At 48.8% G+C, this 57198-nt stretch overlaps 4 protein-coding genes and 1 long non-coding RNA gene across 7 annotated transcripts; 2 read left to right on the forward strand and 3 right to left on the reverse strand.

The window, feature by feature from the left end:
• Positions 1-1238: 1238 nt before the first annotated feature.
• Positions 1239-9397, forward strand: CCDC65 (coiled-coil domain containing 65). Its single transcript, XM_055582508.1, has 8 exons — positions 1239-1554; positions 2275-2442; positions 5505-5674; positions 6523-6661; positions 7499-7696; positions 7897-8115; positions 8733-8885; positions 8996-9397. Exons 1-8 carry the CDS (start codon positions 1423-1425, stop codon positions 9311-9313), a joined length of 1497 nt encoding a protein of 498 aa, XP_055438483.1. The 5' UTR covers positions 1239-1422; the 3' UTR covers positions 9314-9397.
• A 595-nt stretch (positions 9398-9992) lies between these two features.
• Positions 9993-13633, reverse strand: FKBP11 (FKBP prolyl isomerase 11). 3 transcript variants are annotated; one of them, XM_055582536.1, is made up of 6 exons: positions 13227-13551; positions 12990-13055; positions 12533-12620; positions 12205-12238; positions 11722-11861; positions 9998-10245 (listed from the first exon to the last, which is right to left on the reverse strand). In XM_055582536.1, the coding sequence occupies exons 1-6, from the start codon at positions 13353-13355 to the stop codon at positions 10028-10030; spliced, it is 675 nt and encodes a 224-aa protein (XP_055438511.1). In that variant the 5' UTR covers positions 13356-13551; the 3' UTR covers positions 9998-10027. The 3 variants fall into 3 exon arrangements, with proteins under 3 accessions (XP_055438520.1, XP_055438511.1, XP_055438530.1); XM_055582555.1 differs by having other exon boundaries at positions 10003-10245; positions 11791-11861; positions 13227-13535; XM_055582545.1 differs by lacking the exon at positions 12990-13055 and having other exon boundaries at positions 9993-10245; positions 13227-13633.
• Positions 13634-20956: 7323 nt separating this feature from the next.
• Positions 20957-38522, reverse strand: ARF3 (ADP ribosylation factor 3). Its single transcript, XM_055582568.1, has 5 exons — positions 38364-38522; positions 25714-25953; positions 24769-24879; positions 24411-24535; positions 20957-23846 (listed from the first exon to the last, which is right to left on the reverse strand). Exons 2-5 carry the CDS (start codon positions 25859-25861, stop codon positions 23685-23687), a joined length of 546 nt encoding a protein of 181 aa, XP_055438543.1. The 5' UTR covers positions 25862-25953; positions 38364-38522; the 3' UTR covers positions 20957-23684.
• A 37-nt stretch (positions 38523-38559) lies between these two features.
• LOC129653175 (uncharacterized) lies at positions 38560-47277 on the forward strand. Its single transcript, XR_008714968.1, has 3 exons — positions 38560-38677; positions 41909-41988; positions 47142-47277. It is a non-coding gene; the product is annotated as an uncharacterized LOC129653175 (long non-coding RNA).
• A 64-nt stretch (positions 47278-47341) lies between these two features.
• On the reverse strand, positions 47342-50905 carry WNT10B (Wnt family member 10B). Its single transcript, XM_055582523.1, has 4 exons — positions 50832-50905; positions 50441-50709; positions 48331-48704; positions 47342-47813 (listed from the first exon to the last, which is right to left on the reverse strand). The coding sequence occupies exons 1-4, from the start codon at positions 50903-50905 to the stop codon at positions 47355-47357; spliced, it is 1176 nt and encodes a 391-aa protein (XP_055438498.1). The 3' UTR covers positions 47342-47354.
• Between the last annotated feature and the right edge of the window lie 6293 nt (positions 50906-57198).

Genomic DNA, 57198 nt, shown 5'->3' on the forward strand with positions numbered 1-57198 from the left:
AAAAAAAAGATTGCCAGGAAAAATATCAATAACCTCAGATATGCAGATGACACCACCCTTATGGCAGAAAGTGAAGAGGAACTAAAAAGCCTCTTGATGAAAGTGAAAGAGGAGAGTGAAAAAGTTGGCTTAAAGCTCAACATTCAGAAAAACGAAGATCATGGCATCTGGTCTCATCACTTCATGGGAAATAGATGGGGAAACAGTGGAAAGAGTGTCAGACTTTATTTTTGGGGGCTCCAAAATCACTGTAGATGGTGATTGCGGTCAAGAAATTAAAGACGCTTACTCCTTGGAAGGAAAGTTATGACCAACCTAGACAGTATATTAAAAAGCAGAGATATTACTTTGCCCACAAAGGTTCGTCTAGTCAAGCTATGGTTTTTCCTGTGGTCATGTATGGATGTGAGAGTTGGACTGTGAAGAAAGCTGAGCGCCACAGAATTGATGCTTTTGAACTGTGGTGTTGGAGAAGACTCTTGAGAGTCCCTTGGACTGCAAGGAGATCCAACCAGTCCATCCTAAAGGAGATCAGTCCTGGGTGTTCATTAGAAGGACTGATGCTGAGGCTGAAACTCCAATACTTTGGCCACCTCATGTGAAGAGTTGACTCATTGGAAAACACCCTGATGCTGGGAGGGATTGGGGGCAGGAGGAGAAGGGGACGACAGAGGATGAGATGGCTGGATGGCATCACCGACTCGATGGACATGAGTTTGGGTGAACTCCGGGAGTTGGTGATGGACAGGGAGGCCTGGCGTGCTGCGATTCATGGGTTGAAGAGTCGGACACGACTGAGCGACTGAACTGAACTGATTATGACTAAAGCCACTAAGAGCATTCCTGTGACGGTCGTTATATGGATACACTCTCACTTCTCTTAGATTGATATCTAAACGTGAAATTACTGGATCACAAGGTAAATTTATGTTTAACATTTTAAGAAACTGCCAAACTGCCAAAATGGCTCTACCATTTTACCTTTGCCACCAACAGTTTGTGAAGATTCCTGTTTCTCCATATCTCTCAAAAGTTAGTTATTACATATATTTTAAGATATGGCCATTACTGAAAAATAATCCCCCCCAAAAGATTTTTAGAATATTCATTGAGGAGGAAACGACCCTCTCTCAGAAACTGAGGTCCTCCAGCGAGCAGAGGGCGCTCCAAGACAGCGCGCCTTCTCTTAGCTGCTACAGCGCCATCTTAGTGAGATCTCCGTTGCTAGGAGACGGAGAAGCGTCCTTTGGCTTGGGAACCCTGCCACACCGCTCTCCCAGGTTTTCTCTCGCCTGAGGTCTGAGATCTAAGGTCACATTCCCTTGCAGGGGCAGTCCCAGAAGGCTCTTTTCTGGGGACGTTTTCCTCCTGCCCTTTTAATGCTGGCCGTGGCAGGTGGAGGATCCTCGCCCAGATTCAGCTATGTCTAAGAAAGGGAAAAAAGCCAAGGTGCCGTTGTCGGATGAGGAGCAGCTGCTTCTGTTTCAGCAGAAGTTGTTGGCAGAGGAGGAGATGGCCAAGAAGAAAGAGAGGCTCCTGAACCAGTTCTTGAAGGTGATGGGTTTTTGCATTACTCTCTGCCCAACCCCACCCACCCCCTGCCCTGGTCCTGTCACCTTGACCCTGTCTTTGTGGCAGCCTCATTTTCATGGTAGCCTCCCCTCCCCCTGGAAATCTTAAGACCCAGATAGACTTAGATTTCAGGCAATATTGTATGGGGGAAGGAGCAGTTCTCTGTGAAGCATGGAGGTAGGGAGATGGCATAGAGCTGGACAATCACTACTGAGCCCCAGCACTGGGATAGTAGGTGCTATCATCTGTCTGAGCTATCTGAAAGTCTAATATTCTCCCTCGAGATGAGCCATTACGAACAATGTCCTGCTCTGATGCCTCCATCCAGAAGGAAACTCACCATTGCCCTCCCTAAAATGCCGCTGGGCAGATCCTGTCTTACTTAAGACCCTCCCAAAACAAGAGTCCCTCAGAAAAGACAAAGGGTAAGATGTTAGTTGACAAACTAAGTTTGATCTTGTTTGTTGTACTGTATCAGGGCTTTTAGCCTTGACCTCTGGGGTTGTTGTTGTTCAGTGGCTAAGTCATATCTGATTCTTTGCAACCCCATGGACTGTAGCACTCCGGGCTTTTCTGTCCTCTATTATCTCCCAGAGTTTTCTCAAATTCATTTGTCCATTGAATCAGTGATGCTATCTAACCATCTCATCCTTTGACCTCTGGTGTGTATGTGGGGCGGGATATATTTATTCCTTCCCACAGGACAAGCTGGCCAAGGAGGAGCACAACAGTGCTTTGAACCTTAATAAGATTAATACACAGTGGAGAACGGTCCTTCGGGAAGTCAAGACGAGAGAGCTTCATAAAGACATTGAGATCCTCAGCCAAACATTTGAACGAGTGGTGGACTGCAAGGACAGTGTCATCAAGGCAAGCTCTCTTCCCAAAGAAACCCTTGATTATGACTGCCTTTGATCTCTTAATAGAATGGGCCTAGTGAATTAATTCATGTTAAAGCACTACCAAGACACATGCTGTGATGCTGCTAGGCTATCATTCATTTCACTGAAGTGAAAAATAGAATACTGAGCTGTCATCCCTCCCCTTCTGTTAGAGGAGCCATTCTCCTTGATCATCTACTGCCTCAAACCAGTACTATACAGTATTAGAGTTGAAAGGCAGAGTAGACATCACCCAATGACTTGAACTTAGTCCTAAACTTTCATTTCAATGTGAGAAGGCTTAGTTCCAGAGAGAAGCAGTTTGCCCAAGGTCACACAGCTAGTCAGTGAGAGAGCTGTGACTATAGCATGGATTTCTTGATTCCCGCTCCAGTGCTTTATGCAACCAATTCCATGTGGCCTCTTGGATTCAACTTCAGTGGCCCTGGATGAGGTTGTGAAGATCTCCATCGGTAAGAACGGTTCTGGATCTCTAACCAATTCAATCAGCTAACTTTATGCCCTTGGGAGGTTCTTGAGTTGAGTACATACCATCTTTTTCTGTAAGGGATTTTTTTCTCTTGAATTTCAAGTCCCTATGTTTAGGATCCCTCAATATCTGTTCCTGTTTGTTGCACTCTTCTTACAACTGAACTCATGAGTTCCTCCTCTCTCCAGTCCCCTTTCCCATACTCCACAATCTGGTCTTTCTCATACTCTCTGTTTGGGTGGCTGGTGCCATTCACTATCATCCAACCCGGGAATCTGGGAATCATTCTAGCTTTGGCCTCCATCCCTGACTTCTGGCACTAAGTCTTATGTAAATCTGCTTGAATAAGTCACACCCTGCTCTTCCCCACTATCCTGCAGTAGTTGAGACCCGGGTATTATCTCTACTGCAATAACTTCTTATCTTCCAGTGTTTGATTGTCTACACAATGACCAGGATTATCTTTCTAAAACAAAAATCTGTTCCTGTTACTCCACTGTGTAAATCTCCTTAGTGGCTCCATAAATAATGGCTCCCTTCCTCCACAGAAGGAACAGCAAAGCCTTTCATGATCTGGCCTCTACCTGTACCTTTCATATAGCCAGCCTTCTTTCCTGTGCCTTTGCACATGCTGTTCCCTCTATCTGGAATTCTCTTTTCCTTATCTCCTCATTTTCCTGGCAAATTCTTACTCCTCCTCCAAGAGTGATACAAATGACATCTCTACTATGAAGCCTTCCCCAGTGCACTCTGTCTTTTCTATCCCCTTATCACTGGGGAATCATCAACCTCATAGCATTTTCCATGTTGTGCTGTAACATTTTTTCAAATTTTATAAAATGGGAATTTAATCTGCACCTGTTTTTTGTTTTCTCAGGATTTATTTGTAATTTTCTGTTTATATAACCTTTTCTACTGCAAGACTTCAGACTCCTTTGGAGACAGTGAAAGTCTTTTCATCTCTGAATCCTCAGTATCCAGCACAGTGCTGGTACAGAGCAGATTTAGTACACCTTAGCTGAGTGAGTGAATAGTCTCCCATTATCAGCACCTATTTCAAAAGATCTTATCCATACTAAAGTCGCTCAGTCATGCCTGACTCTTTGCGACCCCACGCAATTCTTTGCAACTCCCTGACAGGGCTGTAGCCCGCCAGGCTCCTCTGTCCATGGTATGCTCTAGGCAAGAATAGTGGAATGGGTTGCCATTCTCTACTCCAGGGGATCTTCCCAACCCAGGGATAAAAACTGGGTCTCCTGCATCAGAGGCAGAATATTGTCTGAGCTACCAGGGAAGCCCCATACTAAACATATAAGTAAAAGCTAGCAATGTGGTAGTTTACAGTGAGTGGATCATCTGGACATTTCGTAAAGGCTTTTTTGCTTTATTCATTTTAATTTGTTTTGCTTTTTTGAATAAGTAGTTCACCCACATTATTCAAAATTCAAAAGATAAAAAAGTTATGTACAGAAAAGTTCCCTCCCACTGGTGCCTTTCAACCACCCAGTGCCCTTCCTGGTAATTTTAGTTGCATGATAAAAGCTTTTTTTTACACAGATGGTAGTATTACATAGTGTTCTGCCTCTTGCCTTTTTCATTTAATAATATATTCTGGGGACTATTCCACATTAGCCCATGCTTCTCATTGTGTTTTACAACTGCATAGTATTCTGTATTGTGGTTTAACATGTTACTTTGTCCTCAGTATTTCCTGTGTTTTGGTAATTCCAACTAGAAGCTTGCAGGTGCTGTGTTCTTTCATAGAAGCTATTGATTAATTCATTGTGGGTGGCAAAATGCTGGTTTTCTTTTTTTTAATGCTGATTTTCTAATAGTATCATTCTTTTTTCATTTATTAGTTCAAATACTTCAATAAAGAGATACTTACTATCATTTACCAGTTACCCAGAGGTATAATTTATATAAAAAATGCCTGACTCTTTCTTTTCCCTTTTATAAACCAGTTTTTTTTTTTTAAAAATTGGCATCCTCTAATGGGAATTGATTTTTTTAAAGTATCCTGATAAACTCATAATCAAACACATTTGATATTTTTTAACCCATTGCCATTCTTATCCTTATTGATGTTCACACTGTTGCTTTTTTTTTTTTTTTGCCAGTGGATGTCTTCTCATTATCTATTATAGCTACATCACAAACCACCTTAAATTAGCGACTTACAACAACAATTTATTTCACTCTCTCTCGGGGTTCTATAGGTTGACTTAGCTTAGCAGGGAGGTTCTCGCCTGGCACCTCTCACACGGTTTTCAGTAAGATGACACTTGGGGGCTTGACTGAGCTGCATGTGTAAGGTGACTGGCATTGATTCTGACTGTCCACTGGGATCTCAGCGGGGCTGTTGACTGGAATGAATGCTTTCACAGGGCCCCTCCACCGGCACTGGCTTCTTACATTCCAAAGCGGGACAACCCGAGATCCCAGAGCCAAAGAACTGGCATTTAGGTACTAGGGAAAATAGGAACTAGCTAGCTGAATACATTTTTATTTTCTCACCCAGCTGCCATTCAGCCAAAGTGGTAACTCTGTTTCCTACCCAGTCTTTAGCAAAGGACCTGTCGGAAGCCGAGGAGCAGCACGCCCACGCCTTGCGCAGCCACCTGCACAGCATCGACCAGCTCTTGGCCCTGCAGAGATGCCGGCTCAACCTCCTAGAGGAAAATTACAACATGGAGCTGGAGGCCCTAACCAAGGAGTTTGAAACTGAAAGGTGTGGGGGCCTAAGAGGAGCTATGGGGGTGGGGGAGGGTGTTGAGCCCAGGGCCGTATCCAGAGCCTATGTCAAGATGCTACCTGTAAGCAGCCACCCACTTGCAGCGATCAAAATCCTACCCATCTACCTACCTGGAGGACAGCGATAGTATGGGGAAATTAACAAGATGGCACCATTCAGGCCCTCTCGCCCTACTGTCTCATGCCCTCTGCCCCATGTTCTGTAAACAATGATTATGTGATTGCTGAGATCACTTGTAGCACTACGCATGCGCATCAGGAGGTACTCGGTTGGTTCCGGACTCCTTTGTGCGGTGTGCCTATATGAGCATCACCTGGAAAAGCCCAGAAGGGTTGTGTGCAGTTATGTTGTGTTATGTCTATGGGTGCAGCGTCAGCCAGAAGAGAGGCTGTGTTATGGCTGCCATGCCAGCCAGGAGAGAATAAACCTGGCTAGAGTTCCTATAGTGTCTGTGTCTTCTTCCAACCTCTTAGCTCTCGGCTTACCTATCCTGGGTTCAGCGAACAGTGTGGACAGTGTGAACAGCAAGAAAATTGGCATCCGGAACAGGATCAGCAATACAGATGGGAAAGAGACTTTTCACTGCAACATTTTGTACTTTTTTATTTTTTTATCATATGAATATATTACCTATTCAAAAATCAAACTAATATTATTCATTTTTTCTGGCCCGGCAAAGGACAGAACCTGCGCTCCTTCCATTCTTCTTCAGTACCTAAGAGTTTGTACCATTCATATAGTTTTATTACATACTGCTCTGCATTGTCATTATTGGTCCTTATGCTTAATGCCTCAGAGCAGGAACAGTATCTTATCTCCTACAGGAAAACAATTATTGACCAACATGAAAAAGAGATTCACTACCTACAAGATGTCTTCATGGCCATGGAGCAGAACTACATAGATTCCGAATATGAAAGCAAGCTGGAGTTCCAGAGCATGTGGGACGATCTGAAAAACAAGGTACGGAGGGAGAGCAGATGGGCAGGAGGTGGGGAAAAGGGAGAAAAAAGTTCTGAAGGTAGTAGAGCTAGAAGAGATCCCTTTAACCAATACAGTCAATAAAATGCCTGTTGCCACTGTAGGTATACCCCTGCGGCTTTTTGTAATCTTGTGAAAATTGCTGAGGAGGAAAGACCATCTGAAATACCAAGAAAATGCATTTTAGAGCTAACACACACCAAGGAGATCCTCTCACTTCACCCCTGTGATCTGTAGAAGAAGAAATTAAGGTCCAAAGTGGACCTTAATGACCTGCCAAAGTCAGGCTGCTGATTTGTGATCAAGCCAGGGGGGAAGTCCAGTTCTCCTGCCACTTGGCCCCAAGAGCTTCCACCACCTTGGAGGCTGCCAACTTAGCCAGCCTGAAGACCTGGGTTTGGAGGGTAGAGTGCTTTGTTTTCATTTTGGCCTATAATATTTCATACAAACTTTTATAAGCTTTCTACATTTAAAAATTGGGAGATTTCACAAAAAAAATCCAAAACTGCAACTTCCCCTAAACAATTTAAAGATCTGGTAACAGTGGGCCACATTTTCAAATGGGGACGTTCCCATGGAGCTGAGCAGCTGTGCCCTCACCCCCCCACCAATGGGGCATTTCCTCTGGGATTCACCACTGGCCCCACATAGCCCACAGCACTTATTTATATCATCTGCCTGGTCTTTGTAGGCATTTTCACTGGCAACCTCTGCACCATGCTGTGCTACAAACAGTTCAAGAGGGGGAGGTGTTGGTGCCAGAGAAAGGGTGCTAATAGGTTAAGTCCAAACACTGGCTATTTGGGGATCACTTCCCAGAATTTAGAAGAGAAGCACTTTCTAAGACTGCAACTGGAGAACATAGTAGAAGATCTGTGGAGAAGGTTCCAGGATGCACTCAAGAATTACACTGATGCTACAGAGGATCGAAAGATTGCCTTCGAGACTCTCAAGGTGAAGGACGAGAAAAGCTCCAAAGAGATTGAAGCACAGATGAAAAAAATACAGAAACTACAGGTTAGTGCAGCTCACCTGGGCGACTCACTGCTTTAACTGCTCCATTATCCCCTGTTCTTCTTCCCATTTCCCCTGGGCTTCATCACTGTTTGGGGAGAGATGGTATGCTCTGATTTCAGTCCCCAGACAGTCCTTCTATCTGCTCCACTGAAGACCCTCACGTAGTCAAGTGTTTCCTCTAATCTACCCTGTTCCTCTAGGATTCCATCATTATTTTAAAAGGCAAGATCCTGGTGCACAGCCGCGAGAGTGAAGAACAGAATCAGGACATTCGTGAAGACAAGGAGTTGGTCCTGGTACAACTGCGAAAACTTAAGGCCCAGAGGACTCAGGCCCGGGGAATAGCACAGGAGAACTTAGTCAAACTCACCCTGGAAAGCAGTGCTACCCTCAAGGCCCTGAGGGAGATTGTCGACAAGGTAACAAAGGGGAGAGGGTAGCCAGAACAGAACCAGGGAACCTGGCTCCCTGCAGAGTGAAAGGGGCTGGCAAAACAGAGGGCTTCCCCCAGCTTCCTACCTGAGTGCACACTTGGAATACCTATTTTATTTCATGTTCCCTTGCCTCTCACATATTATTTTATTTAATATTTATTTCTTTTATTTATGGGCTGCATCGGCTCTTAGTTGTGGCATGCTAGTTTCTCTATAGTTGTGGCTCACAGGCTCAGTGGTTGCAGGACACGGGCTCTCTAGTTGAGGCACTCGGGCTTAGTTGTTCCACGGTATGTGGGATCTTAGTTCCCCAACCAGGGATGGAACCCATGTCCCCTGCACTGGAAGGCAGATCCTTAGCCACTGGACCACCAGGAAGTCCCTCACTTCTCACCTCTTCAATTTAATGAGTTAATAGTGAATGGGTTTTAGAAGAATATAAAATATCTGGAATAGTGCTTGTAAGCCCTTTGTGTTGGATGTATTACTTTTGTATCCCATTTGGCTAAGTAGCTTCCCTGGATTGAAGCAGGGGAACCAACTCCACTATTTCCCCTTCCCAATCCCTTTCCTAATAGAAGGTTTCTGCTTGCTTCCAACAGGGTGAAAAGATTCTTAAACTTGCTGAAATATGTAGGAAATTTGAAACAGAAGAAGAAAAAGTGCTGCCTTTTTATTCATCGGTGTTGACTCCCAAGGAGCAGGAAGAGATAGAGACAGTGGACCTAGAGGAGTTTAATGAAGAGCTTGGAAAGGTAAGGTTCCACGGGCCCAAGGCCACCACCTGAGGCTGGGGTGACAGAGCACTGGGCTACACTTGCTGACAGATCCTACCACACACCTTCTCCCTGTAACTCACTCCCAGGTGATAATGGACTACAAAGGGATGGAGAATTTCTGGAAAAGGTACAACAAAGTGAAACTGGAGCAACTGAGCCTTCGGCACAGACGTGCTCAGTTGTTAGAAATCAATGAGAAGCTGCGGGAGATGCTCAGGCAGTACTTGGATGGCATCTCCGTGAGTGATGAAGTGCTGAGCCAGCTCAACCCACTCTTCATCGTCAATCACCGCAGCAACTTACCCCAGCTCCTGCCCATGCCCACAGCCCAGCCAGGTGACAAAAAACCTCCAGCCACTTACAACATCATTGAAGCCGCTCATGTGGTCTCCCACACCCTGTGATACTAGGGGAAAACCTCTTTTCAATCCCAGAGAATGTTTTGAGAAACCCAAGGACTTTGCTATTAAAAATCACCATGGAGTTTATGAGGTCTCTATATCTTTTCCATGTTGGATTAAACAGTCTACTTAGAGGATATTAGGCATACAGCAGCCCTAGGGAGGAGAGAGGGCTTCCCAGGTGGCACTAGTGGTAAAAAAAAAAAAAAACAAACACCTGCCAATGCAAGAGACGTAAGAGATGCGGTTCGATCCCTGGGTTGGGAAGATCACCTGGAGGAGGGTACAGCAACCCACTCCAGTATTCTTGCCTGAGAATCCCCATGGACAGAGGAGCCTAGGGGCCTACAGTCCATGGGGTCGCAAAGAGTCTGCCACAACTGAAGCGACCTGGCACACACACAGCACAGGGAGTAGAGAGAGTAGCCAGGCAACTGCCCCAACGTTTACTTCTCGGTAAGGTATTGCTCCTCGGTGTCGGGACACCACGGGAGCCAAAACCCATGCTTTCAGGACCCAGGGATCCTATGGTCCTTGGTGTAAGTTAGGACAGGAAGAGGAGGCCAGGAGAACTGATCCAAAGCCTCCGACCACCCCCTACCAAGCAGAACCCAACTAAGAATGCCTTTTTCCTCAGCCCTTTATCTCATTCCCACTTACAAAGGCAGCCGCAGAAAGTATCAGGTGAAGAATGCAAAGTTTTTTAAAAATTGTTTATTATTTCTTTTTGCTCTTGTTTCGTTTCTCTTCCTTGAGCTTCTTTTTGGAGATTTTAGGACTGCTGGCCTTTCTGTATAGATGATACCCAATGAGGCCCAGGAGGGCTGGCACCATGGCCATGCCTACCAGAGGCAAAATGCCCTTCACCAGCTTCTGCCAGTAGTTGGCTCGGATCAGTGCAATCAGTTCCACATCAAAATGCAGCTCTGCATCCGCTGGAGGCAGAGAGGAGGTGAAGGTTAGAATCCCTGTGCACTATATCCAGGGCTCAGAATCTGAATGCAAATAGGGAGGGCAGACCACACCGCAGCAACATCTGTGAAGTTGGCAAGATTTAAATGTGGGGCTGAGTTCTCTTAATGCAAGAGGCAGAGGAGGGTTATGAGGCTATTGAGTGATAGTCATGTTTGCCCCAAATATACAAGTGTGGCTTGTCTTCACTGACAGGTCTTTGACACAACAGGACCTTTGTGAAAAGTACAGGCCGTTCTCCATTTATAAGTTAGAGAACTTCTGTACTAACTATCTCTGAACAGCCACAGGGATAGAATCTTTGCAAGGCTGAAATTAACTGAACTTAAACTAGACTTTTTAAAATGTCACCAACCAGTAAGCACACTCACTGTGATTCTTTAAAAAAAGAAAAAAAACAGGTGTTTCAACATGGCTAGAGAGGCAGGATGTGGTTTAAGACGTTCGGAATGGAGAAATGAACAGGAGTGAGATGGGGGAGAATGTAAACAAGCAGTGCTGGAGATGAGGAGGCAACAGAGCTTTGGGTAAAAGAATTTCTCTTTAGTCCCCTGACCCTCTCTCTGGGTCTCCCTCTAAGCTAGAACTTAGGATAAGAATTTTTATCCCAGTACAACTCATTTTAGCTAATGGAACATTTCTTATAACCAAAAGCAAGAGATATGCGTCTTGGAAAATCTGTTGGGGCTCAGGCCTTAAAAAATAGGTATTAGCAGTGACCTGTGAGGGCTTGGCTTTTTTTAAGTTCTGGGGTTTTTTTTTTATGTGGACCATTTTTAAAGTCTTTATTGAATTTGTTACAATATTGCTTCTGTTTTGTTTTGGTTTTTTGGCCCAGAGATATGGAACTCACACCCCCAGCATTGGAAGGGGAAGTGTTAACTAGAACCCCAGGGAGGCCCCCAGGCTTGGCTTTTAAATGTTTTTATTTTGTTTTGAATTACTTGACTGTGACCATTTTCACCAGCTCTTCTCTAGTGGAGGCTGAAAGGAACTGTGGAGATGTGGTGAGAAGCCATGCCGGCTGCACAAATGACAGTCTGGAGTCGTAGGAAAAGCACAGGAAAGCAACCCAAAGTTCTCGGAGAGGTGGCACAGGCAGCAGACTCGTGTGGCTCAAGCAAGGGTCACCTCCCTAGAAAGTGGCCGGCTGCCAGAGGACAAGCCAGGTGGCTTTAACAGGTTATATGTCTCTAGTCCCTGCTGGTGATCTGAGGAGGAAAAAGGAGGCCCTGCAGAAGGAGGCATCAGCCAGTCCTACACCATTTAGCAAACTGGGTTTTGGCCTTCTCAGGCTTCAAAGTGCATAGCTCCTTGTAGCTCCTAGGGACTGTTTCTTTTTTGTTTGTTTTTGGCTTTGCTCTCTGGCATGTGGGATCTTAGTTCCCCGACCAGGGCTCACACCCGCGCTCTATGAGTTGGAAGCAGAGAGTCCTAACCTCTGGATTGCCAGGGAAATCCCAGGGACTGGGTATCTCGATAGCCAGAGAGCCGCCTCGTCAGATTACCTGGGATAGATGGTGGAAATCCCCGTTTTCCATAGGCCAGGTGAGAAGGAATGATTACCCTTCGCTTCTCTCTAAGGAAAGGAATGTGAGTCATAGCCAGGGGTAGAACCAGGTGGGCCAACCACCTCAGTCCATCTGAAGTCCCACCAACAAAACCCTCTGGATATTCACACTCAAAACATGAACTTTCCCACCTGAGCACTGAACAGGTTGACTGGCCAAGGTGTCTCAACTCCACCAACAGAACCCCCAGCCAGAAAAAGCCTGAGGCTTCATCCAGAGCCTCCATGCCCAGAGACCAGGGCCTACCCAGTACGAAGCCAGAGCCCATTCTCCTGCCTCCTCTAGGAGCAGAGACGGCCTCCACCCATGCAGAAGGGGTACACCCAAGCCCACCCCTGCCCAGATACTCACCCCACACACATGTCTAGAAGGCTCTGCTCCAGACCTTGAGGAAGAAGACACAAATGAATAGGAAGCTATCTACAGTCCCCAAATCCTGGGAGAGGAAGATCAAACACTCCCCATGACCCTCAGTTGAGCTCCCCACTTCTGGAATCTCTGGCTTCCAATGTGGTATGCGGTAAGAGGAGTACTAGGAGTGGGATTTGAACCTCCGGAGGTGAGTGGTAGAACCCTGGGTGGGGGGTGGGGAGGGCATTTCCAAGGTAGCTGAGAGGTTAAAGAGACTAAGAAAGGGCTTAGGTTGGGAAGAAATGGAATGAAAGTGCAGCTCACATACCTGGTATCACCTGCTTTTGGCCAAGTTCTATAACCAGAGGGTCTCTGGTCAGAGACGTGTCAAAGATGCGTCCATCTACCAGGCTGCCCTGGGGGTGGGAAGGAGAGCATCTAGAGCGCCCACCATACCGCTCCCTCCCAGCAGGGTGCGCACACACCTGGCCTCGACCCGCAACCCCTAGCAGCTGCAGTCTAACGTTCCCTTTCGGGCAGAAAGGAACAGGAAGCCCCAAAAGGGCTGGCACTTCTCGGAGATCCCTCCACCCTTCACTTCACTGCGGAAGAGCAGGGAAGGGGAAAAGGTAGGGAAGAGGCACGCCCCTCCCCCCCGCCACGTGCCGGAGGACCCCAGAGCGGGAGTTACTCCCGGACCGCTTGCCACGTGTCCAAGCCAAAGCTGACGTGTTTCAGCGGGGCGCCGCCCCCGGGGCCCCGCCGCTGCCCCTCAGGCCCCTCACCGAGTAGTGTATGTGAAGCGTGTCTCCAAAGGCAGCAGGCTCAGCACACGGCTCGGGGGGCTCCACCTATGATCGCACTACACGAGTCAGGGAGGTTCCTGCCCCTCGACGCGGCACCCCCAATTCGGTGCCTGCACTCCCTCCTCCCCGCTCCCAGGATCCTTTAGACCCCGACCTTCCCCGCAACCGGGCCTGACCTCCATCCACAGCGCCCACCCGGGATTCTCTCCTCCTCACCAGAGTCTCCACTTGGAGGGTCCGGACGGGACTTTCGGTTTCGGACCCAGCCTCCGCCCGGCACACCGCCCCCCTGAGCAGCAGCAGCAGCAGCAGTCGGAGCGGGAGAAGTGAGGGGCGCAGAGTCATAACTGGGTGCGGGCAGGGCTCGGGGCACGCAGGACAAGCCGCTGGATGACAGGGGCTGGGACCGCAGTTCCTTCGGCGCCCAGGCCAGACTGGATGGGACGGGGCGGGTCGAGACGCGCCAGCTCCTCCTCCCTCAGCCCTTCCTCCACCTAGTCCCCACCTCCTGCAGGGAGGAGGCCACGGGAGCTCTCCCGGCCCTCTGAGATCCTGAGGGCGAGACTCCGACCTGTCGGTTAGCCGTTCGTTGGGTCCCACAGCGAGGGGCTGAGTCACATCGTAGCATCCATTTTCGATTACCTATTGTGTTCCAGACACTCGTCTGTAATCCTCAAAACCACCTTGAAAGGTAGACATAGTTGTTTCTATTTTACAGATGAGGAACTGGGTGTTCGGGTTAAGTAACTTCAACTTACTCAAGTTAAACTAGCTAGTTTAGCTTAACTAAGTTAAACTAGTTTAACTAGCTAGGTGGTGACAGAGGCAGGATTCAACCCTAGGACTACCTGAGTCTAGTCCGCTTGCTCCCTGCTCTTTCCTCTTAGGTCTCCTCACACCTATCCTGGCAGGATCTGACTGGCCCACCCCAGCCCAGCAGTTGTCAAAGATGGCAGCCCTCTCCCACATCCAGCCATTCAGCTTGCATTCCTGGAGGTCATATACCCAAAAGGAGGCAGGGTGCTGTCCCATCACCCCACCCTTAGGGATGGTAGTTGAAAAGAGCACAGGGCTCTTTACTATAAGGAGGGAGTGGATCCCTGGTCTTTTCCTCTGAGAGTACCATTTATTTCCTTTTTCAACAAACCTGTCTAAAGGGCAGCTACATACACTCCTTTTGTTTGTGCAAGGACTTCAGTTTTTAGTTTTTCTATTATTTCAGGTGACCCTACCAATCCCCTTCTGCATGATTCAAGCCCTCACTGCCCACTTAGGCTTTAGGTATCTGGATTTTGCCCATCAGTGAGCTCACAGTCATCATTGTTTGGGGTCACCTCTTAGGCCTTGTCCTCCTTAACATCTTTCCGGTCCATGATGCCCCTGAGCTCTGACTGCCCTCCCAATTTTAGACACAACTTGTGTACTGCAGGCCTCCACCTGGATGTCTGATCAGTACCTCAAATCAACACACACACTACCATACTCATTGCTCTTTCTCCTCCATCCCACCTGTAACAATCTGGATTTTGCACCCAGCGTCCTGTTTCTATTTGTTCTGCTATCAGCCTTCTCTATGATTCTTCTCTCACTTGCCCCACATCCAACCAGTCTCCTCTGGATTCTCCCTCTCCAGCCTCTCCAGCTCTCTTTCCATTCCCATGGCTACCACCCTATTTAATCCTTCATTCTTTCTTTCTTTGGGGTTGCTGTGCTGGGGCGTTGTCTCTGGTTGCAGTGAGCAGTGGCTACTCTCTAGGTGTGGAGAGCAGCCTTCTCATTGCGGTGGTTTCTCTTATTTTGCGGCATAGGCTCTAGGCTGCTGGGGCTTCAGGAGCTGCAGCTTGAAAGCCCTAAAGCACAAGCTCACTAGTTGTGGTGCATGGGCTTAGTTGCCCCGAAGCATGTGGAATCTTCCTGGACCAAGGATCGAACCCGTGCCCCCTGAATTGGCAGGCAGATTCTTAACCACTGGACCACCAGGGAAGTCCCTTTTTTGGGTTATCTTTTTTTCTTTAAAGCCTCCTTCTAGGGGTGATGGAACACTCTGTATCTTGATAGGGATGTGGGTTACATGGGTGTATGCTTATCAAACTGTATGTGTGCACTGTATGCAAATTTTTTAAAAGGAAACAAAATCAAACACAAAAAAACTATATTAAAAAAAAAACAAACTATTATTTCCAAGTCTCCCTTCAAGTCTGATGGTCAATAAGATATAATATTGTCCTGGACTTTCAGGGAGGCTGCTTAAAAGGAGCTAATTTAGCTAAGAAATGTGTCACAGTGCCTCACCTCCTCCCCCAGTCTCCTTCCCTTCCTTCTTCCTGTTGCCTAGAATGTAGACAAGATGAACTACACTCTAGCAGCCATGTTAGACCATGAGGTGAGCATGAGGACATAAGCTACATGCGAGGACAGTGGTAACTACAGCGCCACCATTCCAAGCTACACCAGGTACCTTTTAACTGAGGTAGAAATCAACCTCTATCTTGTTAAAACAACAAAGAGTATAAGCCCTCAGCCTCTTTCTACTCTAGCCCATTCTGTACACTGCGGCTATCTGTTCAGCTTCAGTCATGTTACCTACCTGGCTACTAAAAAGCCTGCGTGGCTCCACATTGCCCAGTGAATTAAATTCAGACAACCTGACATACCAATTGAAAGCTTTCATTATCTGGTCTTAATCTGCCTTTCCAAATTTTGCTTTGATTCCATTAAAATAAAAGCCTTAAAAACAGGAACTTCACTTTTCCCATTTTTATATTCTCATTGCCTAGTATGGTGCCTGACACATTAGATGCTCAATAAATGTTTACATATAAATTGAATCAAATCCTCTTGGCATCATGATGCTCTTGGCGTCGGATGAACCTGCGTTGTTTCCATCTCTGTGTACAGCTCATGCTCTTCCCTCACCTGTCAAGCTCCCTCTAAGCCAAGCTCAAAGATCACCTCCTCTGTGAAGTTCTGATCCCCTTGCTCGAAGTGACTTATTTCTGAACTTCAGGCAGACGCTTGGGGACTTTATTGTATTCTCCCTTGTGTTGTAGTTAGTTGTGTATTCCTGCTCCTTCCTCCCCAAGAGCGACCTCACCGATGGCAAGGACAAGGCTGTGATCATATCTGGAGTCCCTCAGGTGCCAGCTGCACAATACCCTCCATACAACAGATTCTAGACAAATATGCTTTGAGTAAATATACTATTGCAATACTGAGACACCATTAGAGGGAAAACCTAACTATACTAATAGAGAAAACCCTAAGACAAGCATATATACCTTTAAGTTTAAAAAAAAAAACTGATACATGTGATATGAGCCCTTTGTACTTTAACCCCTTCCCAAATATGGACAGATACATATATTTAGAAAAGGAACTAGAGGATGCACACCAAACAACTGAGGGGGGTTACCTCTGGGAACAGAGTGAGCAGAGGGGAACGAGTATTACGTAAATGTTGCTCTGAACATGTATGTAGTATTTGAATCTTTTGCAATAGGAATTATTTGGGTTACAAAAATAAATTGTAAAATTTTGAATGAATGAACGTGATATCCAGCCATGCAAGACGATGTGTGGGAAGTGTTGAAGGAGTTGGGCTAACAGAGCTAAAGGAGCCAAACCGAGAAGCAAAGCGTCCTTGTGTTGTTGTTATTTCGGCCGCACTGCATGACTTACGGGATTTTAGTTCCCCTACCAGGGATCGAACCTGGGGCCCTGGCAGTAACAGTGCTGAGTCCTAAGCACTGGACCACCAGGGAATTCCTGAAAAACATTTCCTGTAATTAGAGAGGTCATGGGTAACTTTGTGCTTAATCACTCAGTCGTGTCTGACTCTTTGTGACCCCATGGACTGTGGCCGACCAGCTCCGCTGTCCATGGGGATTCTCCAGGAAAGAAAACTGGAGGGGGTTGCCATTTCCTTCTTCAGGGGAACTTCCCAACCCAGGGAATGAACCCAGGTTTTCCACATTGCAGGCAGATTCTTTACTGTCTGAGCCACCAGGGAAGCTCGGGTAACTTTGCAGATCCTGTAAGTGGGATTTTTTTTTTTTGAAAGTGGTATTTTTAAACAAGTGAGAAAAGGTATAAAGGCAGAGGGTCAGATATTTGGGGGAAATGAACAAATCAGTTTAGCTAAAGTAAGGGATTTAGCCAGGAGAGTAGACAGAGGTAACTGGAGAGACAAGTAAGAGTTGGAATGGAGAGACTTGAATGGTAGTGAGAATCCACTGAAAGTTTCTGGGCAAAGGGGTCGCACTGAATGCCGTGCTGGTGCAGTACTGGAGGTGGAAGGCTACTGTCTTGTCCCGCTCAGAGGCTTTGTTTGGTGGTCTGAATGGGAACAGGTGAGAGGGTAACAGCAGAAAAGGGCAAAACTAAGGCAGCAGTATCACCCACAGAGGGCAGCACAAGCCCTCTGGACCCAGGAGAGACCAGGGAGGGAGTTTTCTCCTTAGGTCAAGTTAGGAGCCTGTGTGTGCAGGCTCAGTCACTCAGTTGTGTCTTTGTGACCCCATGGACTGCAGCCCACCAGGCTCCTCTGTCCATAGAATTTTCCAGGCAAGAATACTGGAGTGGGTTTTCATTTTCTATTCCAAGGATCTTTCTGACCCAGGAATCAAACCTGTATGTCCTACGTCTCCTGCACTGGCAGGTGGATTCTTTACCAGTGAGCCACCTGGACAGGCAGAGAAAGGTGACATTGCCTTGGGAAAGGTAGTGGAGACTGGCCCAACCTGACTCAAGGCACAAGTTCATCAGAGGGCCACCCCTGGAGCGGCTTCCACCTTCAAAGGTGTCTGTGTCAGCAAGTAGGAGAAACTACCACATACGCCTGGCTTCCAAGCTTCACGGGGCACCCACCGTGCCCAGCTTGGTCAAAGACAATGATGTTGATTCCTTCGTCAAAGCTGAGTGCCTACTATGTGTCAGATAGCAAGCAAGGCACTGCTTTTTAAATGGTTTTAATATGTTTAACAGATTGCTAATAAATAAAAACTTAAGTGAGTCAGCATGTAAAATCTGGGTTCAAAATTGAATGCCTTATTTTCAGGAGCATGCATACCCAGGCTGACTAGATGTTTTCTTTTTGCATCTGGTTATATGCGCATAACCAGGAATATGTTACCCCCGCCACTATCCCCTTTGGCTCTTCTAGCCATGGATGTATCGTGACATCGATACAAGATCTGGCATAGGCAAAAACAGATTCTCCATCTCCTCTCTATTACCTAAAGGCAGGATTCCTATATTCAGAACTCAGAAAAAAGCTAGCATCCAAATCCCTGTAGTTCAAAACCCCAAGCTAAGCCCTCCAACCCTTAGAAGGCCTTGTACTCAATTCTGTTCTGGGACAGTTCTTGACAACATGTGGGAGGGAGTGCTGGGTGGACCAGTTCATTCTCAAACCTCCTGCCTGGCCTAGCCTAACTGTTCAGATCTCCTCAGAGACAGCTCTCAATGCACCTGCTTTGAAGGAAGGGTCAGGCAGGAAGCGGGTGTGGGCTGCACTGTCAGCTCTGGGCAGAGATAGCAGAGTTCTGGCTTGTGTGTTGCCCTCTCTACCACATTCAGCTCGGAAGTCAGATCTGCTGCTAAACTAGAGCCCAGATACTCTCTTCCGTGGCTCATGGCCACAGTGACACAAACAAGGAGACGCTTACCTTCAAGCCTTGATGGTAAATAGTTCTGGCCCAAGTCCCTCACTTCCAGGCCTCCACCATGGCCCTTCGGCAGCACTGCGCCCTTTATCAGTCAAGGCTCTGATTTCCTCACACCTAACCCTTTCTTCCCTTGCTCAGGAACTCAGGGTCATCCTTACCCTTCCCAGTAATCAAAGCCAGGAAACCTAATTTGAATGAAAAGCTTGCAGAGGAAAAAAGGCACTTGGATCCCATGACTCCCCAGTGGCCAGCTTGACTCTGTAAACCTCCAGTTCCCAGTTTAAAAAAAAAAAGGGGGGGAGAGAGAGAATTGGACTTTGACCCTTCTACCTCCACACCCTTCTGAGCTGGAAAAGAGAGTGTTCTTAATATTATGACTGCCTGCACAAAGACACCACTCCCTGCTCCAAGCAGCGGCAAGGGGGTATCCCTTCTACACTCTCACTACCCCGTGTGGTACTTTGTGGTTATCCCAAAGGATTCCCGAGCAGCCTAGGAATAGACTTCCTGGTCTCTCCCTCAGTACCATGGTTTAACTTCACTCAGCACAGGTCTGCAGACACGAAGGTACAGAATAAATACCTGTCCGCTGTCTGCTCTGACCAGTCTAAGTACCTGATGCTGGAGACAGTGCGGTGACTTCCCAGAGCTTTCAGACCTTATGCCTCTAGTCCGAGAAAGTCACACCCACTCACACTTATCCTGCCTGTCACTGACTCCATCCCACCTGGCCCGATCCAAGGCTTTCCACTAGCTTTCTCTAGGCTCACTTCAGAAGCTCCCTTGCCCAGATTATCCTAGGCCAAGCCATGAATGAGGAGCTATTCGTGTTCTGGGAAGATAAGGTTGCTTTTGTCTTAAGAGCTGGATGCTAAACATTCACCTTCCAGGTTAAGTCTCCCTTTCATCTCCCCATGTCCTCCTCCATCCCCCCAAAAGCTAGAAGTTTCAAGCAACTGCCACAAGAGAGCTCCCCCTCTTTCCTGGCATCCTGGACTGACTACTGAGGGACAGAGACACTAGACCATCCTCTCCCCAAGTTGCCAGAGGTCCAAAGACCCCCACTGGCCTGCCATCCTGCTAAAGTCCTCTCCATTACCATTATCTTATGTAGGGCTGTAGCTCTAGAAGTTATCCATTTGTTAGTATACAAATAATGCACTTGGGCAAGTGCTCCTAACTTATCAACAACCTTGGTCACCAAGCAGGCTTCTGAGGAGCCCAGGAGGAAGAAAGCTTCACCTGGTTTTCAGGGTTATGTGGGTAGTGTTCAAAGCTTATGGGGTTGATAAAGCAATGTCTGATTGAAGTAGTTTAAGGGTTCATAAGGGCAGATGCACTGGTCCTTAACCATGATGGATTATTTTAATAGCAAGAGAGGGGCTGAAAAGGAAGATTGCCAGGGGAGGCAGCAGGGAGGTAGCTGAACACAAAGGATAATTTCACACTGGTATTTGGGGCTCTCAAACTTATTACATGCCTATATCCTGTGCCTTTTCCATAACATCAAGTTGGGAAGATCTCTGTCATTAAATCTTAGGAAAGTGGTGAGAGCAGGGAAGGCCTGCCTGGCTCACTCAGACCTCACCAAGAAAGGGGAGCAGCATCCCTTTCTTTGCCTGAGTAACAGCAGGAGAGGAAAAGAGTAGTGGTGGGAATTGGATGGAAGGACAAGGCTTGTCTTTTTCCTCAAAACGTTATCTCTGGATGAGGTCTGGCCTCCTGACAATGGGGAACCGGACACCTAAAGCAGAGGTGATGCAGGGCCATGAGCTGTAAGGAGGGTCAAGTTCATTACACTACTCAGACCTTTACCCTTCACCTTACGCAATGCCAAAGTCCAGAACTAGATGGGTGAGCAGACTCCAACCTATGGATGAGGGGACCCTGGTCCAACTAGAAGCAGCTGAGGCACAGGGCTGGGGAGATCTGAGAGTGGGGGCTGTGTGAGGCATTAGGGCCCTCTATTGGAGTCCCTAAGTCTACTAGAAGATGATGAACATGGCTAAGTTCAGGGTTAAACCCTTTACAACTTGAGGGGCAAAGTCACGAAGCCCTCAAACTCTGGGCCCCGATTCATTTCAGCTCCCTTTTGGGGTATGATGGGAAACAGTAAGCAGTGTGGAGATGAACCTCCGTCACTTCACTCTCCCCAGTCCAGAGTACCCTTTACCCCTCTGCTGAAACAAAAAGCAGTCTGGAGAGGGGGACCAGAAGCAGAACTACCCTCACCAATAAACTGTGCCACGGCTGCTGCACATCAAGGATGAAGTCTGCTCCAAAGCTGCATAAAACAAGTTTAATTTCCAACCAGGGTCACAGTCATCGCGTATCCCACATTTTGAGCAAGGAGAGAGAAGGTGAGTTATTAAACATATACAGTCTACATTCCAGAGGAGAAAAAAAGAAGAGAAAAACCAGTTCAGAACTGCAGTTACCACTATAACACCACAAACAAACTTTTAGGGGGGAACAGGGGAAATTCCCAGGGAGAAGAAAGGCTGGAACAAAGGAAAGCAAAAAATTAAACCTACCAGAGGAAAGTAGGGGAGGGAGTGGGTAGAAGTGGAATGAAACACCCAATTCTGAAAGCACTTCTGGGTGAATGGGAATGTAGAAAGGACCGCCCCTGCCGAGGGCCCAGCAGCCTGGCAAACTAACAAGATCATTTACTGCCCCCTGCTGGACAGATCCTTCAGCAGCACCCAGGCAACCTCCAAGACTTGTTTCCCAACACCCTCAGCCCCACCAGTCCCTGAAGGCCCCCAAACCAAGGTGGGGGGTAGGTCTAAAATGAGAAAAACCCATTTGGGACTGACATCTAACTTGGCAGGGTTAGAGAGGGAGTGAGGCAGGAGAGGAGGCAAAGTCCTCACCAACCACAACGATACAGAGTGAGCAATCCTAAGGAAATTTTCCCAAGGAAAAGGGAGACAAACAGGCAACAGCAGTGAAGCAGGTGAGAAGGCAAAGGAAAGAGTTCCGGGAGGCAGAGGCAACAGGAGCAGGAACAAAAAAAACATCTGACAAAACAGAGACAAAGGCAAAGTAAAATATGAGGGAAGCATCTGTGGGGTCAGGGGAGTGAATACATGTTAAAATGAACCAGAAGCTCCAGCAACCCCTCCCCCCACCCTGCCACCAACCACACATACACACGCATACACACAAAGGCCTAGAGCGCAAGAGACCTGCATACACCCACTGCATCACTAAGGAGCTGGCACTGAGACACCCCTGGAACCTCTCTTTCACAGTTCAATCTGAGGTGGGGTAGGGAGTACTGATCCGCCTGTTGTAGACAAAGGTGGCAGGAAGCCTGGCCCCATGGGGTGGGGCTTGGGACAGCCCCTCTGGGAAGGGGTCCCTCAGCCATGCTATGGAGGCCCTGGGCCCTGACATTAGCAAAAAGGTTATGGGCGGCCGTCTTGGAGCTCAGGGCGCAGCCAGCACACACAGGAGCCCGCAGAAAAGCCACGGCTTCACAGAAACCGCGGAAGTCAGGAACCCAGGCCAGGATCTCAGGGACAAGTGCCTCCTGTAGACAGAGACACAGTAGCAGCAGCTTCTGAACAACTACATGATAATGGAGGGAGGACTCGAAAGACGCTGCAGCCCATCAGCACCAACAATCACTTCGGAGCCCGGTTTCCTCCATTCCAATGCCCAGATCCATTTATGGGAAGTGGGTGGAGAGGGCAGGGAAAGGCTCTTGGGATGGAGTGCGGAGTGATGGCAGGATGGTCTCAGGGTCTGGAAACAGAAATTTCCATCCTTCAGCACGCCCTGGACTAGATAAAAATGGAGAAGAAGTGGCTTGCTGCTGAGGTCTACTGTGTCACCCCACTCCCCTGCTCCTCAGCAAACCAGCCAGCCAGCGCTGGTGAGGCCAGCAGAACTACCAGGGTGAGGAAACTTCTGACAAAGGACAGGGGAACCACCCAGGCCCAAGATCAGAAGACAGAGGGGGTAGGAGGCAGGGATAGGGAAACTGATCTGTGTTTCACCTTCTCCTAATAACAAAAGAGGATGAAGACGGAAAACCTGAGCCCCTCTCCCCAGTGCCCTGGGTCCCAAATACAACCCATGGTCTTGCTATCCCTACCTCCCCGCTCCAGCTCGGAGGAAGAGATCTAAGGACGAGGGGGAGGATCAGCTGAACACTCTGAGCTGATAAAGAGTGAGTGGGTTCCTCTCTCCTTCCACAAAAAGGCAGGGCAGAATGGCATCTCCTTGGGAACAGTCATCTAGAGACAAATGCCACCCCCCTGACCTGAGTGGGGTGGAGAGAGGGATAGAGGAAGATGGTGGCAGAGAAGCCGTCATCTGCCCTGTCATCCAGGAAAACCTACCTGCAGTGGAGAGGCACCAGCCCAGCACTGGGGCAGCCTCCCCTCCACCTCCTTCCCTTTATCTCGCCAGCATGGGAGGAGCAGCTGATAGATGAGAGTGGGCAGTGTCCTGCTCCAAGCCCTGAGCTGCACCCACCTCCCCTACCTGCTCCTTGGCCCCCATATATATCTCTCTATACAGGTATATACACGCGCACACATGCACGCACACACAGAGAGGCCCGTGCAATTTCCATGTAGAATAGGGGGAGAGCAGCAAAGGAAAGGAAGACGGGGAAGGGAAGAGGGGCCTGTGGGGAGAGGGAAGGGACTCAGATGCCAAGAGCACAGCAACTAGAGCCAAACGAAGCAAACCAGAGGGAACACTCCATCCCACCTCCCAAGCCCGAGCTTGAGGGGGGGCCCCCCCCCATGAAACCATAACAACCTTGTTTTTTGTTTTAAATCCGGTAAATTGGAATGATTCATCATCAGGACAGCAACTGGGGACTGGTCATGGATCGGGGAGGGGAGGGCAGGGTAAGCAAGGCTGTTGCTGGGCATGCGGACATGATACCCAGGGATCTGGCCGCACTGGCAACAGGAAGGAAAAGGGTAGGGCTGGGTCAGGGAGACAGTAGGGGTGGATGGGGTGGTCGGATAGGGCTGTCTGGCTCTCACTTCTTGTTTTTGAGCTGATTGGCCAGCCAGTCCAGGCCTTCGTACAGCCCATCCCCGCTGGTGGCACAGGTGGCCTGAATGTACCAGTTGCGATGGCGCAGGGAATGCAGGCCCAACTTGTCTGTGATCTCAGCAGCATTCATGGCATTAGGCAAATCCTGAAGCACAAGGGAGACACAAAAAGGAGCCTCAAGATCTTGCAGAAGCTTCTAGAGCACCCACCTAGCAAAGGCAGGTATACCAGCACCCTCTCCTCCTTCTTCAGTGGAGGAACCCAGAGCAAGATCCTAAAGAACCACTTTGGATTTAACCATCCTAGAACTCCAGAGCCTAGGCACTAAAGGTCATTCCACTGAGGAGCTGGAAACCAAGTATGGGGTTGCTAGGGAAGTGGAGAAGTCATTCAGATGGGCAGACAATCAGGTCCATCTGACCATAAAAGAGAGGGCTGTTCCACTAAAGCAGAGAACAGGTGAGATAACAGAGGGGCTGGAGGTAAAGGATCTACCACACCAGTCCCTCTGGACAGAAACTCTGCTAAGTAAAGCTGGGATGGGGGAAGGGGACAAGAAGAAGAGCATAAAGAAGCCAGCTAATCATATTTCCTACTTTCCAAATTGACAGCCTAGTCATAGGGTTTACCACACAATGGGCTCCAAGATCCCATGACTTCCACGGCCAGGCTGCCCTCTCTCAAACGCAGAGGCAGGGAGATGTCACACCTGTTTGTTTGCAAAGACAAGGAGCACAGCATCCCGGAGCTCATCCTCCGCCAGCATCCTCATCAGCTCCTCCCGGGCCTCATTTACTCGCTCTCGATCATTGCTGTCGACCACAAATATCAACCCTGGGGAGGCAGAGCATGGGCTGCACAGAGACGACAGATCAACTCCCCTCCCCCACCACAAAGAGAAAACACCCTCCTTATACCCTTAGAGTATCTGCTCCCTCTTCTCCTGTCTCCCATCCCTAGGAGCTGCAGCAGGGCAAGAGCTGGTGCCTGATAACCAAGAACAACAGCCACCCTCTGCTCACACCCAACCAACCCGTGCCAGTCCATGGGCAATTCACACGCCCTACCTTGGGTGTTCTGGAAGTAGTGTCTCCAGAGAGGCCGAATCTTGTCCTGGCCACCTACATCCCAAACTGTGAAGCTGATGTTCTTGTACTCCACTGTCTCCACATTGAACCCTTTGGGGAAAAAACAGACAGTGGTCACTTGGCCAGAATTACCAGGCCTGCAAACGATGCCCCACTGGGTTATTTCTGCTTCCCCCAGGCCTAGCAAAGAAAAGAAAGTAAGGCCTCCTCAGACCTGGTGTTCCCTGACTTAGCAGCATTAAGGCCAAAAAGAAAACCTCAGAGAAGCAGCAGAAGAGGACGAAGAGGGCCAGTTGGGAGGTTCCCAGCTGCCTGGGTGAGACAACCTTCCCCACTCATTCTCAGTCTCTGACTCTCTCTCCTGCAAAAAAAATGACTCAGCCCCACTCCTGTCCCTGGGCCACCGAGTCGGCCTCAGCGGAGAAGTGGGGCCTGTAAGGCAGAATGGAGAACAAGAAGTGGGTGACAGTCTGGAGCCCCAAAAGCAGAACCAGCTGATGATGGTGATCTAGAGCTGCTTCCACGAGGCAAATGCTCTCCCTCCCAGAGGCAGGTCTTAACTGGGATCAGGGCCACCAAGGATCTAAACTGAAGCAATTCCAGGCCTCTGGCAGGAACATCAAAGCTCTTCACCTGCTTTTCAAACAACAGAGAACAAACCAGCTCAGTGCTTGAGGGCCACTGTTGGGTGCCAGGGTGCGGAAGTTCCTGCATCAGGGAGGGCTAGGGTAGGTGTGCAAATGGCAGGCCCAGCACCTGCTGGGAAGCTAAATAACCACTGTTCCCTGAACCCCACAGACCGTAAGGACTTGCCGGTGGCCAGGTGGGGGATCCAGGAATAGGCCCCCTACCTGGCTCAGGGGTGGGCATGAGAGCCTCCATCTGAGCGTTGCCCTTACCAATGGTGGGGATGGTGGCCCTTACCAATGGTGGGGATGGTGGTGACGATCTCGCCCAGTTTCAGCTTGTACAGGATGGTGGTCTTTCCTGCAGCATCCAGGCCCACCATCAGGATGCGCATCTCCTTCTTCCCAATCAGGCTCTTGAGAAGGTTTCCAAAGATGTTACCCATGATCACAGCACTCGCTTTCTGAGGACAGTAGGGTGCAGTGGGGGCAGTGGCAGTCTGGTTCGGGCCTGGACCCTGGTATGGAGGGCTTGATCCTAGGCAAAGAAATGCAAACTCACTACCATCTGCTTGTCAGGACTTCATGCTAATGGGACTGGCCACAGTCATGGCTGGAGTTCTTTTATGACAAACCGAGAGCCTGAGCGTACCATGAAGATCAAGGCCCACTTAGATCCTGAGCCTTTGGGAGCAGAGACAAAGCAGTGAACACTCAGGTCCCCTGCTTCTGCCAGTAATCCACCCAGGTGACGCTGGATGGGTTATTTCACCTGTTCTTATCCGCACCTGTAAACGGAGGAGGTTGAACTAGATAATCTCTAAAGTCCCTTCAGTCCTGCCATTCTATACTATATCCCAACGCATAGGGAGATCGTTAATGCCTCTCCTTCCCCCAACCTTGCCCTGAGACTTCTGGAAAAGGTGGGAGAGGAGGGAGTGGAATAAGGAGTGGCTCTTTGTGATTCCTGACAAGGTTCAGGCTTGTCAGGTTCCCAAGGTTTATGCTCTCAGCCCTAATCAAGAGATTCTGCTTCTTCCCATCCTGTGTTTCTACACTTTCCTTCTACACACCAAAATTAAGCAGGAAGAAGAAAGCAGCACTCCTAAGAAAAGCTGATCCTTTCCACTCTGTGAACTGCCAGCTGCTAAAGCCGTACTCTGCGCATACAACAGTGAGCTGAGAGCTGGGAGGTGGGATGTGGAGAGGCCCCCCCTCATTCCTCACCCAGCTAGGTACTGGGCTCCCGTGGTGCCTCCCGGGACAGCTGCTCCACATGGTCACCTGCAATGAGGCCGTCAGCTCATTCTCTGCTTCTGTTCTCACCCTCTTCAACCTATTCTCCAGAGCAGCCAGACTGATTGTAAAACCAAAACCAGGTCAGGCTGCGACTCTGTTCAAAACCCTCTCTGGGCTTCATAGCTCCCTTTCTGTAAAACCCAAAGCCATCATGGCCTACAAAGTCCGGCACAGTCTGCATTCCCGCTTCTCTCATCAGGGCTCCTACTCTCCCCTGTGCGTACTCCACTTCAGTTCCCCAACACTCTCCAGTCTCAAAGCTTTTGTCCCTGCTCTTCACTCTGCCTGGAAGGCTCATCTCCGAGACAGCCTTCGTGGAGCTCTCCCTTGCTTCCTTCAGGTGTCTGTTCGACTGTCCCTTTATCAAAGAGGCCTTCCACAGCCACCTGTGACACACACACACGCTTCTCTAACCCATCATTCCGCTTCTTCCTTGTAGCATTTACCACCATCTGACACGTTCTGTACTTGTTTCCTTCTGTACTGTTTTCTCCTCCTACTATCATGTCAGTTCCTTGTCTATTTTGTTCCCTGCTGTGTTCCTGGTGCCTTGACTAGTGCCTGGCACACTTCATAGCTGGATAACTGAATTAACTCACAAGGTCTCTACTGACCTCACTAGCAGCTCACTCAGGTTAGACGCTTCTGCCTGATACATCATTGGCGGAAATGAAGGGAGCAGCTAGCACACTACAAAAGTACAAAATGCCTATCTGCCCACTTTGCCCACTGCCCCAGACTGACAGAATCATAGAGTCATTCATTTCTTCCCTTCTTCTCTCCTATCTGGATGGCTCAGGACAGCCACAGAAATGACTCCTTGAAACAACAATGAAGCAGGGGTTCAGAATCACCCATGCCAGCCAGCTCTCTGTGCCTGCAGGAGCCGATGCGTCAGCGGCAGCTTATTCAGCGATCACCATATGCCAGCTGCTGGTGTTCTCCACAGTCTGGGAACCAGAGGTACACATATGCACACCACAAACCCAGCAGGCAAAGGAACAGGTCAAGACAGAGTGCACCCAAACCCAAGAATGTGAAAGGTGGATAGGGAGGAATCCTATTTTCAAGCTAAAGCATGGGGGTTTGGTGGGAGTTTAGTTGTTTTTTGTTTTGTTTTTTGTTTTTTTTTTTTTCAAAAACTATTTTAGATTTGTTTATTTGTTTCCTACTCTCCTCAGTTTGCAGTGAATTCCAGACTGGTAAAAAGGAGCCAGATCAACGGCCCCTGGAGACCAAAGTACTAGTTTGTCCAAAAAACAAACAATAAGTGCTTATGGAGTGTTTCATCTTCAAAGGCCTCCGCAGACATTCACTAATAAGCCAGGCGTGGTGCTCTGGGTAGGTTCCACAGAGGAGCCCAGCCCCTGACCCAGAGGGCTCACATCCCAGGGGGAGGGCCTGGCTCAACTTTAGGGTGCAACTTCAGCCAAGTCGCCCACTAGCCATCCACCCGGCCCCTCCTGCCTCAACCACCCAGGCAGACAGATTCCTGAGGATTCCTGAGACAGGAGGGGAAACCTACCCAGCTAGTAAGATCAGATCCTACCAACTCTGGTAATCCGTGGTAGTCAGACTTCTGGTTCTGATGCCTTCACTTCCAGAAACTTACACCTTCCCCAAGTCCTCCTAGTTTTTACCTTGTTTCCCGCTCACGTGTCTTTTCCTTTAGCTCCAGATGACACTTTGCTTTAAAGCTTAGGTAATAGGCTTTGGCCCAGATTCTGAACTGAATTTATACCACACATTTATCTTGCCATCCTTCATGACTAGAAGTATTGCTGATTAAATGATTACCAACTGTGAGTAGAGCAGTGGCTGAAAGCGAGCCCTTGCCCCAGAATATGCACACACTGTCCTTTGGTTTGCTTCTTTGCTAAGCTATCACACTGAAGTCTTGGTTCAAAAGCGGATCCCAGTGTTACACTGATTTCTATTTCCTGGCAAGCTACAAAAAGGCCCCTGAATTATCTGAACCATTCAAGTGACACTACGTTGTGGAGTTCTTCCTTCTAAATCTGTGCTTTTACTGTCTCCCCAATTTAACCATGTGCTCACCATGTGCAAGGACTATGCCTCTTATTTATTTTGGATCTTTCCTTGCTCCTAGTGCCAAGCCCTGCTGTAGGAGTTCAAGCAAGCACACCGGCTGATTTAAGCCTCATCTAAGGCTTGTATCATTTCTTCTGTCCTAGCAGTACTTGGTATCTTGGTGTCTCCATGTGGTGCACAGATGGCTGCTCAGCTTTCCTGTCAATTCCTGGCCATTTTCCACACATACTGACCTTAAGACTGGTTTGGGAAAGCCATGAAAGGACGAGAAGACTAAAAGTGGTAAAATTTTCTCTTGGTATTTAAAACTCTATGGGGCTGGCAGATAACTAATGAAATATTCAAGTAGTTACCATGTGTCCCCCATGGCACCCCAGGGCCTTGAAATTAATGAACATTACAATTCTTCTTTAATATAATCAGGAGCTTGACTCAGATGAACAGTCCAAAGCAAGTGCTGGCTTTCTTGTCTTGGCTTTCCTTGCTCCTGTCTGTTTCCAGATGGCATGCTGCCCCGACCACCAGGATGGTGGCAACTTTCAGCTCTGTGCCATGAACATACACCTACGGCTATATAGTCAGCTCTCACTTTCACCACACTGCATTGCTAGAAGCAGCTCTGGGAAGCAGAATGGCAAACAAACCATCCTCGGATTGTCTATGTACTGTACAGCCTATAGTCATTCTCTTTTGCCACAGATGGCACTCCTGTGTCAATAAGGCAAAATACCAGGGTTCCATGGGCTGGGAGAAACAGGAAGCAGTTAAGACTGAAGGTGAGTGGCTCAAAATGAAAAATGGAATACAGCAATATCTCTATTAACAAAAAGGATGTCTCAACATTCTATTGCACAGTTACAAACTTTGTTATCAGTGGTAAAAGCAGCAACAGGAACTCTAAAAATGTGTTTTAGTATAATCTGTGTTGGACAGTGCAGTTCGATCAGGCACACCGACTGACATAAGCCTCGCCTGAGGATGCCCTCACTGACGATCACTCACGGCCCCCAACCCCTCCCTCCCACCCGCACCCCCCAGGAGAGGCAGGCTGTTGCTGTCATTGACTGTTCAGTCATTTTGACTTGAGGCCTGTCTGCCTCACACTGCAGGTGATTCTGAGAGTCACAGCTCAGTCTGCCATGCACACTCCCCATTCTTTTCACAGGCATGTGTCCTGAGACACCCCTAGGGGACTCCTGATTCAGCACCTCTTTTTCAGGCTACATGGGCTCAGGGAAAAGAAGACCAGAGTCTCCCAAACCCTCTGCTGCCAAGCAGAGTGCACCAAAAACAGCTATATTCCCAGACGATTTTCAAATTGAGACATCACTAATAAAGATGCTATTTTTAGCACAGCCCATGAAATAGACCAAAAAATTTAGGGAAACCAAAGCAAGGTCTGCCTGTTAATTTGGTTTCCTTAATGCAGCTGGCTTGTGACCTATGTAAACTTTCCAAATTTTTGTCTCAAGAGCACTGTAATCAGCACACAAGAACTCGTAGATTAGTATCTCAATGGCTTCTATTAAACTCAAAGATTTCCCAAAGCCAAGAAACAGCTTCTGATGTCAGTTTCCATTCATTCATTAAACGTTTATTAAGTATAATGAACTAGGGATACTCTGCCTTCATGAAACTCAGTCAATGGGAGAGAAAGACTAGGAAACAGAGGATTACAGTGTGAGGCTAAGAGTGGGATAAGCACACAGTATTATGGGGACAGAAAGCTAGAGCAGTTAATCAAGACTGGAGGATGAAGGCCAATTCCAAGACATGACTCTCTGATCACACCTGAGCTGACTCTTAAAGGAAGAATATGAATCAGTCAGACACTAAAGAATAGGGAAGGTGGAAGAGGGAAGAGTGTAGGCACAGGCATAAAGATGAGTTAGAACAGTGATTAGCCAAAGCCAGGTGCAACCAGGAGGTCATGTATGTGGATGCAGCATTGTGAGTAAAAAGAAGGGATGAGGCTGGAGAGGGAAGCAGGAGCCAGATCATGAAGGGCCCTAAAGGTAACACTGAGTAACATGATCAGATATGTGCTTTAGAAAGATCGTTCTGACAGCAGTTTAGGGAATAAGTTAGGGAATAAGGGGGAAAGACGGAGGGAAAGAGACCACTTGGGAGGTCCAGTAATACAGATAAGAAATCCAAAGTTCTTAGAAGGGTGGGAATGGGGAGGGAGATGAGAGGGAGGTTCAAGACGGAGAGGACATATGTATACCTATGGCTGATTCATGTTGACGTTTGACAGAAAACAAAAAAAAAAAACTGTGTACAGCAATTATCCTTCAATGAAAAAATAAATTTAAATTTTTCAATAAATAAAATTTAAAAAGAGAAAAAAAAAGAAATCAAAAGTTCTGAAACAGAGGTGGCAATAGAGAGGACAGGACAGATTTGAAACACCAAAACAGTAGACCTCACAGGATTTGATAGCTGATTATAGTAGGGAGAGGAGAGTCAAAGACGACTCCCAGGTTTCTGGCTTGTGTGAGTCAGTGGCACTTCTTTAGACCGGAAACACTACAGAAACAGATCTGGCAGCAAAGATGTTTGTTTTTAGATTAATTGTGAAGTGCTAAGGTCTGAAGATCGGGAGAAAAGTCTGGTCAGGGTATTTGGAACCATGTGCATAGACAGTAACTGAAGCCCCAAGAGGAACCAGGAGGATTCAGGGTGGCAGCAGTTACTGGCTGCCTGCCCCAACAGCCATCTTCCCTTCTTTCTTCTAAGAGAACCCCTAATTTGTTCAGACATTGGCAGGCAGTGGTTATGAGCCACCCCTCCCCAGACCTAGGGTATGAAAGCTGATCAGTAAAGACTCTGGGCATTTCATTTCTCTCACCATGATTTGAGTCACAAATGCTCAAGCACTAATTCTGGGCAATAAGATGTAAGAAAAGTCTACTGGGAATATTTGGGAAAGATTTCCTCAATCTTAAAAAAGAACATATATCAGTGTTCTCTTCTCTAGCTTTTGGATGTTAACGTAGAAGGGCAAGATGCTGGAGTAATCTTGAGTATATGAAAGGACAGACACAAGAACACTAGGATATCAGAGCAGAAAAACCTGGATCCTACCACTGTTTAGTGGGTAGATCAAAAAAAATTGTAAGAAGGAATATTCTTCCCCTGAACTACTTCTGCATGTGGCAGACCGTGCGTGTGTGCTCAGCTGCTGCAGCTGTGTCTGACTCTTTGCAACCCCATGGACCATAGCCCAACAGGCTCCTCTGTCCATGAGACTCTCCAGGCAAGAATCCTGGAACGGGTTGCCACGCCCGCCTTCAGGGTATCCTCCTGACCCAGGAATCAAACCTGAGTCTCCTGGACTGCAGGGGTATTCTTTACCCACTGTGTCACCTGGGAAGCCTTGTGGTAAAATATACATAAAATTTACCATTTTAACCATTTTTAAGTTTAAATGTACAGTTCAGTGGCATTAAGTACAGTTACACTGTTGTGCAACCATCACCACCATGCATCTCCAGAACTTTCGCATCTTCCCAAACTGAAACTCTACTTGTTAACCAATAACGCCCCTCCCCTACCCCCTGGAAACAACCACTATACTGTTTCTGAATCTGACTATTCTAGGTACCACGTTAAGGTGGAATCAAACAATACCTGTCCTTTTGTGTCTGGCTTATTTCACCTAGATTTCCTGCTAGGTGCTTAATAAATCCTCGGATTATTTGAGCCACAGTGTGTTTTCTTTTTTCTTTCTTTCTTTTTTTATTTTGGCTGTGCTGAGTCTTCGTTGCACTTGAGCTACCTCTAGCTCCAATGCTCAGGCTCTAGAGGGTGGGCTCACTTGCAGCATACAGGCTTAGGTGCCTTGAGGCATGTGGGATCCTCCCGGGACCAGGGATAGAACCCAAGTTCTTTGCATTGGAAGGCGGATTCTTAGCCAGTGGATCACCAGGGAAGTTCTTCACAGGTGTGTTTTCTATCTTTCGCAACTGATACATCCTAATCTATGTATCTAGAGAGAGTGTGTATGCTGAGACAGGAGAAAAGCCCAAAGATAAAAACCTGGGGCACATCAACATTTAAAGCAAAAAAAGGCCAGGAAAGAGAGTAGGAAGCAACCAGAAGGGTAAAAAGGAAATCAAGAGACTAAGGCATCAGAGACACCGATGAGGAAAGAAAAAAAAAGGAGGGTCAAAGGCTACGAAAAAGTCAAATTAAGATAAGGCCTGAAAGATACCTACTGAACTTAGCTACTAGGCAATCAATGAATGGCCTTGTTATAAATTAGAACATATGACTAAAATTAGTCTCCACTTAACTAACAGCATTTAGGTTTGAGTCAGAATCATTAAACATCAGTTTCCCTTCTAGTCCAAGAGGAAGACTCCAGTTAAGGATAACCTGAAGGAAGCCACAAAGTCAAGCGAAGGATTCTAAACTGCCCTGATAGACCCACACACCAGAGAACGGTATGGCTTTTCCCAAAGACAAACCTCAGCAAGTGAGTCAGAACAGAACCTCAAGTCTGTTTCAGAATACATGACCTAGCTAGATAAGACAGTGACCAAATAAAAACTAGACTCATTTCTTTCCCTGGAACATTCCGTGGCACTGCCCTCTAATCAAAGCTTTCAGTGTGCCCTATTCTTATCATTTGACCACCTTACAACTGTACCATATCCTGATATTTGATGGCTGCTCCAATGCCCACATCTCTAGCCTTGGATATCCAGTACACTGTACCTTCCTAATTACAAAATCACTGAAATCCCATGAGTAATCAGCCTAAAGCCCTAGTAAACCTTTGCTCCAATCTGGTCCCACTATGCATGTCAAGATGGAGCTGCCAGTGAACAGATGAAAACAGGAGGCCATGATTTGGACAAGGCCACCTGTAACAGAGCAGCCTAAGAATACAGAAGACAGGGAATGTCCTACCTTGGGAGATAAGAGCCTTTTGTGATCCCTCAGCACCTCAAACACACTTCTACTCTAGGACTTACCACAGAATGTTTTATTTACCTTGGTGTGTTTTGCTTTCCAGAGCTGGAACTTCCCAAATAATGTGCCTTTAATGTAATACAGGTCAGCTGAAGATGCTGATCCCATCAATACTGGATAGCTAGGGCTTAGAGTGGCTAGAGCCCATGGGCCGGTCATCTCAGGTTGCAAGCAACTATGCCTGTTTCACTGTTACCATTTTCTCAGGACACCACAGTGGGAAAACAACACTAGACTCTCAGTCCCTTGACAGCTGGGACTGTGCCTTATTCATGTTTCATGCTCCCAGCGTCCAGCTCCATGACTGATCTGTAGCTAGTGACTGATACACTTGTTGCTGAACTCAGTTCTACTGATGGTGCAAACGCTCGTGAGGTTGAGGAAGACAGTATTCTATATGTGATCTCCAATCTTTTTCCTGTAACTGACAAACTGGCAAAGTGGCTTCCACGTTCTCAGGTTCCTTGGATGGGATTCAGAGCCTGCCTAGGGGAAAGGGAAAACTATCTGAGAGGTTCTGATTATGGTCCGCCACTCTCCACCACTACCACAGCAGCACTGCTTTTATCCATTTTACGTATTAGACTTCAAATAAGATTTTATATAAGGTATGGTTAGATTCCTTTTTTTCAAAAAGGGGAGGATGAAGAATTAAACCACTCCAACAGAAAGCTAATGTTCTTCTGCATCCTAAATCATGTTGAAATTTAAACATTCATGGTTGACATGCTTGTGTTTAAGCTCATAAAGGGCAGGTTATGGGAATTCCATGGCAGTCCAGTGGTTTAGACACCGCAATTTCAATGCCAAGGGCCTGGGTTCAATCCCTGGTTGTCAAGGAACTAATATCTGCCATGCCCAGTCATTTCAACTTTCTTCAGGAATATGGTGATAACCGTGGATCCCTAATATCTTGAGCCATTTCTTTTTCTGGTCCATCTGATGCAGCAGGTCCTCTGCAGAAATCCATGACAAATCTCTAACACCTTGGTAGAATCCCTACATCAGTCAGTTCTTTCCCAGACTATAAGATAAAGCCTTCAAACATTTGTAGAACTCTTTCCAAATGCTCCCCATGTCCTTTCCTTATCCAAAACCTTTATTAGCACTCCACCTATACTTGAAACAGATGTTGGAAAAGGCATAGTAGACAAATTTACAGACATTGCAACTCTGGACCGTAATACAGTACATTCTGAAACAGAGGCAGACATTTAAAGGAGTTATGACTAAGTGAAAAGAGTGGCCCAGGAAATGGAGGATGCTGAAATACCAAGATCTAAAATAATGGGACCCAGGAATCTAAACACCTGACATAGGCCAATTAGGGTGCTCTTTCACGGAAGAGTCAACCATTACCTCAGAGTCACGCTGACTTTTGTATCATGAACACTATTCCTGAGCCCCCACATCCTCACTCTACATCCCAGTTGATGGTTCAGGGCCCCTGCCTTGCTCCAGCTTCACCTCCCACTCAGCCAACAGGAGCTGCCTCTGTGAGGCTGAGGCTGAAAAAAGATTTCATTGCTCATAAGCCTACGACCAGCACAGAAAGTCATGGTAACAATCACCCCTCTACATAGGCGCTTCAGGAAGCAAGTTGTTCTTTTGTAAACCTCCTCTTTTTTAAGGCAGCCCTGAGGGCTCATGTTATTATTACTGTTATGATGGTGATTATTAATAGCAGCTAACATTTACTTGAGGCTTACTATGTGTGCTTTGTATAACCCTAAGCACTTTGTGTATGTTATCTCATTTAATTCCCATGCCAACACTATGAACAGACACTATCATTATCATACTCCTTACAGATGAGGAAAATGAAGCTAAGAGAGACAAATAATTTCACCAAAATCATACAACTAGTAATTAGCAGAGGCATGATTTGAACCCAATTGTGTCCGATTCCAAGGTCCACATTGTTAATTATCATACCATGTAACAAAAATGGTGAAGAAAACTGTTGCACACCTGAAACGAACACAATATGTCAATTAACTATACTGCAATATAAAAAATGTGAAGGACTTCCCTGGTGATCCAGTGGTTAAGGCTCTGCACTTCCACTGCACGGGGCACAGGTTCGATCCCAAGTCAGGGAAGTTCCACAGTAGCCGCACACAAAAAATGGTGAGGAGAGTGAAATACAGTGACATGTTTTGAGTCTTAGGCCTCTTGAAATCCATTTCTAAAGGTATATGGGAGAGTAGATTCCACAATTTCCCTCAGTCATTGAATCAGTTTTAACAAACCTGGTTTTAGAGAACTTCCTTCTAACCAATAAATCCCGCCCACTGTTCTCTGAGTCCATTTCCTCTATTATGACTCCAGTGGAAGAAAGTAGCAGAGACAACACACTCTATGACTCTTTGTGCAGTAAGACTTCACTTCCACTCTTTCTAGCCTGCTGTCTGTCCTCCTTTACACTTGCATTCAGTTTAGTAATAGCAGCTACCATTCATTGCCACCAATTCTATGCCAGGTACCAGATACATACACGGGCTTCCTTCTCCGTAATTATCAGGAACTCAATCTGCAGACAACTCTGCAGGACCTAGGTCTAAAGGAGATCTAGGATTTCTGCTAAATAATGACTCTGTGTTCTAATACTTTTCTTTTGGGGGTCTTAACTTTCATTATCTACAACTGTTTTGTGCCTCTTAGGAAACGTGGAGACCAAGACCTTAATTACAAAGGGTAAAGACCTTTACACCCTCACTCAGCTATCTTCAGCAACTCTCTATGACAGCCAAGCCATCTCTTTCTCTTTCCTTAAACTATGGTCAGAAATCCGGAGTTCAGGACTTTCTGGGTTTGATCCCTAGTCAGGGAACTAGATCCCACAACTAAGAGTTACCAGGTCCATCCTGCATTTCGCAACTAAAGATCCCAAGTGCCACAACTGAGACCCAGTGCAGCCAAATAAATAAATAAATATTTAAAAAAAGAAAAGAAAACCTAAGTTCTATTCATTCACATTCAGTATTCATGAGAGCTTACTGTGTGCCCAGGCAGTGTGGGGGACACAAGATGAGATCTAATTCCTGCACTCAAAGTTTTGTCTCTTCGGAAAATCAAGACATATGCATAAAAATTTTGACTACAAAAGAAAAAAAATTTTTTTTTTACTACCGAAGGCAATAACTCTATGCTGGGAGGCAGAAGGAATGTTAATATGTGATACAAGAGGACCCTTCCAAGCTGAATCCAAGGTCAAAGATTCATTCTGTGAAAAGGTGGATCAGTTTCTTTCTTAGAACGAGCTTTTATAGACATGGTATTCAAACCCAAGTCTAATGCACAATGACCAATTCACTGACCCATTCCTGTCATAGCAAGTGGAGACACTTAACCCAACAACAAGCTCAAGACAAAATGGTAGCAAATACTGTCACCACCTGAATAGGGATGGGGAAGGAAGTATGCAGACCCTAGCTGCACTGGCCTAAGCAATCAGACTCCTGCAGCAGATCTCCTACCAAATAAAACTTTCATGCCCTAGACCAGGAGTGACCCAATCCAACAGCGACGGAGACACGTTTTAAGTTACACTTCTTCCTCCCCCGATGACCTCACTATTTCTTCTCACTCCTGACCACATACCACACTCCTCTCGGCCTAGCCAGAGGGAGACCAGCGGTAATACAACCCAGAAGGAAGGAAACTTTCTCCAAAGAGGAGTTACAACTTGGCTAATCAAGTGGCCCGGTTTTAACAGGGAATTCCATCCTACCCCTCACCCCCACCTTCTTCCCTCAAACACTAGTGTAAGCAACGGCTCCATTTTCGGTTCCGGGAATCCTGGTACTTCCTAAAGAAAGAAAGCGGATTGGAAGACCGAAACTCAGAGCTGGCGACCAGAAGCTCCCTCCTCCAGTGAGACCGCCCCCGCTACGCCTGGGGGAGGAAGGCACCACCTCTCTTCTCCAAGCAAGACCAGATCCCCCTCCCCCTTCTGCTGCCTCCTCTCTTCTGGCTCCCCACCTGCTGCCCTCTTCTCAACATGCGGTTCCCAGGACCCGAAAGCTCAACCTCCACCAGAATAGTGTCCCTGGGGTGTCCCACCAGCCTGTGTTCCAGGTTAATCCCTAACCCCCTACCGACCCCTGCCCCACGATAGGGGGAGGGGTGTCACCATAGCAAAGCTTCTCTCTGGTCTATTACCAAGGTGAAGGCGGAAAGCGGGTAGGAAAAAGCGCTATTCCCTAGCCCTTTAATAGGAAAAGAATACAAAACAGTCATCGCCGCCCTCACGTCACCTCACCCAGGACTGCTTTCCTCCCCCTCAACCCCGACCCTTCAAAAGCCCACCTTCTGCAGGCGAGGGGCTCCTCACCGCAGCCCAGGTCGCCCCCTTGTGCGAAGCGGAGGACAAAACCGTGTGCGCCCCCCACCCCCACACCAGCTCAGCGTCCTTCAAATGCGGGGGCAGGCGTTTGGCTGGCCCGGCGCCCCCTTTCCGAGCTCTCGGGAGGGAAGGACCACACCGCTCCATGCCAGGCAGTGCCGGGCGGGGGCGAGCGAGCGGAGAGCGGGGCGAGGGGGCTCTATCCTCGCAGCCCCCACCCCGAGCCTCTCCTCTACCCGGACCTGCCTTCCCTCCTCCAAGCCCCTCACCTGTTCCTGCTCCCAGCTCCGCCGCTGCGGCCGCCGCCTCCGCCCCCACAGGCTCCGCTCGGCTCTCGCTCCACTCTCTCCGGCTCCCTCAGCCGATTTCAGCGCGGCTGCTCCCCTGGCCTCGCTCCCGGCTCCCTCCTTCCTGCCCTCCACCTAGCACCGGAAGCAGCGACGGCGACAGGAGCTGTGCGGCGCACCCCCACCCCCAGACCGGGATACTTCCCACCTCCCCGATCGCGCGAGAGCTGCGCACCGGCGAGCGGCAGATCTCGCGAGATTCATCACCATGGCAGCGGCTGCAGCAGAAGCAACCGGTATTGGAGAAGTCCGGGCGGGGTCCGATGTGGGGGCTGGAATCTGTGGGCGGTGGTGGCGGAAGCTAGGGAATGGGGGTGAGACAGTGGGAACAGGTGAGAAGCCCCAGGGCTATGCCTGTTATTTAAGGATTGAGGCGGCGTAGTGGGCGCAGTGGAGACTGGGGCTTCTTGGGCAAAGTCAGGAATCCAGAAAATGAGTGAACATCTCTTGCTTTGGACCTTACTCCTTCAGCTCTCATTTTCATTTCTTAACCAGGGATAGGTGCAGGCCTCCGAGAGCCCTCACTGCACCAGTGTTGCTACTCACTGCTAAGACTAGGTTGCTGGGGGGGTCTGAATCAAGAGATCTTTTTTCATAAGGAAGAGGGAGAGTGATGAATTTAAGAGACTGAAGGAAGCAACTGGTCACTGGGCCAGTTAGGAAGTTGGAACTTAAAAGACAAACAGTTGAGGCCTAGTATTCAGAGGTGTGGTTTGAGGAAGTATACCTAGATGAATATGAATTTTAGTATTACAAGGAAAGTGAGGGATTTTGCACCTGTGTTTCTCTATTCCTGCCCACTCCCACTTTCATCACTCATTTTTGCACCTGGTCTACACATGGAGAGTTACCTTGGAACAGTCACAGCTGTGATACAAGAAGGGCACTAGTAATGCTAAGCACAGAAGGTTCTTGAAATGCCCTTTCTCATTTACAGCAGTACAGATTTTCCTTGTCTTACAATGGGGTTCAGTTCAGTTCAGTTCAGTCGCTCAGTCGTGTCGACTCTTTGCGACCCCATGAATCGCAGCACGCCAGGCCTCCCTGTCCCATCACCAACTCCCGGAGTTCACTCAGACTCAAGTCCATCAAGTCAGTGATGCCATCCAGCCATCTCATCCTCTGCCGTCCTCTTCTCCTCCTGCCCCCAATCCCTCCCAGCATCAGAGTCTTTTCCAATGAGTCAACTCTTTGCATGAGGTGGTCAAAATACTGGAGTTTCAGCTTTAGCATCATTCCTTCCAAAAAAATCCCAGGGCTGATCTCCTTCAGAATGGACTGGTTGGATCTCCTTGCAGTCCAAGGGACTCTCAAGAGTCTTCTGCAACACCACAGTTCAAAAGCATCAGTTCTTCGGCGCTCAGCCTTCTTCACAGTCTAACTCTCACATCCATACATGACCACAGGAAAAACCATAGGCTTGACTAGACGGACCTTTGCTGGCAAAGTAATGTCTCTGCTTTTGAATATGCTATCTGGGTTGGTCATAACTGTCCTTCCAAGGAGTAAGCGTCTTTTAATTTCATGGCTGCAGTCACCATCTGCAGTGATTTTGGAGCCCAAAAAAATAAAGTCTGACACTGTTTCCACTGTTTCCCCATCTATTTCCCATGAAGTGATGGGACCGGATGCCATGATCTTCGTTTTCTGAATGTTGAGCTTTAAGCCAACTTTTTCACTCTCCTCTTTCACTTTCATCAGGAGGCTCTTTAGTTCCTCTTCACTTTCTGCCATAAGGGTGGTGTCATCTGCATATCTGAGGTTATTGATATTTCTCCCGGCAATCTTGATTCCAGCTTGTGCTTCTTCCAGCCCAGCGTTTCTCATGATGTACTCTGCATAGAAGTTAAATAAGCAGAGTGACAATATACAGCCTTGATGTACTCCTTTTCCTGTTTGGAACCAGTCTGTTGTTCCATGTCCAGTTCTAACTGTTGCTTCCTGACCTGCATACAGATTTCTCAAGAGGCAGGTCAGGTGGTCTGGTATTCCCATCTCTTTCAGAATTTTCCACAGTTTATTGTGATCCACACAGTCAAAGGCTTTGGCATAGTCAATAAAGCAGAAATAGATGTTTTTCTGGAACTCTCTTGCTTTTTCCATGATCCAGTGGATGCTGGCAATTTGATCTCTGGTTCCTCTGCCTTTTCTAAAACCAGGTTGAACATCAGGAAGTTCACGGTTCACGTATTGCTGAAGCCTGGCTTGGAGAACAGAATGAGCCCGCTCTAGGAGTCTGTAAAAACATTGGAGGAGTCTTCTGCCATTTAAAATACAGAGCTTAGGATCGCCAAAGGCCTTTGACGGCAACAGCCCAGGACGGATAGGATACAATTCTTTTTGTTATAAACATACTCCTTATTAGTCCTCTCATCCTTCATCATCTTTTAAAAAAAATCTTATTGGAGTATAATTGGTTTACAATGTTGTGTTAGTTTCAAGTGTTCAGCAAAGTGATTAAGTTATACATATGTATATTATTCATATATATATTCATTCTTTTTCAGATTCTTTTCTCATATAGATTATCACAGAGTATTTGAGTTCCCTGTGCCGTACAGTAGGTCCTTGTTGGTGATCTATTTTATATATAGTAGTGTGTGTATTTTAATCTCAAGCTCCTGATTTATCCCTACCGCCGCACCCCGCCCCCCAACGTTTCTCATACGGTAACCACAAATCCGTTTTTGATCATCCTTCACCAACTTTTTAAAAAATAATACTTTACTTTTATTGGTGTATAGTTGATTTTAAGGGCATCTCTGGTGGCTCAGATGGTAAAGAATCTGCCTGCAATGCTAGAGACCCAGATTCCATCCCTAGGTTGGGAAGCTCCTCTGGAGAAGGGAATGGCAACCCACTCCAGTATTCTTGCCTGGAGAATCCCATGGGCAGAGGAGCCTGGCAGGCTACATTCCACAGGGTTGCAAAGAGTTGGACATGACTGAAGCGACTTAGCACACATAGTTGATTTACTAAACTAATGTTGTGTTACTTTCAGGTATACAGTGAAGTGATTCAGTTATACCACATATATTTGTTCATTTTTAGATTCTTTTATCATATAGGTTATCATTCATCCTTCACGATTTTAAGTTAAGTTCCTGCTGACTTCACATTCTAGGGTTGTGTTATTCTCCAGGTTAAAACAAGAGCAAAAACAAACTGGGATAAGAGGAAGGGATTGGTGAATGTATATACCAGGGATTGATGAGGACAAGGAGTAGACAGAGTTATCTACCAGTTTAGTTCTTCTTGGAAGGAGACAAGAAATAAGGCCTAAAAAATCAAATTTAAAAAATCGACAATTTTAGCTCAAGCTTTAGGGAAGAGCCATGTGTTTCCTTATACATATGGTCCAAACTTACAATGGTTCCACTTAATGCTTTTTTTTTTTTTACTTTATGATGGTGCAAAAGTGATATACCTTGAGTAGAAACTGTGATTTGAATTTGATCTTTTCCCAGGCCATGTGGTATGGTTTTCTCCTGTGATGCCCAGCAGTAGCAGTGAGTTGCAGCTCCTGGCCAGCTATACCATCACAAGGGTAAACAACTGACACACTTACAACCACTCTGTTTCCCACTTTCAGGATAGTATTCAATAGATTACATAAGATATTCAACACAATTATAAAATAGGCTTTTTGTCAGATTATTTTGCCCAACTGTAGGCTAATGTAAATATTCTGAACATGTTTAAGGCAGGCTAGGTTAAGCTATGATGTTCAGTAAATGCACTTTCGACTTTAGATATTTTCAACTTACAATGGGTTTATTGGGATGTAACCCCATTGAAGAAAGTAGGGAAAACCACTAGACCATTCAGGTATGACCTAAATCAATTTTAGGTCATATCAATCAACCCCTTATGATTGGAGAAAAGGAAAGACATAAGCATCTGAATGCTGAGTTCCAAAGAATAGCAAGAAGAGATAAGAAAGCCTTCCTCAGTGATCAATGCAAAGAAATAGAGGAAAACAACAGAATGGGAAAGACTAGAGATCTCTTCAAGAAAATTAGAGATACCAAGGGAACATTTCATGCAAAGATGGGCTCGATAAAGGACAGAAATGGTATGGACCTAACAGAAGCAGAAGATATTAAGAAGAGGTGGCAAGAATACACAGAAGACCTGTACAAAAAAGATCTTCACGACCCAGATAATCACGATGGTGTGATCACTCACCTAGAGCCAGAAGTCCTGGAATGTGAAGTCAAGTGGGCCTTAGAAAGCATCACTACGAACAAAGCTAGTGGAGGTGATGGAATGCCAGTTGAGCGAATTCAAATCCTGAAAGATGATGCTGTGAAAGTGCTGCACTCAATATGCCAGCAAATTTGGAAAACTCAGCAGTGGCCACAGGACTGGAAAAGGTCCATTTTCATTCCAATCCCAAAGAAAGGCAATGCCAAAAAATGCTCAAACTACCGCACAATTGCACTCATCTCACACGCTAGTAAAGTAATGCTCAAAATTCTCCAAGCCAGGCTTCAGCAATACGTGAATCATGAACTTCCTGATGTTCAAGCTGGTTTTAGAAAAGGCAGAGGAACCAGAGATCAAATTGCCAGCATCCACTGGATCATGGAAAAAGCAAGAGAGTTCCAGAAAAACATCTATTTCTGCTTTATTGACTATGCCAAAGCCTTTGACTGTGTGGATCACAATAAACTGTGGAAAATTCTGAAAGAGATGGGAATACCAGACCACCTGACCTGCCTCTTGAGAAATCTGTATGCAGGTCAGGAAGCAACAGTTAGAACTGGACATGGAACAACAGACTGGTTCTAAATAGGAAAAGGAGTACATCAAGGCTGTATATTGTCACTCTGCTTATTTAACTTCTATGCAGAGTATATCATGAGAAACGCTGGGCTGGAAGAAGCACAAGCTGGAATCAAGATTGCCGGGAGAAATATCAATAACCTCAGATATGCAGATGACACCATCCTTATGGCAGAAAGTGAAGAGGAACTAAAGAGCCTCCTGATGAAAGTGAAAGAGGAGAGTGAAAAAGTTGGCTTAAAGCTCAACATTCAGAAAACGAAGATCATGGCATCCGGTCCCATCACTTCATGGGAAATAGATGGGGAAACAGTGGAAACAGTGTCAGACTTTATTTTTTTGGGCTCCAAAATCACTGCAGATGGTGACTGCAGCCATGAAATTAAAAGACGCTTACTCCTTGGAAGGCAGTTATGACCAACCCAGATAGCATATTCAAAAGCAGAGACATTACTTTGCCAGCAAAGGTCCGTCTAGTCAAGCCTATGGTTTTTCCTGTGGTCATGTATGGATGTGAGAGTTAGACTGTGAAGAAGGCTGAGCGCCGAAGAACTGATGCTTTTGAACTGTGGTATTGCAGAAGACTCTTGAGAGTCCCTTGGACTGCAAGGAGATCCAACCAGTCCATTCTGAAGGAGATCAGCCCTGGGATTTTTTTGGAAGGAATGATGCTAAAGCTGAAACTCCAGTACTTTGACCACCTCATGCAAAGAGTTGACTCATTGGAAAAGACTCTGATGCTGGGAGGGATTGGGGGCAGGAGGAGAAGGGGACAGCAGAGGATGAGATGGCTGGATGGCATCACTGAGTTGATGGACTTGAGTCTGAGTGAACTCCGGGAGTTGGTGATGGGACAGGGAGGCCTGGCGTGCTGCGATTCATGGGGTCGCAAAGAGTCGACACGACTGAGCGACTGAACTTAACTGAACTGAACTGAGAGTGGGCTCCCGGAGAAGGCAATGGCAACCCACTCCAGTACTCTTGGATGGAAAATCCCATGGGTGGAGGAGCCTGGTAGGCTGCAGTCCATGGGGTCCAAAGAGTCGGACACGACTGAGAGACTTCACTTTCACGTTTCACTTTTATGCATTGGAGAAGGAAATGGTAACCCACTCCAGTGTTCTTGCCTCAAGAATCCCAGGGACAGGGGAGCCTGGTGGGCTGCCATCTATGGGGTCACACAGAGTCGGACACAACTGAAGCGATTTAGCTGCAGCAGCAGCAGAGTGGGCTCCATGATACCTCCACATGATTTTGCTTTCCATTTCTTTTCCTAGATTTTTTAAGGCACACACCACCAGATTATGCCCTCACACTGATCACCAAAATTATGCTTTGCAACTGCCCTTGTTAGTGCCTCAACCATACCAAGACACCTTGTGAGACTCTGATAGGAGGTGACACCTGTCAGTGTTCCTGCCCAAGTCTTCAGATCCTCTCAAGGTTGAGTCCCAGGTATGATAGAAGGAAGGAAATGGTGACAGTGTTGTATGGTTAGCAGCAAGTCCCAAGGTATTTGAGTCAGGACTGATGAATGGAACTAGAGAATCTTCCAGCCCTGCTATCCTTTACCCTCTGGAGTCTGGAGAGGGAAGTGTCTATTGCAGCATTACTGGGTGCTCCTCGTAGAGCAAACAGGAGCACAGATAGGAGGGTTGCTGCTCAGCTAGCAATAAGCCAGCCACTGCCGCTCCCCAGCTCCCCAGCCACTTGAAAGGCTAATGCTCTAAGGGGAGAAGAGCTGTATCCAGAGCTGAAGGAGGCCAAGAGGCCTGACTGCAGTTGATCAGTCTTTCCCTATCCCTCTGGCTGCCATTGGCGCTAACCAAGGCTGAAATTTTAGCCACCAGCTCTGTGGGTTGCACACTCCCCCTCCACCACTGACCCCAGGCCTGGGCCTGAGCCCAGTGCGTGTGCCGTGTGCCGGGAGCAGGGGTGGGGAGGGGGGTGTTGGCCTCACTGACAAAATCCATTTGGAATTTCTCAAGGTTGTGGTTTGGGGCTTCAGTTTGCCACAGAGTGTGTCTGAGGAAAGAAGAGAGAAAGCTAGTAAGAGAAAAGGAGCCAAAGAGAGCACAGAGGAAGGAACTGGAGGAAAACTGAAATAGTCCTGCTGTGATTTCATTGGCCATTCTCTTCCCTCTTCCTGAGTGTGAGAAATTCCTAGTCTGGATGTTCCTTATCATTATTTTCCCTCATATCCTATGTCTATTCTAGCTGCATCCATCTCTCTCCTGCTGTCCCATGCATACACGAAGCTCAGTCAGTGCCTAAAGGCCTACCTCCATCAAATTTCCAAACCAAGAATTCTCAGTGTGCAAGTGAAAATTTAGGACATCAAGTTTTACCATAAAGTACTACCTAAACCAACACCCCTTGCTATCTTTCCTACCTTGATCCTACCTGATTTTGAGGGTAATTGGGGGCAGATAATGCTATTGCCTAGAGGTGTGAAAAGGACTATTTCTACATCTCCTGGCCAAGGAGATGACCTGACAGAGTCAGCATCCTGCAACCCCATAAACAATCAGTTATTTGTAAAGTTCTAAATTTGTGCTATAGCTTCCTTTTCTGAATTGAAAGATGATTGTTTATTTTCAATGATACTTGACTAGGAATAGAACGAAAGTGGAATTGGAATAAAAGAAGTTCTGTTTTCTCTAGTTATGGTTATCTCTTAAAAGATAAAGGAGCTATTTTGCTGAGATTAAGTGCAGAAGAGCTCTGATAAGGAAAGACAAACTACATATGCAAATAATTCAGGGGGATAGCATGCTGATTTTGCTGGTTTCCAGAGCAAAAAACTCCCAATTTTGAGAGTAGGAATCCTTTATATATGTTTCCCATTAGTCTTGCATCTATCATTAAGTTCTCCAATTTGGAACCACAGAGAAAAGCACCTGCCATTTTTGAGTCCAGGTTCAATGGTGAGACATCTTCAGGACCTGAAAATCCCAGAACAGACGTGACCTCACTGTGTAGGGTAGGTGTCAAAACGAACCACAGCCGAAGAACCAAATCTGGCCCCGCAGTCCATTTTTGTGAATAAAGTTTTATTGGACATAGGCATGCCCATGAGTTGAGGAAAAAAAAAAAAATCCAAGCCCTGTTATAGGGCAGTGGCCAAGGCAAAATCTGGAGGTGGAACACAGAGAACCAGAACGGGGCCTGTGTCTACCTCTTGAGTCCCTCACACCTAGAAGTCCCCCTGCCCCACCCAGTTTTTTCCAGGCTAAAAATTGTCAACTGAGTCACCTGAAGACCATTTCAAATCCTTTGTGGAACGGAGCATGATATACATAAAGTCACTGAGTGTGGGCGGGTAAGAGAATTCACCTGGAAAAGAAGCCAGGCCTGGGATCCCAAGTGTGGCTAGAAATATCACCATCTGTAGTCACCATTCCAGGAACTTAATTTATTTTTATTACAAACAAGAACCAAGAACAAGTCTCAGTACAATAAATTAGCCTTTCCCACCCCTCCTGTTGAAGAAAGAAAAAGAGGCTCAGAGAGTCTTGGATAAAATTCTTCCTTTGGAGGGTTCCCTTCAACATCTGAATAGGGGCAGACAGCTTCCCTAAGGGCCTTGACAGACAACTTTCAGGGTTTTTGAGTGCCCTGCACCATGTCCCTTCCCTAAGAAAAACCTCTCTACCACCGGCTCCTATGACTCCCTAAGATGGGGTCCAGGCTGTAGTAGAGGAGTTTGGAAACAGCAAATAGGAGTGAGAGGTCTCTTTCTGGATATAGGTTGTATGGCTCCACACAATGCTGGGGCTATCCCGCAAAAGAAAAGAGTGGTCAAATTATAGGGACTCCCCAGCCAAAAGGAATATGAATATGAGAGTTAAAGGGACCCCAGGTTGGGTGGCTGGGAGAGCAACACAGTTCATTTCATCTTCTTCCATTCAGGTGTTCAAGGAGCAGAAGAGGATGACAGCTCCCTGACAAGGCCCTCCTACTGTGGAGGAGAAAGCCACACATCACAGACTCCACCTGACCCAAAGCTGTTTCCAGGTAGACACTTTGAGCTGCCAGGGGCCAAGATTGACCCTGGACAGAAATCAGAGCAAAAGGCTGCAAAGGTGGCCCTCCCCTGCCCCAGCCCCGCAGTGAGGCTGACCCTCACTTACACACATTGACCCACTCTGTGACCTTGCACTCGTCACACAGCACGTAGCAGCACCAGTGGAAGCGGCAATTACAGCGCTCGACTCGGGTCTGCCGGAGCACGTTGTGCCCGCGGCCACAGCACAGGCTGCCACAGCTACCCAGCAGGGGGCTCGTCTTGTTGCAGGCCCGGCCCTGTGTGCCTGGGGAGCCCACAGTGGGGTCTCGCTCGCAGAAGTCAGGAGAGTTCTCGAAATAGACCAGCTCTCCTGAAAGGCGTCGGGGCCGAAGGCGGGGTTGAAAGGCTCCGGAGTTGCGGTTGTGAGTATCAATGAAGATGGCCCGGTCCAGCCGCTCCCTCAAGGCTGCTCCCACTGCCCGGAACTCTGGGGGTGCCCTCCAGCACGTCTTGAGCTGGCAGCTGCCTGACGTACCATGGCACTTGCATTTCCGCTTCAGGTTTTCAGTTACCACCTAGAGCATCAGCGAGGAAGAAATGAGAGGGGAGGGCAGCAAATGGACAGAGCACAGAGGTACAGGAAGGGGAGGGAGCAGAGAACATGCAGGAACAAACAGAGGGAAGAATGGCAATGAACTATCAGAAGAGAAAGGGCACCGTTGGACGGCTAATAGCCCCACTCCCTCGTTTCATGTTGGAGAACGAAAGCCAGAGCAGAGAGTAAATTGCCCATCTTCAACAAACAGCTGGTTACAGAGATTTGGCTGGTAACTAGTCGGCAACAGGACTCAGCTCCAGTTGCCCTGACTCCCAGTCCAGTGCTCTTTCCAGAGTGAACACTGGTAAACCAGGGAGTCTAGCCCAGAGAACCCCTAAATTCTAGGGAAGGCAGTGACTTGCTTGGCTCCAGGCCACCTCGCGGGTAACAATCACCCCCCCACAGCTCATCCTCTTATGCTGCTGTGCCCTCTCAAATCTAGCCAGGCCTTAAAAACACCAGGAAGACCCAGGACAAGTTGCGCACACACATACCTGACGCCCCACCCTGTTGTTGTGGATCCGCATTCGTGCCTGGATGTCCCGGGGAGCTTCCCTGGAATCCAAAAAATCCCGAGAGAACTTCTCCCCGAAGTCCATGTCATGGTTACAGCCGCCCCATTCCCACGTGTCCTGGGGGCCAGGGCTGGGACCGGAGCCAGGGCCCGAGCTGGGCAGGGAGTGGGGAAAGCTCTTGCCCCGCGATAGTGCCTGCAGCTGCAGCAGTTTCGCCCTCAGTCGATCCTGCTCACCACTGCCCTTCCAGCCACAGCCACAGCTCACCAGCTTGCCCAGGCTGCAGGCGGTGGCTACTGCATGCATGACCCCAGCAGCCAGCATGGAGAAGGAAAAAGCGCTCTCTCGGAAACCTGGGGATGAAAGGGGTGTGGATAGGGGTAGGTCTAACAGGCCGCTAAGAGTATGGAGGCCAAAGGAAACAGCCAACCTGCAATTCCAGAATTTCCTAACTGACTCCAGATCCTGCCATTTACCAATTAAGTAGTTTAGGAGCAAGTCACAGGAGAAGGAAGGGAACCTAAAAGCACAGAGTCTCAGTTTCCTCATCTATAAAGGGAGAGGATGAATTGAGATGATCCCTGAGGCCCATTCTTGCTCTGTTTAAGTCTGGAATTGTCAAGCGTGGATGAAAGAGCTAGGCTAGAGAGAAAGACCCCTGGGGATGAGAGATGACTAAGAGAGAGTCCTTGAGGTCTTTGAAGATATGTTCACTTAGTTCTATATCTGAAAGCCTTAGAAATTCCCCAGCTCTGCAGGTGGGATGGAAGCGGAGGCCTTGGTTTTGTGTTGTTGTTTTTTTTAATCAAGGTTATTTAAATCAGTCTTTTCACCAACTTACCCTCCACCAGCCCAAAATCCCCAAAGAGTTGGAGCTGTGGAGCTGTCCTTCCTCTTTCCAGTTTCTAGTTTTATATTTGCCTGTTAAGACTGCCCCTTGTATTTATCCTAACCTGTTATTACTCTATAAGATGCTGGGAGAGGGAGAGAGGTGGAGGTGATTCTCCCTAAGGTCCTCTTAAAATGTTGACTTCTTTGTTATGTTTTGAGAGTCACAGAGGCTCAGGACAAGCCTTCCCCAGGCTTAGATAGACATGCTTCCCACTGGGCCATCAAAGCCTTGCCCTATGCCAGGCCCTGTAGGAAAGCAGCCTCCCTCTCTGGAGCCCTGCGTGGATGTGAGCACCTCTTTAGGGGCCAGGCCTCTCCCGTCCCAGGATGCAGGGCTCCTGGCCCAGCCTCCTGATCCCCCAACCTCAAGCCTCCAGGGGTGAAGCTGTTTTCACAAGTCTTGGGAATTCCCCCGCAGATGGCGGCTGCCTATTAACCCCATAGTCCCCAAAGTATTGCCCCCACCCTTGGGCTGAGCCCGAGATGCATATTTACTCCTTTAGGGAGTAAACTGGGGCATGGCCTAGCAAGAGACAGTGATGCCCTTCCAGACCAGGGCCCCCAAGCCAGGCCCCACAGTGACCTCCTGTGGGGAACACCTCCAGTGAACACCTCCAGCGCTTCCTCACCTGCTCAAGTGAGAGCCACCTGGGGCCCCCACAGCACTAAGGAGGGAGATGCTCCCCGGCTTCAAAGCCATCAGGGTCTTTGTTCCCAGCTTCTGCTCCTGGGAACCCCAGTAATTAGGGGAGAAGGTTTAACCCTTAAACGGTTGGGGGCGTCACCCCACCCCCGCTGAGGCTATGGGGACACCAGCCTGGGCTTGTCCCATGCAGAGAGGAGGGGCAGAAAAATTGGGGGACGGGAGGAGGGGGGCATTTAAAGCTTCTAAGGCTGGGGGCATCTCTTGCTCACAGGTGCAGCCGAGATCAGCTGGGCGGAGGCAGGAAAGGGGGGCCCTGGGGTAGGGGAGCAGGGACCCAGCTGCCTTGCCGGCAGCGCGCAGGTGGAAGTCTGAAGCACGGGGCCCCAGACGGGTGGCCAGACCCTACTCCGCGCAGCTCCGGGGGGGAATTCCCGGAGAGACCCCTCCCGGAGTGGTGAACCAGTCCCTTCCCGCCTCCGCTCGCGTCGGCGTGCCCCCCCCCCACCGCCCCCCAGCCCCGGCGGCGGCGCAGCCTCGCCCGGTCAGGCTCACCGCGCTTGAGGATGGCGCTGTGGTGCGGCAGGCGGCCGCCGCCCTCGAGCGCCGAGCAGTTCCAGCGCTGGTCGCGCAGCTGGTGCTGACACTCGTGGACCGCGATGTGCAGGCCCTGGAGCGCCGACGCCGTCACGTCGGGGCTGCGCAGGCACAGGCCCAGCTGCTGCTTGCTCAGGCCCGACAGCGTCAAGCAGACGGTGTTGGCGGTCAGCGGCGGCTCGCCGCCGCCCGGCAGCTTCAAGCCCTGAATCTCATTGCCGAGGGCCCTGGGAACCGAGAAGGCGTCTCAGGTCTGCGGTCCAGGCCTTCGGGCCCCCTCCGACGCCTCCCGACCGGCCTCTAACCCAGGGCTTTCTCTCGCGGGCTGGGTGACAGGGGGACGGCTCACCGACTGCACAACGCCAGGAACAGGAGACCGGCGAGGCCCGAGGGCGGAGGCCGCGGCCGGGGCTCCTCCCGCATGTCGAATCCCGGGCCCGAAGGCCCCGATGGGCAGATCGAGCAGGGCCTGCAGGACAGGGACACTTAGGGAGCGCTCCAGAATAGGGTGGCTCACCCGGGCAACCGAAGGATGCCCAACTCCCGCTCCTAACTCACCAGGGCCACCCCACTCATCCCGCTCAAACAAAACAGTAAGATCACGCCCTTGATTCCCTGAGTACCTGGGCCCTGGAAGAAGTGTGGGCCTAGAAACTGGGACTTACGCCAGCGCCCTGGAGCTCACCCAGCCAGACACAGTGCCCGGCACACAGACACACTCACGTGCAAACAGCTGGATAGTCTCACAAACAGCTCTCCATTACCCTGTCCACTGCTCCCTTTTCAAGGGCCCCAAGATTGGCTTCCCAGGCCCAACAAAGGTTTACCCTCTCACGCTCAGGAAGCCTAGGGGCAGGATTGAGAGGGGGCGGGGTGGGAGAGTGTAGTCTCCAAGTGCCATCTAGCAACTTCCCTGAAAAGGGTGGAGGAATGGGCTCCCCATCCCACTCTGCCCTGTGCAGCCCCAGTAGGGAGCCAGGGGAGGCTCCAGGTGCCACAAGTCTGGGAGGGGACCTTGCTTCCCTCTTGAAATGGGCCTCGTGCCGGCTGAGTCCTTTACTTCGTCTGCTACTTTCCCTAACTACATGTTCCTCTCCTCCTGGCACTGCCCATCTGGTCCCCACCAGGTCCTCAGCCTCAGCCCCCACCCCTCCGCTCTCCACTCACTGGCCTCCAAATCTAGGGCCACTCCTTTATTTGCTAGGCTTTTATCTCTGGCAATATCCCGGGCTCTCTCTGCATCTCTGCGCCCCTGTGGGCGGATGCGTGTCTGTCTGACTACCAGAGTGCTTGTCGCGTCCCCGAGTGCGAGTCCCTGCCCTCCCTGCTTTCCCAATTCCGATTACCTCCAGCTGCTCTGGGGCCGAGTCTGCCACAGGCGCGGTTGGGTCGCCTGGGCTCGAGCTGTTCAAACTGTGGGGAGACTGCGTCGGGTTCTGGCCCCTCGGCAGAGCCGCATTCTTCCAGGGCAGGGCCACTCCTCTCCGCCGCTTCCCCAGCGCCGCCGCGGCCGCCGGGAGGAAGGGAGGGAGTGATCGAGAAAGCTAGCGAGCGGGCGAGCACAGAACTGGGGGCTCTGGCTCTACTCGCGCGGAGCTCACCGGCGGCTCTGCCGCGGCTGACAGAGCTGCGGCCCCTCCCCGAGCCCGGGGCATCCCCACCCCACTCCTCACACCCCCCGCCTTGACCCGGGGAGCCCAGCCGCTCCCCCTCCTCCCGGCGTACTCACACACCCTCTCCCCCGACGCCTGGGTTTCAGGCTTGGCCCCACCGAAGGGGGAGGTGGCCAGAGTTCCACTCACCTGCTCTGGGACCGCCAAGGCTGCAAGGAGGGTGTGGCGACCCAGACTAGAGAGCCAAGCCTCTGGTCCCCAGTGGTCATGTCTCTTTGCCTCAGTTTCCCCTACCGATAGCTGAGTGACTGGAAGGTGCCTTTGACCAGATGAAGACGGAACTCAGATCGAACTTGCCTGGCTTGACTGGCTTGGTCTCCGCGCGAGAGCCTGGGGAGAGCGCACTGCAGGGCAATCTGAGCTGGCGGGAGTAGCTCCCTTCTGGGTGGCTTGGCTTCCGCCCACCTCGGAGCCCTACGCCTGCCCCTTGGGAGGGGTCAGCTCTGGCCTCAGAGTTTGGCTGTGGCAGAGGTTCCGGGAGCTCCGGAGATCTTCAGCCTGCCCCTGTGCTTCCTTCTGCTCACAGGCATCCTTGCCAGCAGAGGTCCCCTGCCCTTCCTAAGATCCCAAGTCGCCACTCCGGGGTGGCCCATATTCCTGCTCCAGACTCGCAGACTTGCTTCACGTGGAAAGAGGAGGGATCCCAAACTGAGCCCAGCCTGAGGACGGCCAGGCAAAGAGTCTGATCGTGGGTTGCACAGACGGAGGCAAACCACCCTAGGGAGTTCCAGTGGCAACGAAGGGGTTAGGCGCCACTGCGCTCCTGCCTGACTCACCCTCCCAGCTCTAACCACTGTGGGCTATTTTTGCCAGAGAGGGGCCCCAGGCTTCCCAGCCGCCCCCCGCCCCTGCCAGACCGCAGCCCAAGGCACGGCTGGCCCCGCGCGCCCGAGGCTGGCACGTTGACTCAGAGACAGGCCCCCCGGAGAAGCAGAGCCACGGGGTTGAAACCCACAGCCACAGTCATCTCTTCCTTGGTAGTGGCCATGCAGCTTTCCTGGGCAGCCAGCCTCTAGTCTGTGTGGCTGCAGGTCTTGCCCTGGGCTGCAGGGGGCACTGCTGTCTAGGGGGCAAAGCCGTCTGAGAGAGATTAATAACTTTTATCTGTTGGGATATTTATTAATCACCTTTATGTGCCAGGCCTCAGGCAGGCTGGGGAGGTGAAAGTACCCTAGTTCCTGACCCTGGACAGCTGTGATCAAAGAGGGCTGCTTTTATCTGCTTTCTCACCTCTGGGTGGAGAGGGGAGTAGAGGAGAAGCCCTACAGGAGAAGGGGCTCTTGTCCCTGCTTCCTGTTTAGGGGCCAAGAACCAAACCATGTGTGGCTTTTGAGACCACTAGAATCTGCACCCTATCTTAGTAGCTTTTGGATCCTGTCCTTGTCCTTCCTGCATGTCAGCCTGGAACTTTACTTAGGTCCCTGGAGGAGGGGGACAAGGTTTCCCATGCTCTTGGACACTCGCATTTTTCCATGTGACTCCAAGTCTCCCTCAGGTTTCAGACTGCTCCTTCTGATTTTACCCTTGTTGGGCTGTGGTATAGTCAGGTGCCAAGGAAGGGCCAGGGTCACAGCTGCTACCACAGATTCCAACATCTTAGTGACCCCCAGGCTCCCCAGGCTGCCCTGTCCCAAATCCAAAGACCCATACTCCTGTTTCCTTTCCCAGCAGAAGCCCAGCTCTGGGACAGGAGGCCACAGGCAGGCAGACTGGGTGGCCTGAGCTGGCCCCCAGTGCCCTCGGCCCGACCGGCTGGCCTGAGCACTGACCCGCAGGCGGCTGGAGGGTGGTGGGGCAGGCGGGGCCTGGAGAGGGCTGTGGGTACACACCCATTGCCTAATACCCCAAGCACGCGGCCAGCTCCAGGAAAGGAGAGGGGCGGGAACCAGAGAGACCTTGACAAGGGTTGGGGCCATGACAGGAGGGGGAAAGTGAGGGGCTGTCATTACTTCAGAGAGGGAGTGGGAGCAAGCTGGTCCCCCTTCCCCTGTGGGGAAGAGTAGGGGGCTGACTTCCCATCATAGGGCTGGACATATCAAGAGCAATCTGAGAACACTGGGACTCTATAGGGCGGGGGTCAAAGAAAAAAGTGGGGGTCCCTGGAGATTGGGGGATCCAGCAACTGAGGCGGTGGCTAAAGCTGAGTGCAGCCTCGAAAGCCTCCTCCTCCTCCTCCCCCCGTGTTTGCCTTGGCCCGGGGTCCCGGGTGACTCATCTATTGCTGAGCTGCTGATAGGGGCGGCCAGGCCCAGGGAACCCAAATTATAGGCCCTGGAGGGATGGATGCACCCGCGGCGGCGGTGAGCTCAGCTGTGCTGCCCACCCTCCGCCTCTCACGCCTTCTGCTGCAGCACCCTGGGCCACCACCCAGAGGCACCAAAGCGTTCGCAGCTGACTGCACTGGGCTTCAGAGAAACCCCCAACACTCAGCAGTTGCCCCCAACATATCAGTAAAATTACCCACGACAGAACTTTTCACCCTTCTCCACCAGAGGCTGATGCCTTCCCAGCCCAAAGAGGGAGTGCCACCTGCTGGTGCTTCAAAAGAAGGTAGGCTCCTCTGCCCACAGCTCTCAGCCCTGGTCCCCTGCTTCCCCCCAAGACCCCCATTTAGGTAAAGCCCCTCTCCCTTCGGATATCTCTCTCTCCAATTCCTATTTTAAGAGGGTAGTTTACTACTGACTTTCCACTTTAAGCCTTTAAAGGTATCCATGGTCAAAAGTGATGCAAAAGATAAATAAAGCAGAGTAAAGGAGATAGGTGGCGGAATTCCATTTTATATAGGTGGAGGAGTGAAAGGGGTGTGGAGGAACAAACATATGGAGATATCGGGGAAGGGCATTCTAGAAGACAGAAAAGCGAGTGCAAAGATCTCGAAACAGATACTTCCTTGGTATGTTCAAGGAATTAGCAAGGAGGCCAGTGTGGCTGGAGGGAGGAACCTACAGGGGTTTTGAAGACAGAAGAGCAGGAGTTTTGTTTTCTGTTTTTTTTTTTTTTTTTTTTTTTGACTGATTTGACTTAGAGTATAAGAAAACAGACAAGTCAAGGATGGCTCTAGGGTTCTCATCCTGTGCAACTCAAAGGATGGAGTTGCCATTCACTGGGATGGGGATGACTGAATAAAGAGTAGGTGCAAGTGAATAACTGGGAGTTTAGTTCTGGATATTGTACATTTTGAGATGTTTATTCAAGTGTCAGATGTGCAAGTTCAGAGTTCAGGGCCAGAGATAAAAGTAGGGAGTATGAGACTGTATAGTTCACCAAATGAGTGAGTGTAGACTGAGAAGAAGTTCCAGATTGAAATGGGGTGCAGTCCAATGAGTCATGTAGAAATTGGGTACAAAGGTGGAACCAGATAAAGAGACTGAGAAGGTGAGCAGTCAGGAAGGTAGGAATGGTGTTCCAGGAATCAAGTGAGACTATTTCAAGGAAGAAGTGTTCAACTTTGTCTGCTATTCCTAAAAAGTTTGTTAGGATGAGAACTGAGATTTGACAGAGCAAAACAGAGGTCACGGATGATTTTGAGGAGGACATGCAGTGGGTTCAAAGGTGTGATTAAGGTGGTGGAAAGAGAGAATAAAGAAAAGAAACTGGCACCGGGGTGATTAAAGCAACACTTTGAGTTGTGCAGTAAAAGACAACACAGAAATGGGGCACACTTAGGTGGTAATGTGAAGTCAAATAAAGTTGTGGGGTTTTTTAGATGGGAGATATTATGGCATCTTTGTAGGCTGATAGGTATGATCCAGTAGAGAGGTAAATTGATGACACAGGAAAGGAAGAGAAGACAATTAATAGGGTGATGATTTGAGCTAAATAAATTTGGGCCAGGTCCTGCAAAATTTGACCAGCCCCTAGAGCCCTCCCACTCTTCCCCACTATTCCTGATGGGTGGGGTAGTGGAACAAAGGATACGGAATCCTTCTTTCCTCCCTTCCCACTTGTGCTTGTCACCAGTGGCCACAGACAGGACTGCCCTGTCTTCAAGCCCAGCTCCCTCCTCCATGGGGTTTTATCAACCCACCAAACCAAAAGATGTGACCCAGGCCCCAGTGGGAAAAACTCCTAAGGGACAAAGGGCAAGCTGCCCATGGTACACTGTCTACTTACTTGAGCCGTCTGTGCTGGGTGGCCTCTGCAGGGGCCACTGGCTTTTAGACCTTTGGAAGATGCTAAGCCAGTACACTTTGTCCCTCAGGGTCAAATCCTTGGAGGGGCAAAGGGCCTGGGAAAGATACTCCCCTGGAAAATAACCTCCATCAGGTTTCATTTGGGTAATATGCATCCTTTTAAAATGCCCCAGAAAGTGCCCCAGGAAGATTCATTAAACTTATTAGAAATTTATTCTTTAGAGTGATTTGCCTGCAGGGAGGCTGATCATTTCTGGGCTTGGAACTCTTTGGGACCAGGCCTGGTACATTACTCAGTCAAAAAAACATCCTAAAGTCAGGGAAGATGAAAAAAGAGAAGATCAAAAGGGAGGCAGGAAGATCCTAAAGACCATATCTATTTATCTCCCAGTTTGGGGAAGGGCCCCCAGCCTGCTATTGCTGCACAATCACAAGCAGCCATTAAGGTGGAAAAAGCATGGGGTATGAGTCAGAACAGTCTGGGTTTTAACCTGGCTCTACCGTTCATCCCTTTATTAGCTGCGGGGCCCATGGAAAACTGCCTAATCTAGTTTTTCCTTTGTAAAATGGAGAGAGAGAGGAGAGATGTAAAGGAGGAGATCCTCCTCTTCCAGGGGCAACCTGCGTGTGTTGGCAGGGCCTGATAACCAGGCTGGCAGTGCCCCCTGTATCTCACATGGGGAACAGCAGCCACTCCTTCCATAGGAGGCAGAGGGGCCCTCAAGCTGAGAGGATGTAGGGAGGCGTGTTAGGGTTAGGTATCCCAGCATGGTGAGAGTGAAGAGAGCCAGAGTTTTAGGTGGAGAAGACAGAAACTTGGTAGAAATTTTCAGAAAGAAGCAGAAATGTGGATGCACAGGTTCTCTGCTCTGGGTTCAGTTTAGTCAGCAGCCCTTCTGCTCCCAGCCCC

The sequence above is a fragment of the Bubalus kerabau genome, chromosome 1 (genome assembly GCF_029407905.1).
Source record: "Bubalus kerabau isolate K-KA32 ecotype Philippines breed swamp buffalo chromosome 1, PCC_UOA_SB_1v2, whole genome shotgun sequence".
Classification (NCBI taxonomy): Eukaryota; Metazoa; Chordata; class Mammalia; order Artiodactyla; family Bovidae; genus Bubalus; species Bubalus kerabau.

What these genes read in the sequence shown, in the direction of transcription:
- CCDC65 (XM_055582508.1), top strand. Translation starts at nt 1,423, where the DNA reads ATGTCTAAGAAAGGGAAAAAAGCCAAGGTGCCGTTGTCGGATGAGGAG. An exon ending in TCCTGAACCAGTTCTTGAAG is followed by an intron (nt 1,555 to 2,274) that starts GTGATGGGTTTT and finishes TCCTTCCCACAG; the next exon opens with GACAAGCTGGCCAAGGAGGA. An exon ending in TGAGGGAGATTGTCGACAAG is followed by an intron (nt 8,116 to 8,732) that starts GTAACAAAGGGG and finishes TGCTTCCAACAG; the next exon opens with GGTGAAAAGATTCTTAAACT.
- ARF3 (XM_055582568.1), bottom strand. Translation starts at nt 25,861, where the DNA reads ATGGGTAACATCTTTGGAAACCTTCTCAAGAGCCTGATTGGGAAGAAG. An exon ending in CACCACCATCCCCACCATTG is followed by an intron (nt 24,880 to 25,713) that starts GTAAGGGCCACC and finishes TTTTCCCCAAAG; the next exon opens with GGTTCAATGTGGAGACAGTG. An exon ending in CTACTTCCAGAACACCCAAG is followed by an intron (nt 24,536 to 24,768) that starts GTAGGGCGTGTG and finishes CTGCCTCCCCAG; the next exon opens with GGTTGATATTTGTGGTCGAC.
- FKBP11 (XM_055582536.1), bottom strand. Translation starts at nt 13,355, where the DNA reads ATGACTCTGCGCCCCTCACTTCTCCCGCTCCGACTGCTGCTGCTGCTG. An exon ending in CCAAAAGCAGGTGATACCAG is followed by an intron (nt 12,239 to 12,532) that starts GTATGTGAGCTG and finishes TTCTTCCTCAAG; the next exon opens with GTCTGGAGCAGAGCCTTCTA. An exon ending in CTTCTAGACATGTGTGTGGG is followed by an intron (nt 11,862 to 12,204) that starts GTGAGTATCTGG and finishes TCCTTTCCTTAG; the next exon opens with AGAGAAGCGAAGGGTAATCA.
- WNT10B (XM_055582523.1), bottom strand. Translation starts at nt 50,905, where the DNA reads ATGCGGGAGGAGCCCCGGCCGCGGCCTCCGCCCTCGGGCCTCGCCGGT. An exon ending in TTCCTGGCGTTGTGCAGTCG is followed by an intron (nt 50,710 to 50,831) that starts GTGAGCCGTCCC and finishes CTCGGTTCCCAG; the next exon opens with GGCCCTCGGCAATGAGATTC. An exon ending in ACAACAGGGTGGGGCGTCAG is followed by an intron (nt 47,814 to 48,330) that starts GTATGTGTGTGC and finishes CTGATGCTCTAG; the next exon opens with GTGGTAACTGAAAACCTGAA.